At 39.5% G+C, this 72,089-nt stretch overlaps 1 long non-coding RNA gene across 1 annotated transcript; it reads right to left on the bottom strand.

The window, feature by feature from the left end:
• Positions 1-16,356: 16,356 nt before the first annotated feature.
• On the bottom strand, positions 16,357-70,796 carry LOC148098270 (uncharacterized). Its single transcript, XR_015716625.1, has 3 exons — positions 70,583-70,796; positions 60,560-60,682; positions 16,357-16,431 (listed from the first exon to the last, which is right to left on the bottom strand). It is a non-coding gene; the product is annotated as an uncharacterized LOC148098270 (long non-coding RNA).
• Positions 70,797-72,089: the final 1,293 nt, after the last annotated feature.

The raw sequence follows: 72,089 nt of genomic DNA, 5'->3' as shown, positions 1-72,089 counted from the left end.
AAAAAAACAAAACAAAAGACATGCAGGCAGAGTCGGCAAACATTTGCTGGGAATAAAACTTTAATTAAAAGATATGAAGCTGCTTTATTGATTAACAACATCAGTGATTAAAGTGAGCGCCTGACATTTTTTTCCACCCTGGCTACTTTGTTTCCTCTCAGAGATCATTTATTGTTGCATGGTCCTCTTTATTGATAAGTGTGTTTGATGAATGCAGATGCGGCAGTTAGGAGAGCGGGCTCGCTGATGGAGCGATCATATTGTGCGAAACGCCAGGCTCAGGCAAGAACAGCTGTTGCAGCTCCATCCACTGGGACGCCATGTTTCAGCACCACCCCGAGTGCACATGCAGGCATGCTGCTGTAAAGCTGCAACCAAACGCATTCACAGCGCCGTAACAACTCTATGAATTTTATGACACATCACCAGCACTCTCTCGTCTCTGTCCGGCACTAAAGCCTTAATTATTGGACTAATTGCTTCGGCTATATTCATCTCTCTCTGTAATCCTTTGGTGATTACATTTTGTGTTCAATACAGGCTTATCCTTTAATTAAAAGGATTATTAACCTTTAAAATGGAGACATGTGGGATTAAACCCTCAAACGCTGGTGTCAAAAGCTTTTTCTGTTTCTATTTTTTAAAGTGAGCCGAGAATGGGATGCATCATATCAATCATAATCAGGAGACTACAGAGCTGATCAGATGTCTCATGGCTCCACTACATGTTAGCCTTTTCAAGGAGCTGACTTACAACAGCTATAAGCCATCATCTATATCTTCTTCCAATTAAAGTCTACAAAATGCTGACACATTACACCTGGCGGGTGAGCAATCAGTGTGAATAGATGGATAATGATAGAGATCTGACCACAGAGGATCTAATCGTGGTGAGAACAAGGCGAAAGGGTGAACGAGTCAATGGTAAAAAACTCATTAGAATACAGACAGTGAGATATTTGCCTCGGTAAGCTTCAGAGTCCTGAGCAAGCAAGAGTTCAAAGTTCAAAGTCAGCCTAAGTGGAGCCTGATTGAAAATCATTGGAAATCTTGGACAAATACGAGTACGCCTCAGACAGTGAAAGTGGTGCATCGGTTTGGTCGGGTTTGGATGACACCTCATTGATCAACACACAGCCCTCTTCATGAACACCTGCGTGAGAAACTGTAAGGAGGAACACATGCTCTGATTAGTGCATGAATACATGAATATAAAAGATGCTCTGTTGATAATGTCGGTGTCACGGCTGCTGCTTTGGTCACCCGATACGGCATCATTTTGTCTCATCGATACCCGCCTACATCAATAAAGCGGCTGAACTATTTGGCACCAACGAGGCAAACGTGAACCACGACACTGAACCCCTCCTCGGCTGAGTCAAGCAGTTAGAATCAAGTGCTGTTTGCCCATGCCAAAGCCACGCTGCATTATCCAGAGCAAGTCTTCATTTGAATGTCCTAATTAGTTAATTAGTTGGTGGTTATGGATGATATGAGCATCTCATCAATCTCTCTATCTCTAAAAATAAACACCCTGGGACGGCAGTGGTGAGTCATTAGAATGCTGATGACTGTGGGAAGTGTCTATGAGGAGGAGAGGTCTGCTTGTGACACTCCATATTTCCACAAACCACCCGGCAACATAAAGAAGACTGAGGAGCTAATTCTGTGAGCATTGTATGGATGGCAAGTCAAGCATGACTTAATGAGTTTAGAGAAACTCTGAGGAGCTCAATTACGGTTTTTTCATGCGTAACTTTTGGGATCCATTTACTTGTTTATCATCGATGAAGGGAAATGAAAATTAGGCATGAGAAGAGAAAAAAGATTAAAACAAGTTTATTTTAAGAAAGCACCTGTTATGCCTTGAACTTCAGCTAGAAAGCGGCTTTTTTTGAAGTGACTGTTTCCGCCCTTTGTTTTCATAAAGTCCTTTTGAACAATTACTTTTGGCAAAGTAACAGCAGCCATATGAAAAGAGATTTAAGTTTGTTCTTCATTTCTGCAGCACCGTACATGAAAGAAAGAGGGTAGGGGAGGAGGAAAGAATAGGTTAAAAATAGTTAGCATATGGCAGCGTATGATTGAGTTTCCAGGGCTGTGAAAATTCACTCTAATTATTCAACAGTATCCCTCTGTCATCCTTCCCTATATGCACCCCTTTGCATGGAAGTACAAGTGACTTCAACTAATATACATAATTCTGCTACTTAATTGGCACAGATCGGGTGAAAGTGGGCTAGGAAAAATCCTTAGAGACTAATAGGGGCACATATCATTGGCTCCATCAGAACAGTAGTCCCATAGGTGATAGAAGTCAGCAAATATTTCATGAGCTGCAATATCAAAGTACCTCACCTCTGGAGTCCTGCGCGCTATCCTGCAACGAACACCTCTGAAACAGTTGTGCTGTCAGGTGTATTTATAGCAGGCGGCCCGATGACTGATGCTAATGCCATAGAAATTATGCAGTGCTCTATTGCTGTCATAACAATATGTTACGCTTAAACAGTAAGGTTAACTAAACTAGTCATTTAAGTTATAAGTGGGCCACTGGCGTATGTTTGCATACACAGATATGGATTATGCCAAGTGCTGCACTGACTCCAGCTGCTTTTCATAGACATTATGCTGGATTTAGCCTCATGTTGACTTAAATAATTTTGTAATGGATGGAAAAAAAATTGAGGATTACATTAAACCGTCGCTGGGAAAAAGTTAAAGGTTGCCCCTGTGCATAAAGTGGACAAGACCCATACAAAGGCGCATACAAAGAAGCCGACAGACTGCAATAATGATAAGGCTCACTAGAAGGAGTGCAAAGAAATGTAAAATGTACTTAAAGATACAACATCAAAAACAAAGGCATTAAAATCCCAATGGAAGAAAATCTATGTACCATGATCATCCTATAGCTGGGCTTCTGCTGTGCAATAAAACAGCATGTGTTAAAAATGCCATAATGCATAATTTGCTGTAACAAGCTCACAACCCTGAATATGGTTAAATAACAGCCTCTCGTTTCACTGCATGTAGCGAGCTTAACAGAGAAAACCTAAAATCACAAACACTTAAAACAGAGTGTTGCGATTGGCGAGTGCAGCCATTCGCAGGAGTCATTAACACTCATAATTAGCTCTATAAGGTTTCTTAATAGATAGGGAATACGAGGATATTTTCCAGGAATGGGTGCACCCAAGGGTGTCAGCACTGTTCACTCAAGATGCTTCTGTATGTAATTACGGAATGAAAATGCCACAACAACATAAATTACACAAATTCGAGGTTTCAAAACAGCCCCGATGAACAGTCCAATAGTTCACTGCACAGTTCAGGTCATACATGACAACATACAAGGACAACTGTTGATTAAGAGCTTGATATTCACATCCCGTTAGGTGGTTCCATTATTTATATGGCATCCTGTGGTTATGCAGTCTTTAAGACTGTGACGGTATTTTTCATATAAGCAAAATTATGTCACAGCACTAACGGGACGTTTAGCATATTTTAGGATTTATCTGACATCAGCTGTATAGAATATAACTCAAAATGTCATCTAGTACTTTTATTAATGTGTAGGATTATATTGTTTTTGACTTTTTCATAGTGTTTTCAGGTCTACAAGATATAAGGGCAGTGGAGTTTCTCTGATAATTCAGAGAAAGATGTTTTAAGAATATTATCTTTGATTTGATTAAGAAGAAGAATTTAAATTTTTAAATTATCTCCGGATTTACTGAGGCTGAAAAGTGCCTCAGTAAATCTGTACATGAGCATAGAGTAGAAGTGCCTGCACATAGTAAAGTGGACTCTAATTGAGTAAATCATACTTGGGTTGTTGATGTCTTCAATTTTATGGCCCAGTATTTTATAATGTTAATGTAGGTCAACAATACCAAGTAATACTTGCAATAACCTGTAGAAAAGCAAGCTGCAAACCTGAAATACCAAAAATCCTGTCCCTTGCCTTCACATTCTGCATATTCATGTGGAGACGTGTTTATAGAGATTAGTATTTGCCCAAATTTGAGTTCTTACTCAACAATGCAAAAACCCTGAATACATTTGTAATTTTATGAAGAATTTATTTCCATTATACTTCATGTTTACATGTATTTGTCAGGATGCAGTAACAGAAAACAAAATATTTCAGGTGGACTCTTCACCTACCAGATCTGCAGCATGGGAACATACACATTTTCAGGGGTCTGTTTAAAGCCACACTCTCAGGTAATTGTAATCAGTGCAATGAAACGTGAACATACATGAGTGTTATTAATCTCCCAACACCTAAAATTAACAAAGACTCCCAAAAGACACTAAATGCTAAATGGTACAATAGCTCCATAACAAAAGGCTCACTATATCAAAACAAATTGTAGCCACTAAAGGAATCAATTTCTGACACTTCACCTCTATCTATAAAGAGTTCACTGACCCTGGCTCTTAAATTTACTGCTCTGTGCAGCCTCTATCAAAATGTTTGTCAGCAACGCGTTTTGCTGAAAGTTTTAGTGCAACACATTGCAAATCATGACATGTATGGATTTAATGGGCCCTTGAGCCATCCTTATATATGTCCCGTTGTTCACACAGGATAAATATCTTAGCTCTCGGTCGGTGTAATAACAAAGGAGACGATTTGCGGATGAGACCCCCATTGCTAATCTTAGATCTTTCCGAGTCTTTCTGAATGAATCATGAAAGCTTGTGGATGTTAGTGGAGGCTTGTTAGCTGATTCTTGGAGTCATGCAAACAGATGCTTCTAAACGAGTAACACACACTTGATTATACAAGATAGTAAAGCTTTAAAATGTGAAAGGTTTGAGATTTAGTTCAGTGCATTGTTTGTGTTAAAAAGAATGTCAGTGGTGTGGTAGGAGGTAGGATGCTAGCAAATAGAAAAACATCAGATATAATCTCAGATCTGTCTTTTCCACAAACTAAGACAACCCACATGCGAGGTTTCTTTTGAGAATCACAGAGAAGTGAACTGCTCAAGCTGAGGATTCCCTCTAAAGCAGCAGAGATGACTTTTTCTATCGCGGTGAGAGGCTGTTCTGTTAGCCCAGGGAGAGGGATCATGAGTACAATATTGACTTTAAATTACAGCAATAGCTGCTGCTCATGCTGTCTCAGGACCACGCTGCGGATCAAACACAAAGATCAGGCCAGGATTAGGAGAAAGCCACTGACAAGCGCAGGGCCGCCTCTCTGCTGCCGCAGCGCACACGCTCACACGGCACCGCTCAAATCTCACACTAAGCTCTCACTCTCACCCTGCAACGTGTTAACACGCAGACCTCGCTGTCATCTCATTTACATTTCAAAGCCAAAATTGATTGCAAACAAAATTATCTAAACACGAGGGGTGAGGGTGGCCGGTTGTGTGCCTTTGTCAGCACAGATCTATTCTGAGGACTAGAGGATGGCAGCATTTCCTCCCCGACTCTCACGACTGCTTACAGGATACAACCGTGTTCTTGCAATGCCTTCTAACTGGGCTTTTATTTTCCTTTTCCTGGCAGTTAAACACAAATAACAGCATGGATGATGTGCTGGGATCCATTGTCTGTGCTCAGGGAGGAGTGCAGGATATGACTAGTGTGATAAATGATCACACCTTGTGCCTGGCATGACAAAGGAACTGCAGCACAATCTGCATGTGCTCCATCCTTTTGCCATCATTAGGTGTAATTGGGACTCATGGCGAGGCATGTTCTTTTTTCTGCTGTGGAAGTATCAGGAATGGAGCTGCTACTCCTCTAATAGGTACAGAAAAAAGCTACAGAAGGGAGACACGTCCAGGCCACTGCTACAGCAGTAACACTGTGTCCTGATATCACACTTCTGGCCTAAATGGAAGCTCAGCGAGATCTGTGCATGTGTCAAATCCCCTTAACTCTAATGTCAAACCAAGTCTATTGTCATGTCAGACTACCCTTTTTGATGTTGACCTTCAAGGGTGTGCACACAGGGGCCGTTATTGGCATCTGTCTGAGGAAGCCAGAACATGTTCCCTCACTATAAAAACAGTACTGATTACAGTGCTGCTCATTAGCTATAATGGGGATACATGTGGAATTTACAGCATTGTGTAACAAGGTTAAAACAACCTCATGAATCCTAGTATTCACGCAACATTTTTTTCCCCTGCAGTACTATTATTCATCATTAAGACAAGTATATCCAACTACACAGCTGAATATATATATAGTAGCAGGGACTAAAGTGGAATAGTAAATGTGGAGGGGTAAGTGTGTGTGCATGTTGCCCCTGTTTGTCAATGAAATATTCAAAGACCCCCTATGCGCTCTTTAAATGCAGTTAGAGTACTTTCTGGCAGCAACAGAAACACAAAGTCTTTGTTTCATGACCTCAGTCTGTGTATCCTTTCCCCTCCTTTGAATCAAAGCCCCCACACCATCTTTAGCATTTAGAATTAATTGCACAGTTATCCTCAAATTAATTCCTAACTGTTTTACAACACACAGAGAGAAAAGGGCAAACCAATTATTATTCTGTTTTCACCTTACAGAGGGGGATATTATGCAAATCATCTTCTCTACATGAGAAGGAAAAGGGGCTTTATTTTCCTCAGCAGATGCTACCTAGACAGTCTAGCGTTCTGTGGGGGACAGGAAGTGGGGATGCTGTGAAGATCTGATCGCTCCACCTGGCTTCCTACTGACTCCATATCCAAGCAATAATAGAAAACACACTGATTAATTATTTATTTCAAGATATTGTTTTTTTTTTCTGTATCTCATGCTCGACAACTAAGGTTAAAAGGAATGTTCCAAGTGCTGTCTGGAAGTATTTTACAACTTCTCTGCTTAAGAGGTAGAGGTGTTTCTTGATGGAAGACAAAGTCCCTTGGCTAGGCAGCCTTGCAAAAGGTTTTATTTGCTTCTTTCCCAGGAAGTGAATACATACTAAGACAGAGCAGTGAGCCTGTGAGCCAGACGTCAAGATGTGGCTGACAGGATAGCCACGAGAAATGCTGGGTTTCAGAGAGGACAGGCGGCATCTCGCCTCCCTGGGCTGCTCTGCACTTCTGACCACAGCGAGTGTTTATTAATCTGAGACCTTGAGACCTCTGAGAAGTTGCTAAATAAAAACGAAAACAGAGACACGCAGCAAATCCAACTTCTTAACAGTCAAGAGCCATAATGCTTTGTGAGCTGATTTAAAACCATCTTCTTCTTCCAAGGTGGTACAAACAAAAGCTTTAATGAGCTGTAATGATGAGCTAAGGTCAAAGCACTTATCATCTTTACAAATCAGGAGAAGATGTGCGCATGGAAATAAGCTCCCATGAGTATCCATCATCACCTCAAAAAACTGCATGCAGTGGCACAGCTCCAGGTGCTCGAGCAAATTGGGCTTCCAATGTGGAATGGATCAAACGTCGGCTCAATATTCATTACTCTCTCTGACTGTGATCTGCTGCAGTTCTGCGAGCGGGTGCGGGTAATTGTGTACCTCATTGTGCACGTGTTTGGACCAAACTTAATCATGATGTCAGGCTGTTAATAAAAGGTTATTAAAGGAACAAAGATCCAGGTTTTACATATGTTAGGCAGGGGAGGTCTCGGGAACTCCTGTCTCAGAGGTAAACATGGGTCCTCATGACAAATGATGCTCATGCTGAGATCAGATAGTTAACAAGAGATCCCCTTATTAACCAGGTCTGCATAGATAATTGGCACTTGAGCCTCACATTTTGAATCTGGCCTGAGTGGTGTCATTTATCAAGAACCTGAGCATGCTGTCAAGGCTCCATAATAAGCTGCAGTAACTGATGAATCAAGATTAAGCACTAGATTGAGAATGAAGGAGGAGAAAATGGGCTTCAGCCATATTGCAGGGGGCTTTAGTCTAATATTCATAACATTAAAGTGGTGATATCACAGAGAGGGATTAACGCAGTTTGTAAATCTGGAGTGGAAAACAGCTTCAGCCCGACTGCAGCATAAAGAATATCAGCACTGTGCGTGGATCTGCAGTACCGATAAAGAATCCTTATATATTGTCATACAATAATGTCGCTATATTTTCTCTAGAAATTTCTTTTTTATGAGAAAATGTGTTGTCACATCAGGTTCCATGAAGGTTTCCTGGTCTGCGAATTATTTTCTTTATACATATATTACTATATAAATATAGTGTGTTGGAGTTCTATCTAAATTGTGCATTAATTATCCACCAATGTATTTCACAATTAGCAATTCAAAGTGAAGCCATTGCTTGACTCTGCATCCCCGTGTCTGGAGCTGCTATGCTACTCTGTTACATTTGCTGCACACAAGCGATGACAGTATCTTAAACAAAGGCAACCCTGTTGGAGAAACCATGTCATGAAACCATTTCTATGCTATGCTGCTATTAACCAAAAAACAATTTTTTAAAATTGTTTAATATATATAATATTTATGACCCAAATGAGACGGTATTAGATCTAGCTGTTGCCTTAGTTTAAATAAATACTAAGTATCTCATTTTGAGCAAACCGTTTTCGTCACACAATATCATTTTCATCAGCTAAACAACACAGGAGCTCGTTATGGCTATTACACCTGCACAAGTATATGAAGCATAATCATAGCGTAACAATCTAGCCCTTCCCTATCATACCTTTTTAATGTGGTTATGACTGTGTGTCTAAGTGCACGTGTGTCTTACTGTTTATCTCACTGGTATATAAGTGCAGATAATTACAGATGATGGGCTGGTGATCAGCTGCAGGTATGGGAGCCACCTCAGGCCTTGCCCAGCCTTGCACCTCCACCACTCCCCTGTTCTGTCGGGCATGTTTGGCAGCGTCTTCTTTCCCTAAGTCTCCAGCTGTCCAGTGGGGTGCGCCAAGTCACAGCAGGAGTGCCTGCCTCTCCATCTATGGCCCATCTCTTTCTAGGAGTGTGAGGTCTGTGTATGTGTGTGTGTGTGTGTGTTTTTTTAGGGGGGGTGGAGGGGGTCCTTGCTGTACTCGCATTACTCACTAGCAGACGGAGCATGCTGCCAGCACCCAGCATGTCCGCCCACACGCCCCTGCCCTGCCGGTTAGACCTCACGGTTGGAGGAGATGATGGAGAGAATCTGGGATCCTGGAGGGGGGTGGTGGATCCAAAGGAATCTGAGAGACAGAGAAAGACAGACAGAAGCCCAGAAGCTTACCTTCATCCCACAGGCCGATCCTCGGACAGCCCGACCTTAAATGGTAGTCTGAATCTCTCCTTGTTGGGTTTCTTTGCGAGGGAGCAAAAGGGGTGTGAAATGACAGCTGACTTACTTGGTTCTGTATGATCACTTTCGTGTATTTCTGTGCTACTGAGTCTACAGGCATCTTTCTTAGCACAAAAACTGTAAGATGGTATTCATGCTGAGAGTGCATTTCTAATGAATTATTATTAGGAATACCATTAACACAGTGTAATCTTTTCATAGTTATTTATGGAGAAGATTTACCAAACGAGCAAAGTTTGAGAAGCACCACGTTCTGCTACATGTCTTTGCAGCATGAGTAGTATGAGCGAGCCCTAACTTACAAAGCAAAGAGGACCACATTTTACATCCACGTTTTCAGTTAGACAGCAAGTCGCGTGTTAAGAAACCTGACTGATGTTAAACTGTAGCAGAATATTTGTAACAACTGGCTGGAAACAATTTTAAAAAAGTGTTTCGCATTATATTAATCATTAGCCCTGGGCAAAATTTTCAACAATAAATCCTCATCCAAATATAAATAAGTAGAACTCATTACAACCAGCTGGTATTACTTTCATGTGCCCACAGGGGGCTCTAGTGTACCACAGATTTTACTGCTCAGAATCTGTTAAGTGCAGCTCAGAGACCAAGGCAGTGATTGTGTTGAGGGTAGACCTTTTGAACTGCTACGCTATACAATTGATACAAGCATTAACCAAGCTTATGCACAAACCAGAATATTAGCATGCTGTAACAGTGCAAATTAAATCCAAAATGGGGTAAACAGTAGTTAAAACAGAAAAAAAATAATCAAAATGTAATATCATGCAATGTCAAAGAGGTGCAAAAAACTGAAATTTCTGAGTAGATACATACCTTTCCCCCGATCTTTTATATATAAATATATATATAGCTGTGTGTGTGTGTGCATGTGTGCGTGCATGTGTGTGCGTATGAAATTCCAAGGAGGTGAACAGTACTTGATGAGCTAGCTCTGGAGACCTCTGAATTTTAATGATGTTGGAGATGATATTGTGTGTCCTTCAGCTTGTTATACTGACACAAGCACTCCATAAATCATCATACCTAGCTATCGTAAAATCAATACCAAACTGCTACCTCAGCGCTAACCCGTAATAAGTTTTTCAGCCATCTAACAGCTTAAACTTTGCTGTAATGCCGTTCGACCTATAGGTTAAGATCAGAGCATGCTTAATTTGTTTTGTAATAGAGACTTTCTAATCCTTAATGAAGCGCCTATTAGGGAGGCTTTTGTTGGCACATTGGTGATCAGTTGGTGGAACAGCCACTGCAATTAAGTTTGAATCTTTGTCCTGGAGCAAAAAAAAAAAAAAAAGAAAAGAAAAGAAAAAAAAGGAAAATAAAAAAGTGGGTGGAAAAAAAAGGAAAGCTTGAGCGGTCAATAAATGTTAATCCAGTCAGAACTCGTCTGTGCCTTTGAACAGGACTCACGCTGGGTTTTTTTCACATGCACTTGTTTCATCCTTTCCTAAGAGAGGCCATCCCTTAAGGATACTGCCACTGATCCTGAGACCAGACTACCACTCACTAATAAGAGCCCATGTGTAAGCAATATTGTCCACATTAAACACATTATTAGTGAGCTTTGTGTAAGACATAAGCCATAAATACATTCACCGAAATAAACCCAAGACCATAGTTCTTTATAGGAAAGGAGGACTAATGGGACTGTCATTAGGTTAACAATAATAAAGTTAAAATAAATGTTTTATGGCACAACTTAGGAATTCATTGCTACTTTTATTTTTGCCTTGCACTGAAATTATCGTCACATGTTTTATCCAAAAGCCAAACAAAATGCAAATAAGTGGAGAAATCACAAAATGACAAGCCTCATGTAGCCTTCAGGGGTTGTTTTTCTTTTTTTTCAGAATGATAGCTATAACTGGGGCGGCATTTCTGAGACACACAACATATGTAAAAGCCTTTGCACAAGAGAGAAGCCATTGCCACAATTTCTGAAGCGTAAACAGCTTATGAAAGTCAAATGGATATGTGGCATAATCTGACACGGTGAGTCGCCGCTTCAAAAACATCCCTAACAAACCACGAATCCAGACAACAGCGACCATGGTTGCATGTTTTTAAATGCTCCACAGGTGATCGAGTTATAATATCAGCCACCTGAAAGTCAACAAAATTAGCCAGGTATGTAACTAATGAAAGAGGATTAGAAAGCCCAAAAAACAAAATATATTTTTCACGACTGAACTTTCTCTTCATTCTCCAGTGGATATCGTATTTAAAGGCCAACAAGGGTCACCGTACGAAAATCTCAAGTCAGAAAGAAAAGTGACCTGACACCAATATCAGCTCAGGGGGGGGGGCTTTAACTTTTGGCAAGGGGAACACCTGCATACCCGTGGTTTTTTAGGAACACTGAATTTGGCTGTGATTTACACACAGTAAGAGGTGGTAACCAATTGTTAGAGGTCTTTCTGGCTGACCCTGACACATCTGTGTTCAGGGTCTGTTGCTTGTTACACAACAGACAAGACAGCAGTTAAAAGTATTTTCCTTAAATGGCAGCAAGAAATAATATCGTTTTTAATGTCATTTTCAGTGAAGCTGACACATGTTAACATTATTTTAAAAAATAGAGAAAAAGTCTTTATGAAAAGATCTACATACACACATATACTGAAGCGACTACATCATGCTGTCTGCTGTCTTGTCAAAAATAATTTTTCAAAGATTGATAATTACTGATAAATCTTTATGCCTGAAGGTGAATTTCCCCGTTCTTTGACGCTAACACTTTTTCTGATGCTAATGATATAAATCTCTCAGCCAGGACTGCCACAGTGAGTTTCCAGGCTTAAAGCACAGCTGTGTGTAACATATGATTTTTGTTGTTTTGTAGGGAATAGTGTACACTTATTTTCCAGTTTAAAATGATGGACTGATGTGATTGGACTATTTTTAGCCACTATCCTCAAACTCAGTTTAAGGATTAAAAAAAACAACTAAATATAAATCTGTAATTTATTTTAAAAAGGGTTCAAAGAGTTTTTTAATTAGCACTCTTAATAGGAAATTGTCATTAATAATATTTTTGTTTATTTTCTGTGGTTGTGCTTTCCCCCTATTAATTCGCTTTTTTCAAACAGCTTATTTTTTTACCATTACCATTTCAACCAAGATTAAATTAAAGATTTCCAATATTTGTGAAATTATTTCAATATAGTGGTTTACTGTGACAATGTGTTTAATTCAGCTTGCAAATGTGGATCTTAAAAAACATAGTTTATGTTTTAATTTGATGGCAGCTTTTCTTTTCTTTTCTTTTGGATTTTGATATTTGAGCTACTGAACTACACACAATTTTTACCTTGAGGTAAATTTCCACTTTAAGAAAGGACAGTCGCTATATCCACTTATAGGGAAGGCGTAAATTAAAATTCAAGCACGTATGTAGCACTAAAATGCCCTCAAAATGTTTTTTGTTTTTTTTTAAATCAATAGTGAACAGCACACCACGCAGCTAGATGGAGTTTATAATTCTGCAACATCCTCAGTTGCTCATGGAAATGGACCAAGCATCGTGAGCTTACAAAGATGTCGACATGGCGACTTTGCAGCCTTTTATTTGAATATTGGGGCAAATTGGAGTAGCCTGGTATCTTGCGTGTCTGTCAGCGGCCTCCCATGTGGCTCTGATGGGGCTGTTAGGGACTGGCAAGGCCAAAACAGGGCAGAGAGTGAGGGGGAGAGCAAGATTTACACTTAAGGCCAGAGCTGGGATCCGTCAGTGTGGGCGGATCGGGTCATCTTCAGCATGACCTGCCACCTCTGATGGAGCTCTGAAAAGTGCAATGTGACCCTGCTGCTGAGCAGCCATCTCTCACTGTCACAAGCCTGCATCATCTGAAGAGAGAGCTTTTACTTTAATTTGGTAATGATCCTTTATTTTTTGGTGTGTGATTGTGTAACTTGTAAATTATGAGCTTATGTACAATGCTGTGCAAGAAGTAAAACGTGAGATCGCGATGATATCTCTAAGCTACAGCAAATGAAAACAAATATCTGTGCGAAAACCATATACAAGCAATGCCTTTTAATTAAATCCACACAGTAGCAGCCGTCGCTTCAGAAAACACAGATGTAGTTTTTCACAATTGTATGATCTGCCAAAAAGTCCAGCCTCGCCCTTTGTTGAGCATCACCAGAGGAAGAAACACGGATAATAAAGGTCTCTTTATGATGAGGCTCCTGCGTGCAGAGCCACAAAAAAAAAAACTTAAGAAAAAATATCTATCAAGAGGTGGGAATTACTTTGCCCTGTGCTGGGGTGGGAAAATGAAGCAGGCATTTCTGAGCTCGCTGGCAACATAACCTTCAGAAACATCCTATTTTTCATTAGAGTTGTGTCAGACAGCTATGCCTTTAATAACATTCATCCCCGTACCAAGGAGAGGATAACTCAAGCTTTAGGCACATAATGAATGGGAGAATGGGCCCTGGCGCTGTTAAGAACAGGAGGGCTTGCCAAACAGGCAGAGCTGCACTGCTGCACTCGTGGCAAGCCTTTCACAGCACGGCATCCTCCTGTATTAACGCCATGCAAATGAACAGTCAGATGCTTCCTGAGGTGGCTCTCTAATGTGGCCCTGTTAATTACTGTCATTAGAGCCGAGGCTAGAAGAAAGGACTAACAAGCCAACTTCCTCATGATCTGTGCATTTGAAAGTCATCTTCGGCGATAAAAATACGTCACAACCCTCTAGTAAGAAAATTGCAAATTGCTAAATTTGCTGACAGAGTGGGAAAATTTTCTGCTGACTCCGAGCAGCCTGCCGGTGATGGATGCATTCTTGACAGAGTCTTGGTGTTTAGACTTAAGAAATAATGAGTATCAATGTCCCAGCTGCAGAATATGCAAAGATGAAAGAGCGCTGTGTGGGTTTAATTAAGGGAAACAGAGGCAGGGTCTGCTTTCAAACAGAGTGACCCAACATGATCAGATTCTTATTGCTGTCATTTTGTGCTGAAATATGGCCAGTAAGGTACAGGCAGTGCTTTAATAACTCCAACGTAATGTCATAGCAAGTCAGTCCAATACTATTAATGTAGTGCAAATGAAGCCCAGGGATATTTCAGTGCAGCACAACTTGGTTTCAGAAACACAGGTTAATGTGTTCAACATAACATCTGAATAAGGCGTGCGCCAGGCTCTCTGAATAAAGGCGGTTTTGTTTTAAGAACCGTTGAATTGGTTTTCACTGCATCATTACAACCGCAGGGGGTGTGGGCACTCATTGTTTCCACAGTCAAGTAAAGTATTTTGTTTTACAAATGCCTTCCAGCAATTCACACTCCCTACATCGGGTGGGAGGGAAAAAATGTTTCTCATACTTCAGAGAGCAAACCAAAATATCCTCTATTATGTCTGTGATGCATCAAATCCCTGGTGTGGCCTTGAATTTAGTTTCTCCCCCCAAAACTGGAGGGTGACACGGTCAATATATTCAACACTCAAGGCCACTTCCAGGCTAATATAGAGGACTTTACTCTTCTCCTTCTTTGTTTTACTTTCTCGCTCTCATTCGCTCTTCTGTTTTTCAAACGTCTGCGCTGTTGAGGACAAATCAAAGGCTCTATTTTACTAATGTAACACTGAGCAGACTGTGAGGTGGATGTGGGGATAATGAGGGACTGCGGAGATGTGAAACAGGCAGGCTGAAATGGATAATTAGGACAGAAAGTTTCTGCAATGCCAATGACACTCTACAGGATATAGGATCATTAAGTTCTATATAAAATCACTGTACGGTGTATCTATATAAAATTGCTCGTCATAGTCATCCTTTTTATTACAACTTTTCATTTCATTACAACCAGGCTCTGTTTAACTTAAGGTGCAGCCCTTACCTCTGTTTTAGAAAAATGTCAGAATGTAGGCACTTTAACTATCTTTATAACTACCTGTGAATATATTTAGCATAATTTCTGCTTTGACCTCCTGGACAAATACAAGGCTGCTTTTCATCCTTTTTTTTGGCACACCTGCCCAGTCTTAGTTATTTTGCAAAGCCATTAGTCTTGTTATGAAATGTAAGTACAGGATGAAAGTTTTGCAGCGCTTGAATTTCAGGACATGCGGATGAAAAGGACATCCTCGCAGGTACTGCAGTGCTCGTAATATGATATGAGGGTTTGGTGCAGGCAAACTGGATAATAAGCTGCAATAGCTTGTTAAAAGGTGTTTGAGGGAGATATCATATGTTGCTCTATTATGATTAGATTTCTCCTTGACAATATGAAAAGATCAAATCAATATCTACTGAAATTTTGATGATCCACAAGTCACTCCCCTCCCCCAGTCCCTCCTTCCCCAGGCTCTATTGAGAGAACATGATCTGACATCACCACAGTAGCACCAGGCTTTTCTCTGCCACTGTGAAAATATGTAACTTCGATTAGCGCGATGCTTAACAAAATGACCCCCGTTTTGGGTTTGCTCCCAAATCTTGCTGTCTGGGTACTGATGACAGGACCAATTGTGTTCCTCTTTAAAGCAATTCAATTAGGAGTCATTAGTCCTCTGAGTGATTACTAGTGGCCTATCGATAGCAGGAAGGACACACTAATTAAAGGGCATTTAAATGTTTCTCGGTGTAGAGTAATGGGGAGAAACATAGCATTTAAAATGCAGTTTGTAGGAAAATATCCTTGCGCAGCAAATGACCGACATAACATGTTCACTTTGCTCTCTGCAAATTCCCTTTATAGACACATATATGGTAATGGATCCCGTGGGAACACTAAAATGTGGTAATACAGCAGTCACCAAGAAGCTACTAGCCCTGCTGAAAAGCAGGTAAACATTCAGATGTGTGCTCATCCACTTTGAAAAAAAATAAAAAAAACAGATAAATAGCAAACTGATGTAAAATGATGGCAGGTATTTATAGTGCATATGCCAAACTGAATATTCCTCTGCGAGGGAGGGGTGGATTATCTTTCATTTTTAATTGACTGTCAGTGCTGTGCATCTTTGAATTCATTGTATCAAAGATGAATAGGTACTTTCACTGCCTATCATGAAGTTAATTCCATTCTTAGATGAATTGGAGTGATAACGCTGAAGAAAGGTGACTTACTCGAAATCAGCTTCCCTTTTCCATAATACGCTGCTTTTATTCTTGTGCTTTTACAGGATGTGCTCTAAAAATCATCTGAAATTAAAACAGAGACAATCTGTGTATTAACAAGATGAATACAGAAATGTCTGCCTTTTAAATGCACTCTCAAAACTAGCTCATTGTACTCTGAGTGTTATTAAACAAATTAAGTGCTTCAGCATAGGCACAGGTCGCAGAATCATGCTTAATATACACATGCATTTCCATAGACTCATCAACTACAAAATAAGGACACTGCAGCTCCACAGTGTTGAGAGGACTGCTTTGTGTTAACATAGCGAGAAAGATATTGATTAAAGTATGATAAGAAAAAGCTCCAGTCCCAGGGCAGAGTCTCCACAGTTATGATTAAATAGGGTGCACAGAGATAGGACCTATATCTCACACACAAGCCAACCTTGTGCATCTATATACAGCATATGAGCTAATCCTAAAAATAGCTGTTTTCACATTAGAGAAAATAGCGTCTATTATAACACCTTACTTTGGGTTCAACTTTGGGTCGTAACTTGTCTGTGGAATAAAACAACAACTGAAATGATGAAATCCAAACCCTTGAAAAGGTTTCTAAAAAGTTAGTATACTAAAATACTACTCTGAAATTTAAAATGACTGTTAATAAACTAGTGTTGTGTTACAGATTGTGAGCATCTGCATAATCATTAGCAAAAGAGAGAAGAATTTCCAGGCATATTAAAGACTGCAGCAAAAGCATCACTCTGCTGTTGAGTTTCTGAAATGACCTCAATTCACGAAAATGTTTATGTTACCAAACTTTTCATTTAGTAGAGCTTGTATATGATCATTTATCTCAGACTGACATTGAATATTATATTACATATTTTGGAATGATATTTCAGAGACCCATAAATGCCATCAATACGATCTTCCTAAACTTTTGCATACATGCATATTTGTTGTGCTGAAATGGTTGAGGCTCAGCTTCATAATCAAAATATAATTATGTTCTACTATTATGTACAACACACCAATATACATCAAACACTGGTGTATAAAATCTTAAATTGAAGCAAAGAGTTTTAATAAATAAATATGAAAGTTTGGTTATTGTGATCTGATCAAGCCAACAAAGGTTGTGTCACTGTCTAAGAATAAACTCTTATAAGCTACTGCATGAGCACTGATACTGTATGTAAAACTCACACCAGTATGGTCCATCAAGTATCATCATACTGAATCTCCTGCAAAATCTTTTGCAGAGGGTTAAAATATATTAAAATGCACCTGTAATTTGCACAACCTAATGACAGCAGGTATGCTAAAAGAAACCGTTTGAAGTAAACATGAAAAATATTAATAACTAGCAACTGATGCTACCTGAAATACTTTGTTCAATCGTGGCAGGTTTGGGCTTTAGATAGTGATGTGTATACTTTGCTACACAAGCCCTGATCTGTCATGCTGCTCAGTCCCTTTTATATTCTTCCCTGTTTTGGTGGGGATTACAGGAAAAACGGGGAAGAATTTATGTGCTTTACTATGGATTTGGTCGACACTTTACATAATATCTCGAATCTGCAACCTGAATACAGCAAACAGTCTTCAACTACCAATGAGCAATGGAGAGAACAAGGTATAGTTTCCAGATTTCCTTTGTAATAACATAAAGGGTTGTTGTTATTTTGTGTAAAACGTATTACTTATATCACTATAACATGAAAAAATGCATCCTAACTGCATTCCCTGGATTTAGCTACACAGCTGAAATAACTGTGAAAAATGTCCCCTTGGTCTGACTTTTATTCCTCACCTTATTCCCAATGTCATTCATTTGCCACTGAAGGTAACAAGCCTTTTCCACTCGGTGCTCTGTAACGGCAGACCTTTAATAGCCATTTCCCGGTGTGGCGAGGGGAGAGAGGGGGAACATGTTTATTTGTGTGTCTGCACATGCTTCTCCAGCGATTCTCTCTGCTCCACTCACCCAGCTGCTGGCTGGAGGAGTGATTCATGGGCCTGACAGATGCCTGGTGCAGCTGGATCTGTCCTTGATCATCCCAAAAGCCTGGACAGCACTGTCATTCACCATTGCCCAAATTATCTCTGTATTGACTGCAGAACCCTCTGTGACAGCACTGTAATGGCTAATTACCCAGGATGCTTTGGGTACTTTTAAACCCCAGAGTGTTCTCTTGCTGTCTTGCCATGCTGCTGCTAGCGTATCCTGTCGTTGTGAGGGCCACTGTTTTCTCTAACCCCACCTGAGCACCACAGCCCGAGGATCCCAATGCAAAATGCCAAGAGAAACGAAGAAATAATATCCTCTTTTCCCTAATATATGATATCAAAGTAACAGCAGTGTCAGTGAGAGACACGCACGCAGAGTTTCACAGAGGGAACAGAACATAAAGTACTGTTTATGGTTTGTCTATTTCTCTATCCTTCTCTGCATGTCAGGGGAATTGCATTGTGAAACACACACAGTTAATTATCAAAATCTGTCTCAAGATGTTAGAAAAATTGCCTAGCTCTTCCTCAGCATGTAAATACCGAAAAAGATAAACATGAATAATTGCCAGAAGTTTTCATTACCAAGAAGTCGGCATACTAATCTACAATTCTAAACCCGCAATGTTACTTCAGACTTTGACTTGCACTTCAGGAGGAAGCTGACAGAGAGAAGTGAAAGGAAATGAACGGAGAGACAGAAAGAGAAGGAGATGGTGAGGGAATAGAGGGTACAAAATCCCATCCTGACTGTTAGAGAAGATGATGAGGTCCCCTGAGAATGGACAGAGTAGAGAGGGAGCAGCTTTTCCTCACAAAGATTCTAGTAATTTGCCACATCCTGTCCGCACACCAGGCATGGAAGCCACTCTGTCCTTAATTACCAGGATAACAAACCCATCCCCTCCCTGCTCCTCATTGTCCTGTTCTCCTCACAGTACCCCCCCTCCTTGGGCAACACCATCACCTCCCAGGCTTCCTACGCTCTTCCTTCCAATCAGTATAAATGAATGGCCTTTGCTGCTGTTTGCCATGAGTGGATGGATGGACACCAAATAAAGTGACAAAAGCTGAAGGAACGACTGTCTGAGTTAGCAGCTCTGTGCTTGACTGGCAGAGACATTATAGTCACAGAAAGGCCTCACTGGGATAAAGGAGCAGTTTACAGGTAAATCATCCTAATAAACTGTCAATAATACTAAATCATTCCTTACATCATCACAGTAATATTTTTGCAACACTAAATCTATGCTCTCTTGCTGCAAATGTCCAGAAATTATATTTAATAAACATTCAAATCTACACTGTATGACACTGCAAACAGTGCGGCTTGTAAGGACATCACCGTCAGGAAACGACCAGCACATAGAGGCCGTGGCCTCTCCGTCTAGCCGTCGTCTGTCACCTCCAAGATGGCGCCGTGTCTGCTTCGGCTTTATTTGCATTGGCATTTTGCATACGTATGCGTTGCTGCATGAATCCTGCACTGTAAAAAAAAATCGTGATATAAAAGTATTTTACTGTCTATTTTACAGTTTTCTACTGTTCTTCTAGAATATCATTAAATTTACATAAATAGACTGTGATTTTACATTTCAAATGTAAATTAATGTAAAATCACTGTAAATGTAATAAAACATAATTTTTGTGTTTTTTAAATGTATCTGTCTGTACATATGCATATTTAGATCGTTAAAATACAGTCACAAATATTTGTCCGTTATTTGAAAGATTGAACTTGAACTATTATTGTTATTCAGGGCGGTTGTGGCGCAAAGAGTTGGCAGTTTGCCTTGTAATCCGAAGGTTGCCGGTTCGAGCCCTGGCTCGGACACTCTCGGTTGTTGTGTCCTTGGGTAAGACACTTCACCTACCACCTACTGGTGATGGGCAGAGGGGAATTACAAAGTGGAATTGTAAAGCGCTCTGAGGGTCTCATAAAGTGCTATATGCATGCAAACCATTATTATTTAAACCAACTGTTAACTTGGTATTTCTGTACATTTAAGTATTATTATTCATATTGCCGCATTCATTGACCTTTTTTTATAGGTAATTTCATTGTTTAATCACATTAAATTGTTCCTAATTTAATGTTTAAAAGCACTTGAAAAAGGCAAAATCCGATGTAAGATTAGGGCAACAAACTGTATTGTCATTACTGAAAATAATCGTATTTTCATGGGAAAGTTATTTTCTGTTATTTTATGGTATTATTTTGGCGCCCCAGCTGCCGGAATATTACTGTTTTTTTAGGATTTTTTTTTTTACGGTGTGACTATGCAGCATCAAAACAAAGGGGGAGAACCAGGCGTGACACTACAGTCCTGCCTTGCTACATACAGATACATTCAGCTCAGAGGGAATGACAAGGCTGTATTAGTGCAGTGTTTGTATGCCTTTTCAGTGAACAGGCAGTGGGAGGGTCTGATATTCCTAGGGGTGAAGGGGTTAGAGGGGTGTGTGTGTCTGTGTTACCAGTCACCTGCTGCTAAATCCTATTAGCAAGGCCTGGGGGTTAAACCAACCATCACCATTAAAGGCCTGTCAGGGGAAAGCCCACAAATAATAGGGCTGATCGCTACAACTGACAAATAATTAGGTGCTTTGATAGAGGATAATCAATTAGAGATAATAGGAACAGGCTTGACATTCTGAGATGTACCAGAAAGAGGGAAATAGTAAGAAAGACAGCAACAAAATGTTGATGAGAAATTAGATTTAAGGTTTTTATTAAAGACAATAAACCTTATTTTCAAAGAAGTACAGATCAAAATCTAAGAAAGAGTATTACATGGTCAATCAGTCAGCAATTATTTTCCAGACTAATTATTAATTTGATGTGTTCTTGAAAACAATAATAAATGGTCTGTAGCAGTATCCCGAAGCCCCAAGGCACACTCATGTAACTGCCATGTTTGAACAGTCCCAGATATTAAATTTAGTGACCCATTAGACAAGAAAAGAAGCAAATCCTCACAAATGAAAAGCTGCTGACATTTTTTACTTTGAAAGTTACTTACTGATTATCATAATAGTAGCAGATAATTTTTCTGTCACTTGGATAATCAACTAATTGACACATTACTCACTCTAAAATGCTATTTTACTTAATATTTTGCAAGATAATGATGTAAGCACCATAATACATACACCAAATCTTTACTACTGTTTGGGCCCAGTGATCCGAAAAATAAACCCATTCCTTTCTTAACCTCTAGCTCTTCAAATATGTACATTCTAGATGCTAACAGGGGAAAATGGGCTGAGGTAAGATTTGGTTCAGCTAAAACCTAACTGGCTAAAATGTAGCTTTGCTTCTATCTTTCAGAAACTGCAAGAGATTCTTGTACTTAGTTAAATAACACAGCTGTATTCAGACTGCATTTCTTTGAGCACAGAGCGAACGGTCTTCTTCACCAAGGACAACAGAGCATGTGGTTCTAGGTCTCACCGCCTGTAGGTGAGGAGGACAAGTCAATATCCTAAAGCTGATATAGTTCAAGGATTAAAGCGTCTGCCTAAATATTTCCATATGTTTGCTAACATAAGGGAAAAGGAGGTGAGAAAAAAACTGGCAAAGGTAGTGTTAAATGAGATGAGAAGTGACAGTTTACATTTCCAGCCACAATTAACACGTTGATGGCGTTTTTCGCCGGGCCCCTCACAGTGATAATGCCTGTTGTCAAATCTGTTTAGCACGCCAAATCTCCTGGAGCCTTCAGCTAGGCAGCAAGCTTTTGACAGATTGAAGGTTCAGAGATAGGCTATCATGACAGATGGAAGCTGGCATCGATGTTCAGCTCTCGCCAATCACAGGGGACCTGCCCCCCTTATTCTGCGGGGCGCAGCTCCGCAACCTTCCCCCCTCTGATGGGAGCAGGGGATGGCATTGTTAAGCAGTGCATCTGTGAGACTCAGTCTCCTCTGATGGAAGCATAAGGCAAAGAGCTCTCAAGCAAAAGACGGCCACTGCTGTAAGCGCATTTCAGATATGATGGGAGGCTAGCTCCAGGGAATTGTGGAAAAGAAAAACTTTGAAACATTTTGAGGAGCAGAAGAGGACCCAGGAGAGAAAAGAGCGACTGCAGCAAGCCTCAGCTATTCAGTAATGCCATCATTAAATTTGATTATTACCTAAATGCTGGCAAATGCTCTGCAGTCACACCACAGTGGAGTTTGACAGAAACATTTACTTGATCACTCTTTATATCTGATTAGTAGAATGACATTTTTCTTATGACCAACAGAATCACACCTGTTAAATACTCAATACTGAGAAGGGAAATCAATTTAGATAGCCTTGGCTTGTGTATAAAGTCCTCCTTAGAACTCATACTACAGTATGATTACCCTTAATGAGATCCATCTGAAACAGTGGCACAGGAGAAACTCATTAAACTGAGCTTGTTCTAATCAGACAGGCTTATATGGATTTTGCAGACATCAGAAATTGTTCTGAAAAAGAAAAATACACCAGGGCCTCTGAAACAGAAGAGGGGATCTGATAATTAAGTATCTGCCATGCGCTGATGATATCACGAGTGTTAATGATCACTATAATGACAGTTCACGCAGCACCCAGTTGATTTACAATACACCTACTGCGAGGCACCACTGCGACAGCCACTGCAGCAAACACACCCAAGTGAAAACAGTTTAGTATAGATTAAAACGACATAAGTTAGATCTAATAGGCGCTCTTAGGGAAAAGAATTAAATGCTTACTTGCACTAAAAAAATGTCCATAGGTAGACAAGTTTGAGATGCAGCGTTGTTGGTTTACTTGCTGGCAGGCAGCCCTCTAAGTTGTTTGGTCTCTCCCTCCCTGTTTAGGCGAACACATTGTTGATTCAGACCCATCATGTTGAGGCTTGAGGTCACCCTGTCTCAGGCTTGGCTAGTTAGCAGCAGCCCACCTGATGGCCCAGAGGAAATCACAGCAGCCGCACTCACAGGAGAGGGCCTGACAGCCAGGCCCCGCACCAGAGAGAGGGGTCCAGCTAAGGGGGTGGAGAGAGGTGGGTCAGTATGGGGGGAGGGAGAAAAAACAAGGAGAGGGTTCTGAAAAGGGGGGAGGTTGGGGGCTTCAAAGGCAGGGAGGGATGAGACATAGCTAAAGAGGGCGCAATAGTGAGTCCTGTTATGGTCACGGCTGTATTAAGGCTGCTAAACGTACAGCATGAAAGAAAGGAAACAGGAGTTGATAAAGTGAGTGAGGCTACCTTACTGGGTGGTACACCGTAGAAGAAAAACAGAGATGAGAAGAGAAGAAGACAGCTCTTGGGTTAAGTTGTATGAGAAGAAGAGGAAGGTCCAGTCTGCGTAAGAGAGTGATGGGGATCCTCATTCACAAAGATGGATGGCTCAAATTTGGGGGGGAGGGAGAGGGATTTCTTTCCAGCATTATATATGGATCTATACAGGGAGTTGGTCAAATGGTCTAGTTGTCTAGTTTTTCCAACATCTAACAGCAGTTTCTGTTCAAGCAGAAGCAAAACTGCACTGTGTAAATGAAGTGAGGCATCAGTGTAAGCTATCCTGGGGCAGTGATGCTGCTCTTGCAGAGAAAACGTTGGCTGTAAAATGCTGTGATGAACAGCAGACATTTCCAGTTCACAAGACTCCCAGTCTCTCCTGAGAGTCTGCTTCATCCCTATTATAGCCAATAATAGCCCATTGTAGTCAAATGCTCTTTCTCTTCACTGTGACTGAATGAGGACACATTATTTACCGAGAGGAGACAACGCTAATACACGGCTGCAGAAAACTGCTGACAGGAAGAGGGCAAAAATCATAGGTTTTCCCTCCTAGAGGACGTTGCACTTCTTTTATATTTATAGTTATGTTTAATAGTATCCCACAGTCTGCCAATACACCTCCAGACAACCTCCACAGTCGCTTTCTCATTGCCGGTTCAACTACAAGGTGTTGGATCTGAGGAGATCAATACTTTTTTCCCCTCCATTTCTACAATAGGAGTGCATTGACACTGATGAGGTCAATCAGTGACATATGAAAGTAAAGACATGTCTTCAAGGTGGTAAAACCTACATACCTTTTACGACCAGGTTAAAAAAAAAAAAGACAGGATTTTAAAGGTTAAAGATACAAAATACTTACAAGGCCTATAATTTCAAATTCAATGATATACATATAGGAACATAACTTAAATGTGTGATTGCAGTTTGCACAAATAATGAGCAGGGACAAATTAAAATGTAAAAAAAAAAGAGAACTAATTAAATGAGTCCTTTAATACTCATTAAAAGATCATCTTAATTGATAAAACTCCTTTTTTGTCTGGAGCATGCCAGCAGGGCAATAACTGCAAAATGCAGATCAAATATTCACTGTATTCATCACTCAATACTGTTTCTTTAGGTTTCCGTTTTGTGCTTATGTCTAAAGGCATCTGAGACAAATGCCTCACCACAAAGTCATACACCATTAATGCAGTCAGTGGTGCTGCAGCCTCAGAATCTTATTATCTTAGTTGGTTCAGCCTCATTAGCTGTTCTATGCATATTAATGGGTGGGAAATGGAAAACTATACCCCATTTAAGAACAAAACATGCTCAAAGTACTGGCTGCTTCTAGGTTATAGGACATAACTCACTCTGCAAATTGCTATCATCGGGCTCCTGGCAGAACCCTGCTGTTTTCTTTACCCAAAAGCCCCTTGTTCCCTCGCAGAGACAGAGTTTCATTAACCTGCACTGCATTCAGATGCCATTATGGCTCTAATTATGGCGCATGCTCTTATGAAGAACTGCCTGGGTTCTTGGAGACTTTTATGTCCAGCTGTCCTGTCACCAAGGCCAGGGTCATCTCCACTGCTGCCGAAGATACAGACAGAGACGATGTGCTAATCTCTGATGCATTGAAGCTGGCTTTGTAGACTTATGCAGGCTTATCTATCATGGTCACGACTGCATTAGACATAAGACCTTAAGTTTGTAGGCACTGAAGCACAAAGAAGAGCAAATTAAATTCTTCTCATCTACCTCCTCAGCTGTGTCCAGATTGCATCAGTCAAAAAAAAAGAGGATCTCTTGAGGATAAAACTGGCACCTAGCAGTTCAGGGGTAAGTCTTTGTCTTATGTTTGTTCCCCATAATAAAAAGAAATTCTTGTTATATATTTTATCTATCTCCATTTAATTATTAGCAAAGCAACCAAACTGCAGCTTTTTGTCATTCTAGACTCAGCACATCTGCCAACACACCAATGGAGACCTTAGCTTGGGAAACAAATAAAACCTCTGTCCAGTGTCTCATTATCCATGAAACTATCTTCTTGGCTTCCTCGGTCTAATCAAAGAGAAAGGAAACACAGGAACAAGCTGAAAAATTCCAACATGAGGGAGCCTGAAATAGTTCCCTCAGCATTGAGCATTGCTCACTCACAGCAGATAGCAAAGGTAAGGAGATCCTTTGGCAGGTGCTTTGGGCTGTCAGAGCTGTAGATGAGCTCTGCTGCTGGATAACATCTTGCCAAATGCTCGAAGCTTGTCAGTTAACAGTCTGCCAGAAAAAAAAGGTGGACAGTTACTAACCTCTCAAAGAAAAGACAAAGGCCGAAGGTAAGTTCTGAGCAATAAAAAGAAAGTTTAGACTTTCTTGAGAAAAATAATTAGCAGTATTTTACACTGATTAAATTCAAGATAAAATGGTTTGATGGTTTTAAAAGAAAAGATCCAAGGGGAGTTTTTAAAAGTTTTTCATCAATGTTTTTAACAATCTACAAGACATTTGGCAGTTACAACCTTGTTTCAAAACACATTAAGACACTTTGTGAAACATGATTGGCATATCTAACTGAAAATGATATAAAGACAAAGTATAAAACATTGAAAAATATATGGTTATTTTGGATGTGACATCAAAAACTGATAAGAGTAGGTCTACCTCTGTATTTCATCACCTATAATTTTAAAAGCATCCATAAGCATTCAAGAACTAACTCGATCGGCTGAAAGGATCTCAGCTGCTCAACATTTCAAGGCCTTATTGTGTTCGTCATTTTAATTCTAAGTATTTAAAAATAGTTGACATATCTGAACTGCTGGAAGGACAGTGGAGCAACCAGACTCTTTTGTTATTGAGCCATGCTGATGTTAAGAGTGCAGAATGTGGTCTCGATTTGCTTAGCTAAACTAGCATCATCTGGAAAGGCACCAGAGTTGCTCCAAAATGTGGAAATATCATTTGGCATTAAAGTTACCTTCACAGATTTATAAATTACTCATACCGTGTGCACTAACACTCCCCTACATTATCACGCATGCTGGATTTTGAACTGTGTGCTGATAGCAAGCCAGAAGGTCCCTCTCCTATTTTCAATTTTTGACAATTTGCACACCTCAGTTGATCTAAAATGAGCTCATATCCAGAGAAGGCATTTCTGGATCTTGTTTATTTATCTTTTTTTTTGTATAGTAAAGTTTTAAAGTATATCTACAGAGGCGATGACAAGCTTTGTTTGCATTTACACATTGCATAAATCGCTCAATCAAGACATGCTACGTTTATTTTATTTCAAACAATGTTAGTATAAAAGGGTTCTCTGGAGACCTGTTAGCATAAGCCATAAGCCAATGATGCAGTTTGACAATCAAACACAAAGAAAATAAGCCCTAACACTTCAGTGATATGGAATTTAACAAGGAACATGAAGTCATAGTTTGCAAGTGCTGCTGTTCTTGATGAGAACCTATTGTGACCCAAAATGTATGCCACTTAATCACTATGATTTCATGACTAAAATAATGAATCTGACTTATTGATCTGTTTGTATCAAGCCTCATGGAGAAACTGATCTCAAGTGCTTGAGTGTTATATTTCGAGATTAACTGATAGATCTCTCCAGTAGCTCCAGCTTCTTAACTTCAATGATACTCTATTTAAGAGTGTCACTTTAAGAGCAAGGTTTTGTAAGAGGATATCTTTCTGTGGATTTGCATGACTAATAGACAATCAATCTGAATTAATGTGACTTTATGATTGAAAACACAGTTGAAGTCTATGCATTTGCAAAGTGCATCGCTAATTCCAATAAGCCCTTTTCCTATCTAAATAATTTTGCTTTAATTATAACAATGAGCCACAGTTAGATAAATAAATAACTTCACTGTCCTCCCTGGAATTGTGCTGATGCGGAGGCCTGCCTAGGCATTATAAACCTAATTAGCAGAAGATTACTATGCAGTGTGCAAGGCTGTGGTCCAGAAAGACATCATTAGGTCTTCTGATGGGGATATGCCTTCAGCACATTGATTGTTTTTCGCTCCAAGAACAATGCAGATTGCAGACTTTATAATTGGGCTTTCAGGTCACTTGTGACTTCACTTCTACTATGTGTGGCTGATGATCTCTATTCAAACAAAAGAAGCTGATAACAAAAACACATTCCCACCAAGCTCATGGAATTAGTAGAATGTCCATGGATTGTAAGGCACACCATAAAACTCAAAGAACAGCATAACTATTCAACAGAAACAGATGAAGTGAGATATTCTTAGCACAATGACACTGGTACTGCTTGACTTAATTCAATCTTGAATGAAAAAAAAATGCATTTTTCAATCTACACCAATAATACTCAATATAAATATATTTTATGTATTACCACTAGTTACCACATGATAGAATGTAAAGGTAACTTAGAGAAAAAAGGTTAATGTGAGCTGATCGTGTCAGCAGACCGAGAGGCCACTGGAGACAAAGAGATGATCCAAATCACTACCTCTCATTTAGTAAAGAGGGTGACTAAAGTTGACTAAAGAATTGTTGTACTCTTCAGCCCCCCTACCATTCAAAATTGAATAAGCGGAAGAGAATGGATGGATGACGAATTGTTGAGATGTTTGTTTAAAATAGCAACTGACCATGAAAGTATTACTCAAAGTTAATCCTCTGGAGGAATCCCGAGGTGTTTTGGGCTTACTAGTGGTCTGGGTCTGACCCAGATATTAAAACTCTTTTGCCGTTCCCAACTACCAAGAGCTTATGATTGGGTAGAATATAGACTGAGTGGCAAATGAAGAGATATGCTTCTAATCTAAGCTCTCTTTTTTAAACTCAGCTGTCAGCTGCAATGGGTAAATCACTGCCAATACTTCACTGCTGTCAAAGTTCCTTTTACTTTTACTTCACAGGACCATGTGGTACTTGAAAACCTTCACTGCAACTGAGTCCCAGCTCAATGGAGGAAATTCACTATATTCTAAGAGACTATTATAGCTTCAAAACTGGTGTGGGTGATTTCAGTATGAAGTAAGCAAAACAAAATCTCCAAAAAATTGTTAAAGTCATTGAAATGGAAACCATATACTCTATGAATCCCAGAAGACAAAGCAAGGCAAGCAGAGGAATATATACTCAAATATGCAGCAAATAACTAAATAAATACATAGATAGTTGTTGAAAATTAAGCTTACCAAAATCCTTCCAGAAGTATGTCTCAAAACTTAGCAGCAATCTTCGTACCACTTCTAGGCAGTTATTTTGACACCCCTATCTAAATGAATGGCTGCAAAACATAACTTTAATTACTGTAACATAAAGGTACATGTATAGAAACATTAGCCAAAATCCTTACAACATTTGCCCCAAATTTAAATCTAGAAAGCTGTTCCTCCACCAGATTGTGATTATGCTATACATACTTAATGCAGCGGTCCCCAACCCCCGGCCTCGGACCGGTACCGGTCCGTGAGTCGTTTGGTACCGGGCCGCGAGAGTTGAGGCTCAGGTGTGAAATGTATGGTTTTCAGGGTTTTTATCAGTTTTCAGCGTTATTTTGTTATCGTTTTGATCGTTAACTCGGTTTTCCTGGGTCTTTTCATGTGTGTTATGAATAAATCTTCTTTTTTTCGGTACTGGTACTAGTTTTATTTTGTTGTATTTATCCACGACACATTAAAGGCTGGTCCATGAAAATATTGTCGGGCATAAACCGGTCTGTGGCGCAAGAAAGGTTGGAGACCGCTGTCCTAATGTACTGAACACCGTAATCAACACTGAACAAATTCCACAGGACATCAATTTATGAACAAAGAAATACAGGGAATATGTAATAGATAATATATGAATAAAACAACAATAAAATAAAATTACGCCAAAAATACTAAATACAAGTATGAAAATACCATGGAATCTTAAATTTTTTGCAGTCTTTTCTAAGACTTCCTGTTCAATCTAATAGTCAATTTTTAAAAAGCTAACATCATTAGCCAGAATCACTCTAGTTCTCCACATAGACTATTTACTTACAAGCAACCAATGCTTGCTCATTGATTGCTTAATAGAATTCAGATTACAAGTAGAGTACAAACACTAGTACTCCAAATACACAACACTAAGTACATTCAAATGCAGTTTGACTGTAGTATTATTATTAAAGACATTTTGTTGTACACCAATCAGTCATAATATTATGACCTTATAATACTATTATAAAGTTATAATACACTTTATAATACTATTATAATCAGGCATAATATTATGACCACTGACTGGTAAAGTGAGTAACACTGATATATCTTTTCATCATGGCACCTGTTAGTGGTTGGGTTATATCATGGAACAAGTGACCACTTTGTCCTCAAAGCTGTTGGGAGCAGGAAAAATGGGCAAGTGTAAGGATTTAAGCGAGTTTGATAAAACCCAGATTGTGATGGTTAGAGTGGAGACTGGACCATGTGGTCCAATCCAAGAGACGAGCTACTGTAGCTCAAATTGTCTAAAAAGTTCATGCTGGCTCGCAGTTTGTTGTGTATGGAGCTGCATGGGTGCAGACTAGTAAGGGTGTCCATGCTGACCCTGTCAACTGCCAAAAGTGCCAACAATGGGCATCTGAGCATCAGAACTGGGCCACAGAGCAATAGAAGAAGGTGGCCTGTCTGATGAATCACATTTTCTTTTACATCACATGGATACGCTTACCTGAGGAATACCTGGTACCAGGATGAACTATGGAAAATTGGCAACCTGGGGGAGGCAGTGTGATACTTTGGGCACTGTTTTTCTGGGAAACCTCAGATCCTGCCATCCACATTGATGTTACTTTGATATGTATCACCTACCCAAGCATTCTTACAGACCATGTACGGTGACAGGTATGGTTTAAGGCATTAGGGAAACATTTTTTTCTTGATGGCTGTGGCCTCTTTCAGCAGCAGCAGCTGCCCTGGTACGAAGCAAAATTGTTCAGAAATTGCTTGAGGAGCACAACAATGTTTGAGGTGTGACTTGGCTTCCCAATTTCCCAGATCTTTATCCAATTTATATCTGTAAGACATGCGCAACAAATAAGTCTATCTATGGAGGCCCAACCTCGCAACTTAAAAGACAAACAAAAGCAACTGATAAGAAAAATTAGATGTTAGCAAAAGGAAATTCTTTTGCTAACATCTTGGTGCCAGATACAAAAGCACACATTCAGGGATCTGGTGGAGTCCATGCCTCGATGGGTAAGGACCAACACAATATTAGGTAGCTGGTTATAGTGTTATGCCTGATCGGTGTAAGTATTGGTAAGAAAATTCGACTAGAAAGAAAAGCACTTACTCACATGCTTCTTTAAATATTATCAGTGAAACAAGAGCTGGCCCTGAGATTCAAGCTTGGTTTCAGGTTTAGAAATAGCCTCAGCCTCACCATAGGAATGATATTGTTACAGTCACAACTTCCCAGTCACAACTCTCTAGATTTCTCCTTCATTAGTCACATAAGCACAGAGGTCCCCCAGAAGAACTATGTGATCCCCATGTGATGCCCTCTCCAGGTGCCTGTGATGCCAGACTTACATTTGTACATATTCATCCTGCTTTGATTTATGCACTTCCTTCCTGCTGTAGGTCAAAAAGGCAGTTTTAAAACCAAACGTTTCAATGTCTGAGGCATCAAAATGAATGTCAGGATAACATAGTCATACTCAGATTTACACTTTAGGGTTTTAAGGTCATAAGAATGAAAAAATATAACTATAAATATTCTAATGCTCTCTTCTGCTTGAGTTGCGCTTTGTTTGCTTACTTTGCATTCCTCTATCTGTGTTCATAAGAGAGCATGTTTAATCAGCTTTGCTTGCTGCCCTCCTAGCTGGACTCACCCATCGTATGTCTGTCTCCTGCACCTCGTTCTCTCTGGCTGCCGTTTGTAACAGAACAGTACAGCCCCATTTGAGGTATGATAATCAGCTGATTAGCCAGCGAAGTCCTTCTCCCAGAGGCTCCTTTGTGTGCAAAATCCTCACACTCAATTGACATGTGGACATCATCAAGCTGATGAAATGCAATTGTAATGAACAAGTGAGGCAGAGCATCTGCAGTGGGACCCTGAACAAAAAGGACCCTTCCCTCCTGACATGCTAATGCTGAAAGCTGCTCTCTGCCTGTACTTCCCGTGGGTCCCTCATGGAAATGTGAAGAGATGCATATTCAAACCAGTACCTTCTGAGGGGGATAGATTTACGAAGAGAGAGATGGGAGGAAAAAAAAACTCAGTGTGGACTTGGCCAAATGCTAATTCTGAGACAGATTATATTGCATCACGCGCAGTAATGATCTGACAGTTCATTTGTGAGGAGAGTTCAGGATCTGAGGTTTAATGCTTGGGTGGACGCAGGTGCTGAGCCCCAGCTTCTCAAAGCTGTCAGAGGAAGGCAGGGGGCTGCTGTCAAATTATCCCAGTTAAAAAGGCTGAGGCGCCTGCAAATATGAAAGACATTTAAGAAATTAATGCATTCGTATTCAACACATATTGCAACAGTGTTTCATTAGAGGTGCTCTAGTCATATTAAAACTGACATCTGACCTTTCACATTTCTCTGAGGCACTCTGAAACATTCTTATTACATACATGCATAAGTCAAAGAGAAGGCAATTGTGATAACTAGCAATAATTAAACAAACTGACATCTTAGCACCATCATTTCCCTAATACTTCTCTTCTTTTTGCATTACGCTAAAGAATATTTATAAAAGCTGTATGTGTATTTAAGGGTGAAAACAGAAAGAATAGAGACGATGTGCCTATCACATACCATCATTTCATCTCCTCATTGTTTTGTCTTATCAAGGAGATTTATTGTATTACCATTGCTTTTTTGTTACTGCATAATCTTGCCTTGATTATGATAAGCATGCATAATGGAGACAAATTCTATACAATTTCCCTGATCAACATTTTTTGCTTTCATGCATAAAACATTTATCATAAACAGACACAAGGAGGAAAGTCACGGGGGCTATCAAAGTCAGGATTTCATAAATTAAGTAGAACATTTCTCAACACCATATTTCCAGCACACAACAGCTTGCAAAGTTCCTCTGAGTAAATCAGACTTTTTCCAGTTTAAATCTTTTAGATATTTGCATGTTCAGTCTAGAACTGTGATATGAAATGCAAGTACAATTGGCAAAGGTCAAGTCAAGCAAACAGGCTGATGATGCCATACATACTGTTCTATAAGGATAGATGTAGGTCATTACACTTATGGCCTCCAGCCGAGCCATTCTATGATGACAGGACCTCTGGGCTTGGACCTCAGAGACAGAGCAAATGGGCAGTCAGCAGGCCCCCTGCTTTCTGGGCCTTTTGGGTCGTTGAGGTGTCAAGGTAAGAGGGGGTCGTGGACCCTGAAATCCAGCCTCACACACTTCAACACCATCCCTAACCTGATGTAAGCACAACTAGACCCTAGGCTCTGAGGTGGACTCCCTCCCACCAGGTGTTCAGGATGGCATACATGTCTTCAGGGTATGGAGTGCTGCTGGCTGCCCGGGACTACACATGGTGCTGGGGGTCAAACATGGAGCCATGCTGGACCAGCTGTCGCTTTGCTGTTTGCCCCAGCTCTGAGCTAGGCCCGTTGGAGGGGGCCAGATGCGCAACTCAGTCACTCTTCTACAGCTCACTGCAAAATAGGTTTTGCTATCTGACCAGAGTGCTTTGGCATTATTTTGCCAAAATCATTGCAACAAATAAGCAGACATATTTGTTATGATCATTGCCAACTTTGGTTCTCTGCATAACAGCACACAGAGTGTGAACGCAGTTCCAGTATTCCTCCAATAATTGACACGGTCACAGTTCTGTGTTCCCATTCAGCGTACAAGGGCATCCATTAATTTGAAAAGGCTAAGCTACCATGCTCACACATGTACGCACCTAGATCACAGACTCCGCACTGCTTTGGAAGCAGCAGCACTCCATCTTCTGTCTAACTGCAGCTAAAAGCATGAAAGCAGCAGTGAGATTTCATTTGGCTAACTGACTGAAGGCACTGAGGGAGTAAAGCTCGCTGGAGAGATTTATACATCCAGTCTGACGCCTCCTGCTCCCTATAATAGAACAAAAGCTTGTTGTCTCTTCCAATTACAGATGTCAAAACGCTTATTTTGAGGGTTGTGATCTTTTCCCTTTTAATCTGCAAAGATAAAAGGTCTCAGCTTCATTAGCATGTGTTCTCTCCCCCTAGACTCAGATTCCCTGCAAGCAGCCAGCTCAGCCTAACAGACTATTACCCACTCTTGGGGCCATTAAGGTCTAACATTAATGATGTGTAATTAGCATATGATGACAAATAATAACAATGCACACCCCATTCAATGTAATGGAGGGGGGGTAGGATAATAACATGGAATCCCACTGTTTCAAGCCTACATAAAGCTCACGATATCTATGTTTTATTGCCTACACTGTTGTTCATAGGTATAATGGAGTGGTGTGTACTGCGTGTGCATAAATTATTCAAATTAATATGTTTATCGAGAAATATCACAATTACAATACATCAAAGTGCTTAATCTGCAAAAAGCCTGACTGTAGTTTAATTATACTCCGCGGCAAAAGAAGCAAATTTTGATCTAATTTTGAGAGCTTCGGCCTTGTTGTGTATGTGTGAAAAACAGATTTATTTATTTTTTGCTAAACCTTTAAGTGCAATATGTACACAAACCTGTATAGCAGCCGAGTTAATGGGTCAAATAGGCAATTACTGAGTCTTTTTTTAGCTCCTCCTACCTACTGTATATTCCTAATTTATCTATTAAAGATAATGACTGCAAGAACTCAAGTTAAACGGAGGGGTATTAGTAGACAAGTGATCAATTATACTGTAGAACAGAGGCAAAGCAATCAGAAGTGACAGACCGTCTTCAAACGGCTCTCCTCATCCATTAAACAGGCTGCCTGTTTGTGTCAGCTGTGGGTCTGGAAGAAAACCATACAATTAAAGAGACCCCGCATGTTTACCCACACACACTCATATGCAGCTCCAACATGGAGCATCTTGTATTGTGTTTTGCGTAATGCAGCACACGATGCATTTTTTTTTTTTTTAGTTTCCACATCTGTCACAAAACAACCCATCACCAATTATACTGAAGCACAAACACGGCCGCTTTTGAAATTTGTCGGTTACCTCCTGTAAAGAAGATGGTGGGGCATCTTGGAATCAAACTAATCAAAGCACCTCAAAAGTAGAAACTGAATGGATGTATTGACAAACGCAAAAGTGAGGTGCAGCCAAATTAAACAAGTCTGAGATGTTGCGAGACATCCTGCTGTCTTTGTGCATTAAATGCGAATGGTGAAGTTTTAAAAATGGCCCTTTTATTTTGAAAAAAGCATCACCGAAAAGACTTTCTATACAGCAAATGTTACTAGTGTTTCACTGGTCATTGATAACTGTAAAGCCAGGTAAAGATGAGCATTTGCAGTACAATATCTACTGCAAGATTATGAAAAGTCTCACTGGAAAAGAAAAAACACTGAAATGGAGACCTGCATGAAGGAAAAGGGTAAAAAGAAAAACACAGATTTCAGTTGTTTCAAATGGAATTTGCTGTCTGGGAACACACTTATTCTCTATTTTTCAAGCAAGCAAAGCAGGGCTATGCGAAGCCCTGTTTACAGCGCCCAGATCTCAAATTGACTTGCTAATGTTAACTTTTATTCCGTTGCCATGGGTTACCATGTCGTGTGATTTGACACCGAGCTACAGGCACTGCTGATTAGTAGCATCCAGTTCTGTCCATCTCTGTGCATCACTGAACCATCTGGTCATTTATTCACTAATAAGCCCCTAATGGCCCAAATATTCAGCAGCCTGTCATTGTGACATGGCAGAAAATGCCTACATCTTTCAACTCGCCTTGACATGCTGCTTGTTTCACATCAAAACTCGTCATTTACAGGAGAGAAACTCAGAGGGGTAAAAACTTGACCTAATCTGCAGTGTTAACACAGAGGCAAGGAGCTTTGTTATCTGCTAGACTGACTGAAAGGATGTTAATGCATTCATCCTTCTCCACCTCAAGATCTTCTTTTCTGCCACAGGGAGAAGGATATGAGCGCTGTCAATAGGAATTTGATTATGCGCACATTGATTCTACACTCAAAAAGGAAAGATTATGCGCAGCTCAGACCGTAAGATGCTGCGAGAGAATGTAACATGCGGCTCGCGGTTGTGCATTGTGTTCACGTCCAGCCTGTCATTTGTCGCCCAAAACATTGACTTTTTGCCATAAATATTTCCAGATGAACAAAGCCAGCTGGGATTGTAATTAGCGACATGCTACCATAAATTTAACCTTTCCCGGGACACTGGTGGCAACCAATTAACTAGCCATTGAATAAAAAATATCCTCAATTATCTGTCTCATTATGGCTATGTTGGCCTGCATGTGTAAAGAGCAAAGACAATGACCAACAAAAACAAGTTTCTGTTTTTTTAACGTTGACTTTATCTATTTACATTTAAGTAGTTAAAGTTAATAGGGAAAAAAATCAAATTCATTAGAGTTACAGCAAGAATAGCACAAATATGCAGCGATTGCTTAGCTTTTGTGCGAGAAAACATGAAAGCACCGTAAAGTGTGATAAGCAAATAAGACACTTTAACACAAAATTCTAAATGAAATTCTAAAACAACCCTGTTCTCTATCATTGGTCTGATTGGAGTGTGAATGTGCTTCACGGTGACCGACTGGTTGCAGAACCTCTCTGTCAGCTTAACTAGCAGCCCAAGATGGTGTGAATGTATACTTAACTCCCTGTCACTTAGAAAGGCATGCACCCTGAGTCTCCATCAAGACGAGCTAAGTAAGATGGAAGACGAGCAGGCTTTGGCTGGAAAGGAGACGGGAAATGCCACCTTTGGTGAACTCGCCTGGGACCCAAATCTCTCAGACTTATTTGAATGTTGTGCTAAGGGTGAGAGGCTACAGAGCGTGTGTCTTTCACTTTCTATTGTAGAAATGTTAGGGTATGGCTGTTTGAGGGATTTACTTCATACTGGAAGCACTCACAGGAAAATCCCTATTGTAGCTCATCTTTTCCCTGTTTAAATCTCCTACCATGCATTGGCATTGCAAACTACACCAGAAGGAGAGGAAATCAAATCATCTATGTCTTAAACCATCAGGCTTCATACAAAAATAAAGTTGAAACCAAAGCCATCTGATAAAGGAAAGCAAGGGGAAAATGTTTTATGTATGCAGTACAGACTTGGACTAGAATATGAAGCAGCGTATATGTTTTCAGTTCCCTTTTTTAAAAACCACTTATAATTAACCAAAGTATTTGAATACTAACAGTCCAGCCTGTCTGATGCCACTGCAGCTCTGTGGTCTAATTTATGTAAACTTGTTCCATTATATAGGCTGCTGAGAGCATCATTAAGGTTTGGCTTGGTTTTGGGAATCTTTTAAAAGCAAACCTACAATAAAGCACAGCCAGCTCATCTCATTTGCTCGGTGTGTTGGATGTGTATTCTAATGAATGGCTTACAACAATGTGACCTGCCAGTGCAAATAATTAACCTTAAGTGAAACCAATTACATACTTTTCTGCCATCGTGAAAGCCTCCAAAAGCAATCATGTATGGCTTTCCCCAGGAATGTTTTGCTGATAAAGAAACTAAGTAGAGGATTCGTGGCTATTCTGTAGCAACAAATGGACACTGAGAAGTCTCTTTATGCTCAGAGAGATATCTAAAGAGGAAGAAGATAAACAACAATTATACTGCTCTCCCTGTCAGCACAGCATGCCTTGGGTCAGTCCATTAGAGATCACTGTTTGGTGCACTCTTGTGCTAGAATAAGAAGTGCACCCGTTTGCGGCCAGGCTTTTGACTGGCAGTTGGGACCTGGAGACTGTGTGTGTTGTGAGCTGCCTGCGAATGCAGACGGGGGATATCCAGACATAAACTTCTGCTGTCAGCATGGGCAATCATGGCACTTCATTGTCCAGCAGCATCATTACAATATGGTTATCATCTGAGCTTGAGTCTGACACCTTCTCCAGGACCTCTCCAATCACCCCCATAGTAAGCTTCAGTACCAGGCAGTCAGGGCAAATCTCTGCTTTGTGCTTGTCTGCCTTAATAGACTGGATGTCACTTCTGCCTGTGGAATGTGCCCGGTCTTCAGCTGTCAGTCAGAGGCGCGGGTGTCAGGCCGGAGCGTGGCTGGAGCCGTCTGGATTAGAGGGTAGTTACCATAGCTGTCAGATTACTGACAGCCTGACACCCCCTCTCCCAACTTCCTTTTATTGTTTCTTTGTTTCTCTCAAACATCCTCCAGATGGGAGAATTACCAACCAGAAGAGAGAGGGAGAAGAGAGAGATAGGGAGCGTGGGGGTGGGGTGTGGGGGTGTGGATACAAAAGCTGAGGCGGGTTTTAAAAGTTCTATGCCACGTTAGTTTTGTGATGAAGTAAAGCGTGCTTGGTAGATTCCCATAGAGAGAGAAGGAAGGAGAGAGAGGATGAAAGAGAGCATTACACCTATTCCCACCTCTCCTTGTTATCTTTGGTATTCATGTCAAGATAGGTGATTGTGTTGGTCATTAGTGCTCCTATACCCAACAGAGTGTCTTAGTTAGTACCTTTGAGGGAAGCTTCATCTTCACCGAATATTCACCTCTGTGACTGCACCTGCCTCATTCATCGGGAGATATGTTGGAAATGTTCTTTAATTTCTCTTCCTTTTTGAGACAAATGAACTGGCTCAATGTAGAGATGTAGACAGCCACGATAAAAATCACTTATAATACGATAACCTATAATGAATAATGGAATCCTTCATGGTTTCTGGAAGTATTTTAATGATTGAAGAAACTGTGGGTAGGCTACGGGTCAGCACCTGTCTTTACATTTTTTTTATTCCCTCTCATTTCACTGACCCTGAATGGGCGACACTGTCATTCTGCCTTTTCCAAATGAGCACTGGACTAACACCAGACTCCGTATTAGCAAGAGAGATGAAGACTACACCTCTCTATCTGGGGTCTGTTTAAACGAATACCACAAAAGGGGGGATTTTTAAAAAAATACGAAACATTTTACTCTACCGAGTTGTGAAAGAAAAGGCAAAGCATATAGAAAAACAAACTCCACTGTGAAATAACACACTGTAACCTGCTTGAACTTCTGACAGCCACAAGCGGTGAACTTCAGAAACAATTACATGGATGTAAAATGAAAGGAAATGAGGTCTTATGTTTGTAAAATACACTGATACACTGCTTCAGCCTCCGGCCGTCGGATTCTACCATAAAAATAACCAAAGGCAGATTACAGTTTGCCCTGACCTCCAATCTCCTCTAACAAGCCCGGCTACTAAAATCAGCTGTGCCGTCATGTACGGGTAAAGATAATGAGGGCGGCTGCCTGAGGAGAGACTGAATGCAAAACAATTATAGTTAGTTACAGGAGCACAGGTTAATATTCTCTCATGTCCCTCTTCTTACACATTCCCTTTTGTCTTACATCAATCTTAATGAAAGTTATGAGACCTGTCCTCAATGATAAGCAGCCACTCAGGCGTACTCTGTGTCAAGGCTCCCACATTATGCCTCCCTTTCAGCCTATGTTTTGCATAGCCTAAAGCATCTATTAAAATCCCCTTGTAAAATTCATAAAACAAAAATGTGGTGGGTCAAGTCTAGAGGGAGCCAAAGTAAGCTGCTTATTAGCAGGGAGTCGAAAACACAGATCCAATTACAGATCCTGAACAAGGAGCACTAAGAATCAGCATTGGGGAATAAGTATTTTCCTTTTCTCTCCCCTTCAATTGGCCTAGGTGCAGAGGAGAGAGAGAGAGGTATCAGAGAGCAAGATCCACGAATGGTAATTACAGTGGGAGTGTTTAGTGCATGAAGCCAGAGTTGGAGCCATTCAAGTACAAACTCATGTAAATCTTCACTTTGCTTCAAATAGTAAATTGGTCGGGTTTAAGAGGAATCCCAGATGGAGAGGAGGAGAGGGGCTGCGCCAAGAGGAGCCATGAGCTCCAGAGATATGTAAAGAATCTCTGTCTGGAATTTAAAGGGCTACAAATTAGACCTGACATTAGCCTTTTTCTTTTACAGAGCCAGCAGAATGTGAATGAAACAGAATAAATAACTATAAGACGGCTTTCCCCCCCTTCTTATAAGATGACATTAATCCTTTCATGTGCAATGACAGCTTACAGGGTTTGACCCTCTCCCCAGACAGCCATATAAAGCCAGGAGATTTCTTAACATCCCACCAAGAACAAGCTTCTGTTAATAAGAGATCCTGATAGAGGTCTCCACCCCACATTTTATACTCCAGTTTACGCCAACCTACCCTGCTCAACGTGTTCAACAGATGGTTCTTATTAATAAAATCAACAATACTGTGATTTTTCTAAAATTCTACTTAGCCTTTTAATTTTAATTTGAATTATTCTGTATCTGTAACAAGCAGACGGGACTTTTATATATTTTTTTCTTCCTGGGTAGTGAAGGCTGAAGTGTCTCTCAAGCGTACAATAGCGTGAGCATTTGAGCCCTTTGAAAGAAAAAAGATCAAAGGCGGCAAGTCCTGCTGCTGCTGCTGGGTTTAAGCTGTAACCAGCACAGACCCTGCTCTCCACATCTCAAATAGCGCATAGTGGTGGGTGGCGAGCTGACTGATTGCCAGGAGTGTACTGTCAGCGTCACTCCCCTTCACAGAGGACCACGATGGGGGGACAGAGTGTGGGCAGTTGATGTGGACCCCCACACCACTAGCAGAGGTGTCCGGCGTCTCCTGTAATGACCTCAATAGCTAATGCGCTGCGCTCAGATTTCGACGGGGTAATTCATTTGCACAAATGGACAATCAATCACATTTTTGCACACAATAAATTCCGGCCCACGCTGAATGAATGCCGTATTTAGCTTTCAATACAATCCTGAAAAATAATTGGGTATTTTCAAAAAAAGAAATCAATAGGGCTACAGTGGAATTTCTATAAGTGATACTTAAAGAAGCAAGATGCCCTGCTGAGGCATATAATAGCCTCATTTGACAGTGAGATGGTTTAAAGGTGAGAGAAAAACATAATCTAAATTATTAATTATTATTATTATCTAAATTAACGGAAAAGGACGAGCTCAATCCACTTATAAAACTAACATTGCTAACAGCTTTAATTGTATTGCAATATTTATGGGTTACTATAGCCACAATATGCTAAACCCAGGAATTGCACGAGGTAGCCAAGGTTAGGATGTGATAAAGAAAATGATGATTATTAGTTTTATATTTACATGGCTCAGGGAAAAGTTGTCATGTTGTGGTTTTAGGTCTGGCTTGTGGCCTGTGTTGGCTTTCCTCCCTGCCGTCTTCTCTATGTCCTTACTATGCTGTGAGTCTGCGCTGTGCTGTCTGATGTGATGCTATCTCACATTCTATTATATACAGACATCCATACAACATATTACATTACATCAGGATACACTGGAGTTATGTCTCTGGCTAAACTAAGTGCAAGGGTCTCACATCCTTAAATAAATGTTAACACAGTGGTATGAGTTAACAGACACTCCTGTACAATTACCAGCCAGGGTTACACCGCTGACATTATCAGAAGGAAATCTACATTACAAATGGTACTCCTCTTGAAAACAGCAGCAAAGCGGCCACTTTATATTCCATCACCTCCGATTTTTTTTTTCCTCCAGCCACTCCTTATTTCCTCGTTTTCCAATCAATTCCATCTGCTGCCAATGGACTGATACAAATACAATTTCTATTTACGCAACAGGATCAGACACAAAGCAAATAAAATCTGCAAGATATGCAGTCCAAAACAACATCTGGTTGTCGGAGTATGCAGATTAATTGGAAGTCTTTGTGTTGTGATTTCAGTTGAGTGCAGTTTGACTAACATCTTAACCTACTTAGTGCAATTAGTGCTTCATTAGAGAGGCTAACTAACTATTGCTTCTCTCCATAATGATGTGCAAGAGTGTAGACATAAAAGTACATAATCAATGGTTTCCAATTACTCCACAAGTGCAACCACTATTTCAAATAAACTGGATAATAATATAGAGCCATTACAAAGTCTAAGGTAGCAGAACCATTTAATTGCAGTGCAGTTCTTCTCAGCTCCAAGATTTTTTCACACTAATGAAGTGTCATACAAAAAAGGCTGTATTGATTTTTTCACCACACAGCCTCCACCACAAATATGTAATTATCCTTTTTATATCTGGCAGGGGATTAAGGTAATCTATAGTATCTAGCCTTTGCGCTTCCCTGACAGGGCTGTGTGTGGCTTTTACCCTTTTCAAAATATGCAGCTTTTTTGATGAATGAACTTTAGACAAAATGATGTTCTGTTCTATATTGTTTTGTCTAAAAACCTGTATTCTGAAGACATCATGCAGCATGTACAGCTGCCTGAGCTTTCAGTACACAATCATGGCATTTCAAGCCCTGTCATCCATAAGCCAGGCAGTTAGAGGTAACCATCAGCTAACGCACACATAGACAGATAGGCTCCACAATAAAACACAAACACACTAAAAGCAGAACGGGCTGCACACTTTTACACACACACACAATTTCTTTGAAGATGTGTGTGAAGCTGTTAGCTCAATAGAATTCATCACAGCTGGTTAATAAGGTTAATTTAATCCAATAATGTGTCCATGAAAATCACTATTTCCTCTAGAGCATCACACAAAAAGCTCCCCACTGTTCACAGTGAACCACACAACGCATCCACACTTATCCTTGGGCTTCACACGATAACAACCCAGTCCATTTAACTTCAGGCTAGCAACTCTTCTCCTCTCTCTCCCTCTCTGTCTGTCTTTGCTGCATCTCCAGACCTGAGATGGACGAGCAACCTTAAGACTACCCCACGCTGGGCTGCCCTTCACGATAATAAAAAGCCATTACCTTGACCGCTGACACGAGGCCAAGTGTGAGGGTCAGAGTGATATTTATTGATGAAACTCTGAGCTCCCAATCTGCTGCACTCAGTGCGCATCATACAGCTGTCAGCACAGACAGGGATCAGGCAGCATGATGGCCCTCGACATGGCCCATCTATAATTTATGAACTACACAGAAAACAACCAGGAGACAACAGAGAAGCCCTGGCTGCCCAGGGATTACCCTCCAGCCCAGCTAAAGAGATCTGAACGAGAACCATCTAAGGGCCACTGTGGGCCACGCTGATATGGGGCAGCAGGTAAGCACAATAGCTGGTGTTCCATATTCAGAGAGGCCTCACCGGGATCCATCTCTCTGGAGGACAGTGTTGTGAATAATAGACAGTGTTTACAGTGGGGATGTAAAGTGAGTGCGCTGGTGCATCACACACCCCAGCACACTTCAGCTGAGCCCTGTAAATGAGCTAACAGAGGGGCAGAGGATGTAAAGTTTCACAGTTTATTCTACAAAAAGCTCTGGGATCGCCCAGTGCCACGGACAGTCAAAGATGACCCTCACAAGGTGTTTAATTCATTTTTCTCTTGATGATTATTATTTTGAATTATTATTGTTATTATTGTCATTATTATTGCCGCTAATAAAACATAATTATAGATTAATATGCAGAGGGTTTTCTCCATGAATTGTTTCATAACTTTTTTCTTGATCATCAAACAGCAAAAGAAAGAAAAGCAAAGGGTGGAGAATGAAAGAAATATTGAGTTGCTAATTAGTTGCAACTGGTTTAAAAATTGATCAGTTTTTTTTTAGTTGGAAGGTAGTATTCTGATATTAACAGGGGTATTTAGCAAATAGAAAAAATGTTAGTTAGTAATAAAACTGATGACAAAGTGGGAAAATTAAGCCTGAACTAATTCAAACGATTTCTGCTTCTGTTAGTTAAAAAAAACACAAACATTTTTTTTACTTCTACAATAAAGTAAACACGGATTATAGTAGATGGATAGTATTTTTTTTTCTTTTTAGAAAGTTTTCCCGCTGGTTTATTTTGGTATTGTTTTGCGTTTTTTCTTTCTCATTTTAAATCCCACTTGACAGTTCTTTGTTGAAAACTTTAATTGCAAATACACTCCTTGCCCATTTTTAACACCAGGGCATTCTGTCTCCATTCTTGAATTCCCACCCAGATCAAATGCAATCCTTCATCGGCCAATTTCACTGACACTTTCTTTTTATCTTCTGAATTCATCCTTACATGTGGCAGACAGACATATATTGTTTCTGATCAATAAATAACCATATAATTGAATACTGCTGCATCTCAAATGAAGCCCTCATTTACCAAGCTTCAGTAAACAGGCTAGATTCTTTGCCTATCTAACGCTGACATTTCAGAATTCAAACACATTCGGGGCAGTGTCAGTGCACAGTGCTTCTGTATCCCACTTAGGCTCTCTTTTCAATATGGAACTATCTCCACCCAATAAATTATTCTGGGCATCTCCAGAGTCATTACACATTTATTTTGATCTTGCATCATAATTCACAGCTTGGCGCACAATGCATTTTCTCAAAATGCATGGTAATTCCTTGGTGCAGAGCAAAGTTATGATTCATTTATACTGGAGTGACAGCATAATGCAGAGACGTCAAAATCCATTAAACTGTTCAATGTCTTGGGGTTTATTTTTAGATTCAATTGAGATTTAACTGATGGTGAAAAATACACAGTCAGGTGTGTTTACCTCACCTTTAGAGAGAATGTGTTATGGTTCCAATTAATTTGTTATTCCTGTCACTAAAGGCATTGTCTATGTCAAAACTGTCACAGCTTTGGGCTTTGTTTTCTGGAGAATGGCATTTAATTTCGCTGTATACTTTCATAACTATACTCATTTAAAAGGTGTGCATTTTATTTGGAGACACTTAAATTTGATTTGATTGCTCATCACAATGGCAGATTGCAAAATTGCTAGCTGTTACCTTGACCACTGAGCTATGATCATCCACAGTTTAAAAGACATTCAATTATCCTATGTGTGCCTCTAGAGATGAGTGCTGAGAAGAGGATCCTGCAGTCTGAGTGGATGCTAAATTGCATGACTGTGGATATAATGCTACCACTTAACATTGTTAGCTTTGTGAGCTTTTTGTTTCCAAAGTAAAACAGTGCATACGCCCATACTTTTCTGTGGCACTGCACACTGATATTTTTTAGTACAATGCATATTAATTCCCAATTAAGTCGGTATATCTGCAATAAAATACAATCAAATAAAAGCCTTGTTTAATTTTAACATTTAAGCGAATAAATGATTCACAATTTATTTTTGTACTATTGAAAAAATAGTAAATATATATAGTCAATTAAAACAGATATTTTGCTGTGTATCTGTGCACAGCTGCCCATGCAAATTCCACTGAACAGAGACTGTAAACTCCACATTTCTGCAGTACTTTATATCAAAGCCCAGAAGTGCACTGACTATAGCTAGCTGCTGTCTGATATGGGGAAAGGCAGGCAGGAGGGGATTTTTTTTTCTTCCTTCTACAAGGATTTTTTTGTGTGCAGTTATGGTCCATCATTATTAAATGTCTCTTGTTGGATGGGAGAGGCGCTTTATCAAAAACAGCCATTCATCAGGCGCTGTGCAAGACAGCTCACATCTGACCTCTGCGGCAATAATGCCGCATCAAGTAGGCCAACTACCTAGTTTAGCGGCAGAGCAGGGAGCAGGGGCCGGCTCCAAGATTAAGTGCGCTGTTTCAGGTTTTCATTCCCAGGGGTTCTGCTTGCTGATGTTGTATTGATTGCAAAAGTTTACCAGTAAGTATCACAAACAACAATAGCCAGGTCAACGATCGGTGATGCCTGAACTGCTATTCCCTGGCGGAGGACTACACGTTCAGGGCTAAAGCACTGCCATCATCATGGCTGTGTGCAGGGTGCAGAGAAGGCTCTCTTGAGTTGGGGGAAGAGAAGTGCATTGGCTGTTCCTACTGACATTTAGGAAAGCGATATGTCAGTGTGAAATGAGCGTGCGTGAGATAATTATAAGCCTTTGCATTATAAAAGGCTGCATCGACAAACTGTCGGATTGGCCTTCCACAGAGGCACCTAGCCCTGTTAGGTACTCCTACATAGGTTACCACTTATCCCATTTAATGGTTTCGTAATTTATTTTAACATCAACTGGAAAGCCTTTCTATGCACAGATGTAGCAGATCCAAGCAAATGATTCAAAGTATCAGCCATTTCCAAACAGGTCTGTTCCTTTATTTACGATAGCATGTCCAAGAAAAGAACTGTTACCCCTAAACAGTATTTTTAGAAGGAAACTGCACTGCTACAGTCATAACATAAGTGAAAGGACTGAGCAGTAAAGAAGACGATTCACCCTGAGGCCATCTCCAGCAGGCTGAATGATGGTGCATCCTTGGCCCTGCATGGGGGACAGCACACAACCCTCCATCACAGTGCCACCGGACCATTACCCAGGGACTGTAACGGCCAGCCGCTCCAACCAGGCCTCCTCCACTGCCCCATGAAGCTAATCATGTGATTTGATGCAATGACAGAGTAATGACACAGATTGGTGGTGTGTTCAGCTTCCCCTCTGCTGGAGGCAACAGAGGAGATGGTAAACACACGAGACTGGCTGAGCCACGACAAGAGATACCACGTTGCAGAGCAAGTTACAGAAGATATCCAAGTGCTCTCACAAGTAAAATCAAGATTAATGGTGCTGCTGAGGGATTCTTTTATGTCCTTCAGTAACTATATTTCACTTAATGAGGGACATTAGCTGTAATGAAACTACTCAGAAGTACAAGCCGTTAATTAATGCATCCACATTACCACTGAGTGAAAATAACTGAGTTGTGGGACCCATTGGACCAAATATTAAAGGTGCAATCTGTGGAGTCATAATTTCCACTGCTCTGTGCCTATTCATCATTTCAGCCTTTAAGTAAGATGCCTGTACTAAAAAATTCTAAACCAGTATTGTGAAACTTACTGTGCTGCTCATCATTCCTTATTAGACTCAGGCTGGATTTAGGAAGGGTTTGAATTATCATATTGGTTTACCTTTTATTATTATGCATAGGTTGCTTTTAAGAGTGCATGAAGTTGAAAGTAAGTGAACAGCTAACGACCACTCCTGTTTGATTCCAGCTCTGTGCTACTGTTTCTGTTCCTGCACAAGGCATTCAAAAAATTACTTCCAGATCTTCGCTTAACTTAACAACACAGAAATACATCTCACTAACCTCCCTCTAAGAGCACCTTTATCTGGGCTATAATCCTGGCTGTAATGTGCCCTCGTTAGGAAAGCACTGCTGGCCCACACCAGTAGTAACACAGGGAAGGCCTCAGGCACCACTGGAATTAATTACAGACAAAAGCGATGGTGTTTGCAATTGTCATGCCAAATTTATCACTAGCCACTTAATGTGCCTCATCTGAACTGATCCACACTAGCTGAATTGCCCCAGGGCATCTATTCTTCATCTTCCAGGGGTGAGGTGGTGGTACTCAGAGACCGTGTCTGTGTGTGTGTGTGTACAGGGCAGTCTGCATCTGCTGGGGGCCTGCCTAAATCCTATGCTGGAGGCGGTGTGTGCTAACAATGCCCCCAGCAAATACAACATGTAGAAGTGTATAACAAATGTCAACACCCCCTAACCAGCCCCTCATTCTCTACCCACCCAGCTATGTCTCCAGAGGGAGGTTCAAAGCCAATCTTGACATCTTTAATTCTGTCATTTTTGTGATGATAATCCTTGATGTGCTTGGATGTGCTGTCTGCAGTCATTTGCTCCCCACCAAAGTACATCTTTACACAGGCTTGTGGTGCACAAAAAAATACTGTCGATTAATAAAAGATTAAATCTGTGTGTGTTTTGTCAAAAAGTGTATGAAAAAAAAACATTTTAGAGAAATAAGAAGACAACTAACAAATGTTTTCTGTTCAGCTTTCAGTCTATAAAATTTGATAAATTTCAACTGCGTTTGATGCAAAGTCATTACATCTTTTGTGTCAGTGTGTTGGTTTACTAAAAAACTCTTTACATTTGAGAAGCTGGAAGACATGATATTTTTGGTATTTTTACTTATTAATGACTAAATTATAAAAAGTAGATAAAGTTAAACATTTAATCTCTGTGTGGATGCTGAAAATTGTCACTGTAATTTAGGCATATTAGAAAGTCAAACTGTTAAACTGTTAAGTTAAACCTCTGTCTCCTGTTCAGTGAAAATTTTTACAATGAATCCTGAGAAAATCTCAGCAGTAAACTACAGCGTTTTTATTATTATTTTTTTTTTTTATCATTTAACTGCTTTCTTTAATCTTGTCATTTAGGTGGTTGCTTATATCAAAAGCACAAAGACTGTCCCAAAAGCGTACTTACACATAAGCCACCATTATCTTTCTGCTTGTGCAGCTGAAAACCTAATACCTTAGTTCAATAATAATGCAGAGGGGACAGCTCATTGGTAGCCCAGTGGTACAACAGAATAATGGCTCCAAAGGAGTGCTGCCTCTCTAAAACAAATATGCAGGTGCTTTGGTTCAACTTGAAAAAATACACAAAAATATTGTATCCACAAGTGCATAATGCCTCATCAACACAAATCGGTTATCAATTAAAGCAAAAACCATCTCATTATATTAATGAATGGCCTCAGCTAGTAATAGCCTGTCTTATTGATGTTTGAACAAGGTAAGCACAAATCCCCTTACACAGCACCGGGATCCACAGCATCAGCAGCTGAGAGGAGATTTGCAAGGATGAAGAAAACAACAGGAAAAAAAAAAAGAAAAAAAAAAAGAAACGCAAAGAGGAATTGAAGGGCACAACAGGGTGCTCTCAGAGGGACTGCATTTATTCCAGCAATTGTCATGCAAGCCTTGTTGTAAGTAATAATGTGGCCTTTAATGACGGAATGATGGACCTGCCAAACACTGCCTCTGCTATATACTGTCTGCATGTCCCCGCCGTCCGCTTTTCACATACCCATCTGGGACATATTAGCATATCCTCGTCAATTCACAGCCCGCTTTAACATAATCCATATTTGTTGGGTAAAGTCCAACAGCAAGCCTCCCATACAGCGGTCATAGGATGCTATGACACACTTCAGGAGCCCGGCCCACATAAAGCATGCTTGGGCAGCTAAGCAATTCAGAAATGCAAAATAGTAGGGCACACCATCCCCTGCCTTGTACCGAGAGGGACAAATCCCTTTTGGCCAGACATCTCCAGACTGTTACCTTGGTATTCCTCCACAACAGTACTTCTGATTTTTATTCTAAGTGTTCAGGAAAAAGGAGAAAAAGAACAAAAAGCAGCCTGCTGTCATGGCTGGCAGTGAGTGTGTAGAATACATTGGGTTGCTGAGGCATGTCAAAGTAAGTATGCTTCACCTATCAGAGAATAATGCCATATTTTGATACACATTTGCTTGGTAAATATTCTTATTTTTACTCTTTATAAAATGGGTTTGACTGTAGAAAAGCACAGTTTAAAACAACCTCCAAATAATCTGTAAAATAAATGTATTTAATTACATTTCTTTAGCAAGACCCTCAGCTTCTGCAATCGTGATATAGAACATTACTATATATAAGCATGCATATTAATGAATACATACCTGAGTGATAAATAATATAAGCAGTGTGAGACAAATGAAGTTGCAGTGCATTAGGTCACAGTAATGCCTATTATTTTTGGATCCATGTAGAAATAATTTACTTAGTGGCTCATCTCTTAGGAGCACAATAATCTTTATTACTGAGAAGAAAAACCCTTCTCAGAAGACCTGAAATTTATGTAAACACTGATTTTACTGAGTGAAGTCAGGAAACAGGTTTAAGCAAATTTAAACTTCAATTTTAATCAACACACCAGTCTAATCATGCTTTAAACTAAAGTAAAAAGTAAAAGAGAAACTGAATAACATTTATTGTTTACTAATAATATATTCAACTGATGTAGTTCTTTGAAGTTCTCTGCAGAAAAGACATTCAGTAGTATTCCTTCACCCACTTGAAAGCAATACCTGTCATGAACCATCATCACAAAAGCCTTCTGAGATATAATCTCAGAGAACTTTTAACCCAAGAATTTCAAACCTTCCTGTCAAAGAGAAAGCAGAGATCTTGGGATCATGACACTCAGTCAGCAGCAGTCACACAGCTCTGGGCCGGGTGCTTCTCAAGTGCTGGACTATGTAGCAGCCAGCAGAGCCAGAGACTGAGTTTCACAAGTCCAGAGGAATCCTCTTAATCTACTGCAACAAACAAGAAAGCTATGTTCATATAATCCAGTAATATCCATTTGTAATTAAGGAATTGTCATTTTAGTAATTATTAAGCAAGGATTCAATTCAAGTCCAAACATCTAGGCTTGCGGTGTCCATTTTTATACCAAAAGAAATCTACCACCACTGTTTGGAGGTAAACAGAGTGGAGCAAATTGTAAACATCACGAAAGCTATAAATATTTCAGCCGTGTCAGTTGTCAGACCCACCTAGTGTTCAGGCCCGAGACATCTAGTTATGGCTGAATTCAAACTGAGGTTGACTTATGATAATAAGATTCATTCACAGCACGATCTGCTGTATGTATACAGGATGCCCCCTTCATTTCATTAAGCTGAAACTTCCTCAACTTATTGAAATGAAGGATGCAGTTTCATTCTGTCTGTACAAGCATTTTTTTTTAAAAAAAGGGGATATCTGCTATGCATGGCTTCAGTGTGAAAAATTACATGAAGCAAACAATATTCCCCTTAAATCAAAGACCATTTTTATTTTTGTTCGAGAGAGGTCAGCAAGGGTTCCTAAGATTCACTCGCACCCCCACTACGGCTGCGAGTGGGACGCTTCTCTAAGGGATGTCATGCTGCATGTCATCAGCCTGGTTAAATTGCACTGCCAGTGGGTAAGCAGCAGGGGTCACATGAGGCTCAGTGTGGACTGCAACATGTAACGCATGGCAGACCACAGTCTGAAGACTGGCCTGTAATGACTCCAAAACATCCCGATAAAGATTGAGGGGCAGCTGTTTTCATCTAAAGTATCTCGTCTCACACACACAAACACATGCACACTCACACACACAATGAAGGAAAGTGCTGTAGTAAAACATTAAAAGGACTATAAGGTTTTGCTTGTTTGCCCTGAAGAAATCAATATATCAATACTGCATCAATAGAATCCATATATAATAGAGTAGTTGTTTAGGGGGTAGTCTGCAAGATAATTCTCATTTTAGGAATGATTATACAATCCAATATATCAAGCTAAAAGAAAAATGTTTGTTTCAGGGGCGAGCCCGAGCATTTGCCCTTGTAAACACAAAGCCCACATGTGACTGGGAGAGGCCTCAGTTGGGCAGACAGCAGAGGGAGTTAACAAAGCTAATTAGGAGAGGCTGACATGTTAAAGTGAGCTGCGGCTCGGGAGTCAGCTCTATCACATATGTTTCCTTTGTGGCGGGTGAAGTGGCTCCTTTGTTTGTGAATTGATGGCGTTTCGCTCTGCCGTCCCTTTGGGTAGAGGCACTGACCTGCGGAGGCCCCGACAGTGTGAAGAGGCTCTTTCTCTATCTCCCCAACGCCTCCTGCCCCAGCTGTCCCACTCCCTCCCCAAACCTAAACCTTCCCAGAACCGTGCACTCACAGAGAGATGGGCAACACCTGTAAAGGAGTGAATACCCCCTCCGCCCAGGCACCTCAAAGCAGCCTGCCCACCTGCTACTGAGCTCTCTGGGCCCTGGAGCTTAAACGCTCATTTTGTGCCTCTCAGCACGGGACTTATTGATATAAATAGCTGTGCACAAAGTGCACACTCTGTTTTCTCTTGGTCTGATGCAGTAGGTGTGTATGTGATTATACTCAATGGCAGCCTCTTTCAGGTGGGGATGAAATATGAGCAGTTTGGACACTTGGTAAATGACAATCTCTGTTAAATTCACTGAAAATGATTATTGTACAATTGACATGTATCGAAATGGACAGCATGATTTGGGCCCCCGTCTTAAACAAGGATTCAATATCTAATATGTAGACACAATATGCTCTGTAATAAACCTTACAGATACTGCAATAGATTTAATGATGACCTTACCATTTGTCTTTATAAAGCCTGTCCTTCCTCACTGGTGAATCATAAGGTTTGTCCTTGAACAACACACTTTATGGTTACAATGAAAAAAGCATTAAGTCTATATACTGCAAGTCTTCCATTTGTTATTATGTGCTAATTGTAGTTTAACATACGCCAGGCTATTTACTATGAAGTGTATGAGGGATGCTTGTGTGTGGATCAAACAGAAACAACAAAAGGGAACTAAACACACTGTATAGCATGTCAAAGCCTGGCCATTAAAGTGTTAACTTGCCCTATAAGCGCACAAAGTTTGAAAAAAGTCAATCTCTTTCATTCACCTAAGCCAGCATGGCAACAGATTAATCCTCACCCATTAAGATGACAAGACAATTTGTGGAGTAGTTGAGTGTAAATAAATATGTTGAGGAGGAGATAATACATTAGGCTGCTGACCGGGCTATTCCATTACGGCAGCACATTTGTTTCCCTACACGGAGGAAGCCATTCAGTGGATAGCGTCTTTCCTTCATGAGGTGAAAGTGGAATCTTGCCTCTGAGAGGAAAATAAGGACATCAGGACTCCCCAACATTAACTTTCATCACAAAAGTCATCTCATCCACCAGCGATAGAGGCTCTCTCAGGCTTGCTCATAAAAAGGAAAAGATATAATACACAGCCTTCAGTTTAAGAGGTAACAATAGTTTTGTCTCCATTAGGTGCTATAAAACAACAGCAGCGAGAAGTGCATCTGGTGCCTCCCCATTTCAGAGACATGACTGTAAAACACTACCTGCCACTGATGCTCCAGCATCACAAAACAATACTAGAAACTTTTTTAGATGTTTTATATGCATGTTTAGATTTACAGGCTTCTTTACGATTCCAGGTGGTAGTTCTGCTGGAAGACAAGAGGCAGTACAAGCCAAGTGGCTGCATTGATTTCGCAGTAATTGATCTGATGGTTCCTTGTGATAATTGACAATTATCCCTGATTACCAGACAGGGGTTTAAAATCAGTCTAAGAAAATGACCGGCATTATGGGATGTTGTACAATGGCTGAACAAAGATAAATCAATACACCTCAGAAACTGCTTACAAAACAAGACAAAAGAGAGTTACAATGGACCCCATGCTGCAATCCCTCATGATATACTACTACATATACACAGTGCTACACATAAAGTAATAAAAAAATAAAAGGAGATTAAAGTTAACACAATAATTGCGTAAGTGCATGAAAAAAGCTGCTAATAACTGTCCACATGCACACATGCGAACGTGCATATGTCTACACGTTTGCATGTGTATGCATGCGTGCGTGCATGTGTGTGTGTGTGTGTGTGTGTGTGTCCATAAAAAGCATGCATCAGTGTGTAGCTACGTGTCTGTATTTCTCTGTTACTATGTGTCTGACCTCGGTTGATTGGTCCTCTTGATTCAACCAGACAGATGCAACTCATTGCAGCTTAATAAATATAGGGGCCCAAGGGATCTGCGCTAAACAGTTCTATTAAGTTGGAAACATGTCAGCCAATATAAAAGCAGCCTGACCCCGGGAAAGGTCAACAGTGACACGCATGTTTACTCAGGAAAACAACCCGAGGCTGGAAGGTCTTGTTTTATCGGATGTCTTCAAAAGAGAGAGAGAGAAAGCGAGCACGTCTGGCTGGCCAATTGTTAGTTTTACGCGATTTTGGATCTTTGAACCCACAGAGGAAAGGGCTGTGTTGTCACTGAGCTGTCCTGTACACACATAAGGCAACATGCATGCAGCATAGATAGATAGATAGATAGATAGATAGATAGATAGATAGATAGATAGATAGATAGATAGATAGATAGATAGATAGATAGATAGATAGATAGATAGATAGATAGATAGATAGCACAATAAATCCTGCCACAAAAGCAGAGGTGAGAGACCCACTTCCTGTCTTAAATAATCTGCCTCCACAATGTTTAATCAGCACATCAAAACATTGAGGGAGAGGAATTTCCGTGCTTGGTGAGCATATTAGGGATGCAGTCGCAGCGTTAACTAGCATTGATGAACTGTTTGCTTATGCAGTAATAATTAACTTCCATTACATTACTTTGTGTGATTACTTTCTTAATTGCCTGAATTATGCATCAATTTAATATCTAATAACCAGTCTTAGACATTAGACACCGTTCAGACACATTGCTTATAGTTTCCCAGCTTTAATTAAACACACTAGAATAAATGAAACCGTGTAGGATGGATGTCTTGCAGTGATTTCCTGGGTGCTTAAATATGCTATTTATTATAAAAGCATATACAATTCACTTTCTCCTCAGGAAAGCAAACCACAAGATGCCAATTATAGAATGAAAGTTGCTTTGCCATGGCTTTTTGAGGATCTAGACTAATAAATTTGTTGAGTGGGACTCATTGTGTATTATGCAAATACAACACTGTGCCAATTTTTAAGTTTCAAATCTGCAGAGCAAAAACATGTCCCCAAAGATGATTTTAATTATATAGCAGAATGGTCTCCTGTTTTGCATTGTTATTGTCCCACAGTAAGGAACCAGTTAACTGGAACAATAAATGAGAGTGTACACTGATATTCAAATTATTTTTATATCATTTAAATGCAACATATCTCACACATACTCTTTGCATGAAATATGGTCATGTGCTTACTGGCTGAAGCTACAAATAGATGACCTAATCAGGAATATAAAAACACTATAAAGGTATTACAGACAGAGAGCAGCATAGGAAAGCTATTTTCCACAGAAAAGCCTTTCACTCGCCTTGTCTCTTCCAATGCAGCAGAAAAATAAACATTTTAGAATTAGGTCATCTTTCTCAATTGAACCTTCATGTTATCAGATGTAAATTTGATTTACAGGTACTGCATGTCATATGAGCTAAATATAATTAAAAAGCCAGCCCATGGAAGCACCACGTCATTCAGTGAATTGATATTAACTTTTAGTCCCCTTGCATCATCATTTTAGCCTCACTAGAAAAGTGACATATCCACTTAAAAAGAAAAATGAATCCAATTTTCCTCATCAGCAGTAGTTTGGTAAACATTCGTGTAACAGTAAAAGCCACACTAGCCGAATCTTTCTTTTAAAACCCTTTAAAATTATAAGACCTAAAAACCACACTTTACATGAATTATTGTAAATTATATGATGGTAAATCAACGCAAAAGTCACTAGGTGGTAAGAAAAAAAAATCACCTATGGCTAAACTAGAAATCTATTTAGCTGATCTGAACTGATGCAAATCCTTGTGACTGGTGTTAGGTCTGGCAGCATCGTTAGTCTGCCTTTTAAATGATTTCCAGAGCTGGTGAGCTGCTGGCAATGCAAGGTTAGACAGAAAATGATGGCAGCACGCGGATGCTTCACAGACCTCATGATAGTTTCCGTCTGTCATTATTTACGTCTGACTAGTCGCGTCATGTCAGCTACCTAGAGAGACACTTTTAATGTGAACCCCCCTTCGTTCTCCTATTGCTCTTCACAAGCAGTGTAGTATACCATTATTTCTTTGCTTCAGTACCTTTAGGTGAAGCTCGCCCTCCCATCAGCCAGAATCAAAGACAGATCCCCTGCTTGATATTGTACATGCCCGTGTTTTTACAGAGCTAGCACAGAAGCTACACAGCTACCACAGTGAGGAAGGCAATTCTGTATCTCATTTGACTAATTAAATAAAACGGGGGAAAAACACGGGGTGATATGGAGTTTGGGGATTTAAAGCTTGGATGTGGAAAGATTTTGGTGGGCACATCACATCTGCAGCAACAGTTCCATAATAAATATCTAAAATGATTTATAGCTACCTTTATACAGTACTGCTGCATAATCTACAGTTATTAGCTAACATAGTATCTTCTCCTGAGCAGGAGAGTGCATCATAGGATGCTATGAGCCGTTGAGACTAATCAATTAATGAAACACTGAAAGCAAAGCCAAAAGTATTATCGTATGAGGTCTCTTTCACGACATACAAATATTATCTCAAAACAGTTACCCTCAAGCTCGATACAATGGCCATTTATCACAGCCGTAGCCATGAATCAAGTCACGCAGTAAAATCGATCATTGATTCACCTTATTCCCTTGTTTTTCCATCTGAGCCACATAATGATCATTAAACTGACCACAGCATGTCCAAAAAATGGATTTATAATACTCTGAGCACAGCTTGAAACATCACAAGAGTGGTATCCTGAGGAAAAGTTGACACAGATACAGAATAGAAAAAATAATATTAATTTGCAGTTTCTTATGGCTATGCAACTTCTTCCTGCAACTTTACGTGTGGCACACTTGTGCTGTGGAACTATCTACTATAGGACCAAGACCTCTTGGCCAGAGTCCATCTCTACGCTTTGTGCACGTGATCCCAGCCTAGATGAGCATGCTTTAATGGGGCTGCTTAGCCCCATCATGACCCAATGAGTGCCGGCTGTGGAGTGGATGTGCTTGGTGTATGTGTGTGTGTTCCCAGCAGGGAGACAGTGCCTTATGAAGGTCAAAACTGCAGTAGTCTGGGGCTCTCTAAGTGAACCCTGGAGAGGATAACAAGCCACATCTAACACTTTCTCTTTGTGCTCTCACAGCCACTGATTCACCTGAGAATAGTAGAAGCTAAAAGATAACACACAGAAAAGCAAAATTCTCGGGACTCGGGATGCTAAGAAAAACATTTTCAATTACTACGCAGAATTATTGTCTCAACCCAGGAATAAAACGTATCAGTCTTGACCCAAAATGAGAAAAGCTGTGTTTTGCAAAACAATTCCTGTGTGGACTGTATATAAAAATGAAATAAATAACAAATACCGTTCGCCTCAAGGGAATTTCAGTTTAACCACAGCGTGTGACAGTATTGCCCTGTGTTATGGCCACCTAATGGACAATGTAGCATTAATTCAGCTTCAGATGAACAGGCAGGACAGCAGAATCAAAAATGAGGAGGGGGGCCCTAGGTGTATGAATTATGCATATTACATTACCATAACACTACAATACACTGTGCGACAAAACAATGCGGTGAAAATTGGGCTTCGACTGAGATATTGAACAATTTCCTACATGGTTCTTGCCTACCTTCGAAGTGGAATTGTATTAAGCTTCCTCAATAACAGCAAAACCCATATGAGATTTGTATGTTCACATCTAGGCCAGGGAACAAAACACTCAGTAAACAAGTCAGGGATAATTGAAAAGAAAGTCTCCTGACTGCTTTCCCTGGGACCTATCATTCAGGTAGATGGGAATTTGGTTAAATGGCAGGAGAGAAATTACTTCTTTCATTGATTTTCCTTTAGACTTCAAAGACAGATAAATGAAATGGAGCAATTTATTTTATCAGGCCCTGAAATGGTATTCAAGAAAAACATGTCAGAAACTATTATTTGCAATCATGTTGCTCTTATTAATCCTGAGGAAAAATGGATAAATGAAAACGCACAAAGGGATTTACTGGGCTACAACACATTTTCAGTCTGTATTAGGCCGTAAACAGTGTTGAGAAACATGTGCAGTCACGCAGAGTAAATGAAGGGAAAAATTTTTTAAACAAAGTTCTTACATAAACATCACAGGAGAATTGGTTTCTGAGATCATTGTAAGTGAAAAAATTATTTAAGTGGCATGCCACTGAGATTTTTTGTTTGGAAGACATCCCACTACACACCCAACGCTAAGCATTTTAAACCATGTTTAAGTTTTTTATCAATGTCATTTAATTACAGTGTAGTCCTTAAAAACAAACAAACAAAAAAAACTACAAGTCCAATAATATAAGGCTGAGCCTCCATCACTGATTTGTAGATGAACCCTGTAAAGGAGACAGCCTTAAGCTGTACCACACACTTGCAGTGTGCTGTGTAAAACAGTATGTGGTATTGGTAACTGCTTCTGTTCAAGCCTTGTAATCATTACCTGGCATCTTATTGCCTCTGTGGCTTTTAAAGCTCTTGTCTCACGCCCAGAAAACAGGGAGTTATAGCTGATCTTTTATTAAAACTTTAGGAGAGCGTCCCTCTCTAGAGGGGGGCGGAGGAGGAGTGGGACAAATTAGTGTTGACAGTAGACACTTAAAGCAGGAAAATCACGGGCCCACTGGGAGGCAGGAGCCACATGGGGCTCCCCGCCTGTGTAAAGAACACTCCAGATTTCACTTGAGATGCAGTCGCCTCTTAACAGGGCAGAGGGAATGTCAACAGACTCTCTTGAATGAACCAATAAAGCCACTAAAAGGAGAGGATTAACCAGCTGATATCAGGGACAGTGGTTTGTTTTGAATGCCGCTCCTCCTCTGTGGAGCATGGCCTGAAACACACTGGGCAGAACATTTCCTTTGCCAAGCATGCGATTACACTGCCAAAATTGTGTAATTAATTGTGCTAATACTTGATTGTGGTCATGTCAGATTTAACCACGTAATTTTACTGACATTACCACTGCTTATTCGGAGCATAAAAATATAACTTTGCATTAATTTGTACGTGACACAAACTGAATTTCTTCTTTTTTCTTGACCTTAATTTTTGATACAAAAAGCGCTCATTTCCAGATCAAATCCTTTGCATTATAGACCCTCTATTGTTGCTTTTACTGCCCATTCATCAGAAAGCACGGCTTCTGGTAAGTGCGGCTACACAACATGAAACAGTAATTACAAGACATCAGGGGCTTTCAATCTCCTCTTAATTTCCCAACAGCTGTGACGAAAAGCCCTTAGTCCAATTAATGTGTCAAAATATCACCAAACAATGTCATGACCCTCTCACAACCCCCTAAGCATCAAATAAAGAAAAAAAAACATGAGTTAAATTTGATTTGTTCAAACTACAGTGACAGCATTTTCATTTTTGTAAAACGAGTCAAGGTTGCTGCTGCTTTTGGTGACGTGTAACAGCTGCAGGTCACTAAGGCAGATATGGGAGGGTTTAGACACATTTAATTACAAAATATCTTGGTGAGTAAAATGTTTTAATGTTAGGGCCTGTTTAGGCTAAGAGAACAGTAACAGGTTGGGCCTTTGTGAAATTTGTTTAGACAAAACTTCATTTGCAGTTAAACTGTTTATTTAATTAAAATGTAAAAGCAAAAGTTGTTACCTAATATTGTGTCTTCTTTTTAAGTAAATGTAATTATTTAAATGATTTGTGATATTATTATTATAGATTTTTCAAATTAAATTAATTCACTCTGAATTAATTCACAGTTTCTAAACTACAGAAGTCTGTAATGCACAAGCACTTGTCAACACACAATTTTGTGTCTGTTCTTCTATGTGTTGTGTGGCAATGTTTGCATGTTGATTACTATCTAATGAAAAAAATGTTGAGGAAATGTTTTTTTACTCTGCAGATGATGTCAAGTATCAAAGTATCAGTACCTGTTAAGGTCTCGAAGGTCACAATGGCTCAACATAAAGTGCCTTTTTTTTGTCAACGTAAAATCTACAATTCGAGTTATGGAAAAATGTGGGCTAAATTACGATTAGTATTTTTGAGCACTGATACTGGAGACTTTCTTCCTAATGTCAAGCCAGGCACAGTAAGATGAATTTAGGCATTTGCAATGTGCAACTGATTTATTATGGAGAAGGTGAGGGTAAAACATTGAGGGATTTCCCTTTAATCAGATCTCTTAGGAGTCTATGTAGTAGACCAATACCCCAATGAGTTTGCTTTTAAAAAGCTCCGAATAGATTGGTTGCATGCTGCCACAGTCTTAGCCTCAATCAGAGGGAGTTGAGGAGGATTTTGTTAAATCTAAGAGCCTTTTACATCTCTGGAAAGTTCATTTCTCTTCATCTATTAACTCGGAATAAAAACCTACCATCATTTATGCATTTGTCCATTTAGGAATCCTCAAGCTCGTGAGCTGCAGATCTGAGGCCAAATTTTGAGCTTACGGATGACCAATCAAAGAGTTGCATGCCTCAGAGCTGAACCACAAATGGATCCTTCACAGCATTGTAAATCAGGACCTCAAAGAGTATTATTTAGCCTCAAGCAAAGAGTGGTGGTTTATCAGATGGTGCCTGAGTCTAGGATAAAAACCTCCCCATAAATCTGGGTACCTTTTATGTGCTCATGGAGACTGGCTGGCTCATTCTGAGTTTAAGGCTTTCAAGAATGCAGAGGTAAGCATGGCATTCATGTCAAAGAGTAAACATTGTATTACGAGGTCCTGAGGGCAAGTTTACGAGATGTTCAAACATAATCTAATCGTCTTAATGTATTTTTAATGACACCTGTATCCCAGTGTAGCTTTGCTGTGACAAACAAAAAAGAAACCACAAATCAGTGACAAATCCTAACACTTAAAGGGTGAATTCAAGGTGAATCTTCAGTCTGGCTAAAACCTTTCCATTCATGATTTAGTGTATGGAGTCAATATACAGGTTCAATAAGCACTGTCAGTAGGTGCTACACTATATCCAACTCTATGCTAGATGTAAGTTATCACGATTGCGGCACCCCGGAAGGTAATTTTCAGAACATTTTATTTCGTTATCTGATTTATTGAAGCTCAGACATGGCATTGCCAAGCCCCAGATGATAAATCAAACGTGCAGCGGCTGCCTCTGATAACTCAATAAGCACCTGGACTCCTCCTAACATGTCACACCTGCACTTCTACATATACCAGTTTCATTCTCAAGCCTCACTGGGGGGGCTTAATACACCTGCCTAGTGCATTTCAGCAGTCTAGCAGCTGGGAGAGAAACATCATGCATGCTTAATTAGGAGGATCGAGGAACCATGGGAGGAGGCAATTTTTTTATGCATCTTATATATACTCTTAACAATTTGAAATGCAATGGGGAGCATTTTGCTGGAATGACACTCACCCTCCCTTGTTGAGAAAAGAGGCACTGCAAATCAATAGAAAGTTGTTTTCATGGATCGTCTTTATCCTGGGATGAATGATTTCTATCTTGATTGGAGTGGTATCATCCAAGATGACAATGCTCCTATACACAGGACATAGGGGGTTACCAAATGATTTAAGAACAATGAGAATAAAATTTTAGGGCTGTTATGATCTCCGTCCAACTGATCACCTATAGAGGACCAGCGTGTTAGGCATTGCACCTCACCACATAAGGGAATAACAGTTGGACTAATCATGTTTCTTCCCACAAGCAGAGATCAAACGACTTGTAGCATCAATGCTATGGCACAGTGAAGGTGCTCTGGTAACACGTTTGCCTACAAACTTAAAACAATATGTTTTTTCCTTATTTTTTATGTCCGTTTGTATGTAGTTTTCCTCTCTCAATCGCCACCTTTTCCACTATTATTTTAAACAACCATGAAGGATTTAAAGCATATTCATATTTTGTATATTCAATTTTATTCACACTGCAGAGTATTAAAAAGACTTAATTTAATGAGCACATTTGAGCATATTTAAAAAGAGAATACCAAGGGGAGACTTTGTTGATCGATACTATTGCATATTTTCTGGCCAATCAATTTGGTGCCTGCTTAGGAGCCATTACCAAGAGTAATGAATAGGGGGTATTTATTAAATTTCATGGAGACTTTTCCAATGTCATATATGGGAAAAAGCCTGTTCAATGGATAGATTGTACACTCTTTGAGTGTCAACAAGCCAAAATTGACTTTCAAATCCTCCAGCTGAATAATAGGAACTATAAGAATTGTTTTTATTTCCTATAGTTTATATAGTGCTGTTTTTGAAGCACTTATTCCAATAAAATTTAAGAATTCACAGCCATATTTGTGCTGATCTGCACAGAGTTGATAAGTAAGAAAAGGTGGAAATAGAGGAGATTCAGTATACAAAGGTTGTTTGTCTGTAGGCAGATACCTGTGTTCTGAATTCAAAGATACGAACATATCCTTGAGCTGAGATTTTATGCCCTGTGGAATATCACTTGCTGTAGTTGTGTCTGTGGCAACATGCACGGAGGTAGTAATATCTAAGAAGCCATTTCAGACAGGTGAAATTTCCAAATGAATTTTTAGTGTTTTACAAGGACAATCTTCTGCTTTAAGAGTACTGCTGTTGCAGAATGACTCTTATCAACACTTCACAAGCTATGTGTTTATCGCAGACTTACAATCATACACCCAAATCTGATGTGGGCTCCAGCATTGCTACAAATGCTACAAACCCTATAAGGGACTGAGGAGGGAAGACGCAGTATGATAACTCAGAATGTCCTGCTGTAATTATGGTATTCATGAAAAGATGAAAGTGAGTGCAGACTAAATCTCTAGCTGCGGGCAAAATCAACAGCTTGGCATTACTCCGTGACCCCTGCCTATCTTGAGGATACAGCAAACATACCAAAACTTTGCAGCTTTTTTTCATCAGTCAAGAGTGAGGGAATGAAGTGCATCGATTGCTTGTGATTATTAACTAGACTGAGATAAGCCCTCTCCTTATTATGCAGATTACTGAGGCTCCCCGCTCCAGCATATTGTACAGATGCAAGGGAGCAGCTGCTCTTACAGATGGTGGGTACACGGATCTATCATTATGCCTCCATTGTCTCCACTTCAATTGTTTGGGGGACAACAGAACTGCATCAAAGAGGAATCCGACTGCAATGAATTAAGAAAGAGAAACGAAAACCATCAAGTAAATTTATACACCCGAGGCCGTGGAATGGAGAGGAGCGTAAAGCTGAAGCTATTTCATATATACAACCATGGAGTCACCCAGTCATGTATACTGTACCCAAATCTGTTGGATGCAGCACTGTGCACCAAACATATGTTGTTTTTAGCAACAAACAGACATTCATTTAGGAGTCAGATATTAATTCAAATATGAAAAAAAAACTACAGCTAAGCAAATAAAAAAATCATTGAACTTAAATGTTCAGAAATTTAAACAAAAAATATGTAAACCTCCTCTTTGGAGTAATTTCAAGTAACTACTCAAATAAAAAAAATTTTTTTAAAAACTCAGATTATGCACTTTCATGTAGCACACAAGCAATAACTGATCACAGTTATTTTTAGATCTATGAACTCACCCCACAAAGGCCACCGCAGTGAAGGGAGAATATGCAGACAACATCAGTTTTGCCCTTAAGGGGAACCTCTGGTTGTCCATTTGACTCTCCACACCTCCTGCTGTGTGCTGCTCAGATCAGGACACTGGTACCTCCTCTGATCAAACATGACATTACACTGGAGGGAATTACATGCTCAGATTATACAGGAGAAGGTCACACCGAGTTGTAGATGATGACAGCAGTCACACTATTTCGCAGTTAGCGACGGGTAATATTACTTTAAACATTAATGCAGTGACATTAACCCTGGCACAAAACAGGGTTCCAAATCTTGTCAAGGAGGCTGGTAATTTAAGGTTGGATAAAAATGTCCCTGACATATAAAGAATTTACACCCTTAAGTGTAAGTAATTACAACCTTTTCCCTTACACATCCAGCAACCACAATGGGTGACAAAGATAGAGCGTAGGATAATGCAGGCTCATAGTGAATGTCCAACACAACAGGAGCATATGAATGAAAAGCTATTTCAAACTAAGAAGTACAATAGGTATACTAAAATCAATAGATTGAACTAATCATGGTGCTTTTGGTTTTTGAATATGGATTGGTTGAAGAAGAAGGTAACTGAATAACTGACATATTAAAGTGATAAATGTTGTACTGAATTGTCCACTCTTTCAACTAGAGTATAACATAGCATTATACATAATTTTCTTCCAGTACATTATCTATTTTTTAAACTGAAGTTTATGGGAGTTTCCACAAAATTTTAAAATTCCATGCATAACAAATGCGTAAAAATATAAGTAAAAATAAATAAATAACACAGAAAGTGATTTCATTGTAAAGCAGTACATTGAAAATGATTTTAACAGATTGTTATTTATTTTCACTGTAGCAGACTTACAAGAGAAAACAATAAAATCCATACGATTACTGTATTTCTTCTTTGCTGGTTGTCATTTAATTCCAATATTAAGCTTCGATCTTTGATCTTTATTGGTTTTGATTCCATAATTCTCATAACAGCTGCTATTGAAAACAAAGACAGGCTTAAACTATAAGCACAAAATTCCTGCTAACATCCATATATTACAGTAATATGCAGTTTAATTCCCATAAGATAGAGATAACATACTCCTCCTTATGGGAATTAATTATTTGCTTCAGATAGAAAATCAATTGCTTAGCAGAATATATTAAATTTTCAATATCCCAGAGAAGCTGCTCTCAGTATCATTTAATAAATTCCACCTTAGCAACTTACTGCCTGTTTATTCAATATTAAAGCAGAATTCATCCTTCTAACAGTAAAATTCATGCAAATATAATATGTGTGTGAGTAAAAACACAGTGTATAGGAAAATATGCAGATATATCCCAGGAGGTCAAAAAGCTAACATTAATTCCTTAACTTGAATCTGCTATATTCCAATAAATAACAGTTTTCCTTTCTTGGGTCATGTGTCATGGGTGGATTGAGCTCCTGTCAGAGCACAAAGCTCCCCGCACAAGTCCACGCTGCCTCGTCTGTTGTTAGGACCTGGTCCACATGGGGCCAAATTTGATTGGAAAGCCCAGAGGGAGGAGTTCCACCAGTCACAGGGGCATTGTTAGCGCCTCCAAAATGGCCAGAGAAGAATGACTGATTATGCAACCACAGCCAGGGTTACTAATAGGAATTCTATTTGAATTTCTAACATAACAGATGTTTGCTGGGCACCTCCATGGAGTGTGCATACACAGTTATGCTAATTCACCAGTGTTTCCCTTCAAGTTAGCTCAGAGTCATTAGAGCACACAGCTAGCTTGGATCCTTCTGTCAAAATAATAATTGGCCATTATTGATATTAATTAACATTTTTGCTCTCTATGTCCTTTTTGACCCACTATCTGTTAGTAAATCCAGTTACCGAGCCCTATTAGGGCAACAAAATCCACGGGACTCTATAGTCGGTGTGAGTTATTTATCAGAAACAGAACATAAAGCCAATTAGGAATGGGTGCAGACAGTTGTCTTCATTCTCCACTGACTACTTCTTGATCTCCATTATAAACTGCTAATAGAGCAGATACTGGTTAACAAAAGGGGGGAGAAGGGTAGGTTACCATTTCTCACTCCCACCCCGATGACAGGTGAATAGCACCAATTACAGTATTTTTGCTTGATGAGGCTACACCATCAGCTGTTTTCTTTCCCTTTTTTTTTTCCTGTAGTTGAGGGGCACATGGTGCACCTTTCTCTGTTCTGCTGGTCAGCAGGGTTAATTGGCCCAAAACTTGAATATTACTGCAGGCCATTAAAGTGTTGATGGTTTGTCCTCCAAAAGTCATAGCTTTTGGTCTCTGTGCTATTATGACACAACGAGCAGGAGAAACGCTTTATAGGCTCAGATCAAGAAATCCTAATAGGTGTATATTGACTGGTTTATTTTCCAGAAAGGGGTTGGTGGCTGCAAGAAAATATATCAAAAAGGCTATCAACAATGGTTGGGTCTTTTGTGTGGAATCAATAGTGAGCCATAGACGAGCTGAGTTTTCACAGTTCTCTCTCGTCATTTAAAAAGACTGTAGACTACATGATGGAAGGACTCACACGACTTTTTTTAACATAGTATTCACACTAGACAGCAGGTTATTGTTACTCTAACGTGATGCTTGGGAACTATTTGTTTAGTATTGTACAACAAAAGGACTTAGTAGCATGAACGATCATGAGTTGGTGTTGATGCAGGTAGTGTAACATAACCTATGTGAATTAAAACTAATGTTCCTGCTCCCTGAATCCAGATGCTGCCATAGTAGCCCAGGTTTATGACAAGAGGTACTGCGGTCCCTTAAATGAGCAGTATTTAATAGCCTGGATTCAAGTGTAAAGGCTTTCTCCCTAGTGCATTACTCCGAGAACCTAATTACAAGTTTCATCATCAATCATGAGCATTATTTATTCAGTGAAATGAATTTCTAATTAATAACTGATGAGCATTATGGCCTCAAAGACTGTAAAGTAATTAATTATAGTTGGCAACAGGGAATATCCCTGTAAAGGACTATCTGGTGCACAGTCACAGCACAGCAGTGCCAACAGGCTAATGTCCACAAAGAAGATGCACTGATTTTTTTTTTCTATCCCTTATTGAGATACTTACAGTCATGAATGTTGTCTCAGGCTGTCATACAATTGGTAATCTAATAAAAAAGTGATATTAAAATTTTGTTGCCTCCCTTCCATCATTCTCATAGATGGTTTTGGCTTCCATTTGCTTTAACTGTTAAGAAAATACAGAAAATATTTGGTCTATGTAGTTTCACAGAGTCAAAAGTAAATGGACAAAATAATAAAGATTAAATTTAAACACTGATGTAAATCTTTTGCCATCAGTGGCTGCCTGACGTTGGGAACCCATGAAATCTTCTTGTTGGGGTCCTTTGCTAGGCCTTTACATTTTGTGGATTTTTGTGGATCTTTCTTCAGTTTTGTATTCAGTAAAAAATAAAAAAACTCATGCTCAGATTGGCCATTGAAAAACATCCCCCTTCTTTCCATAAATAACCTCTAGGGTTGCTTTGCTGTGTGTGGTTTTTTAGGGTTTTTTGGGGGGCTAGCCCATCTGTCACAGGGCTAACACAGAGAGACAGAGAACCATTTGCATTCACACCTACTGGCTGTTTAGAGTCACCAATTAACCTGATCACACTAACTGCATGTTTCTGGACTGTGTGGGATGCTGGAGTACCCAGAGAGAACCCACACAGACACGGGGAGAACATGCAAACGCCACGCTGAAGGGCCTTGGCCAGATGGTGAATTCAAACCCAAGATTTTCTTGCTGGAGGCTATAGTGCTGACCACTGTGCTGCTAACATATCCAAATACTGTTTTTTACATTTTTTTTTCTAAAAAATAACATTAAAAACCAAAACAAACAGCAGTTTGGGAGGGCAGGGCTGTTACAAATCATTTCTGCACTTGTGCATCCAACATTTCAAAAGACAATGCACAACTGGGCTCTTATCTTTACCTCTTATTACTTGAAATATTAGTATTCTCTTCTTCTTTCTTTTTTTTTTACACAATTATTTTTGGGTAAATTTTACCAAGAACTAACTGCATTTTGTGATTACCAGACCAAATCTAAATTGAAATACCAACCAGTCTATGAATTGTACAAATTTAAAAACATCCATAACAATAAGAATGACAGAGCAGATAGAGATAATATGCATAATACTGTTTCTATTGTATGTATTTACTATTAATATTAGCTCATAACAATCAAAATGAATATTCCCCCTTTGTCATAAACTGATAGCTAATCAGCTGTTATTTGCTCAAAAGTAGATCTTTCATAGGTTTAATCTGTTCCAGACTTACAAAATGCAAAAGGTTTAGAAGTTTTTATGACTGTTTTAAAGAAGGTCACAGTTGAGGAGATAACATTCACAAGAAAAAGAAGACACAATCGCTTTTGAAAAGAGAAACATGATTACATAAAAGCATGTTTGTGGAATACTGTGGGTCGTGAGAAAAGATTCAGCACTGATTCTATTAGCTTGACCTCCTTCAAGAGGGTTTTACAAAGTGGATCACCTAGTGCCAAATGACCACACTCACTTCAGACAGAAATATATAAATAATTGCAGTACACGGTTTAACTTGTTCAAGCAAATACAAGTCTCTCTTTTGAGGTGAATTGTGTGCATATAATAAACCCTGTGTACTGGTAGTTATTACATATTAATGACTCTTCTGTTGATCCCATTAATGACTATTATTAGATTTCTCACTGCCACAAACATAACACTGGACATTTTTTTTCCATCACTGCAATTTTGCCTAATTTATACAGAGAATTACATCTTCACATCACTGTAATCATGTTGTCCTGAACTAATCCTTTTCAAGGCTCATTTCAGCTGTAGTATATTTGGAATAACCACAGGTCAAACATAAGATTGGTTAAATGAAAGATGATTGTGCATCTTCCTCCAGACATTACAGTGAAATAGAGACATTATGAAAAAGGCACAGACTGTCAAAATGATGATAAAGAACCATGAGAGGCTGTAATTCTGTCATTTAGAAAATGGAAATCACCGATGCAGCTCTTTAATTTATCTGTTGTTTCAATTCAGCACAAATTTTTTGCACATTTGTAGCAGTTTTTGTTTTTACATATATTTATCTCACACAACTCCACCTGCAAAAAACAGAGATGGATTAAGTCATGCATGGCTGTTTAAGCTATTCAGAGTAAATGTAATGAATGTTCATGGCTATAATGCTGAACTGCAGCACCTTTAATATGCAGCACTGCATCCTTGCAGGTTAAAAGATGCTACAAGATAATGTTCATGCCTGCACATAGAACTACAAAACATGACATCAAAATATAAACACAACAATGGATGCCACTTAAATAGACTTTAGCAATGGAGACATTTAGAAATTTGACACCATCACACATGAATTCAATAATACTCTCTAACCATAATTTTCATAGTTTTAAAGGCAGATAAGATCTTCCTTGTGTATGATAACAGTGTACACATTTGTAATTTAGATATTTTTACACAGGTCATTATGTAGTAACTAAACATCATGCTATAGTTAGTCTGGTCATACATTTGTACTTAATCTTTAAATAATTTTAGCAGAGCACGAATTATGATATCAATAAAACATTAAACACTTTCTCTTAGTGCATCACACATAGGGCCTCTGTACAAGCAGAGAACATTAAAAAGTAGGTGGAGTTTTTGTAAGACGTGTACATAAGGATTACTTACACAGGGGTGAGAATTGGATCAAACACCACCCTACTATAAAACAGGCCTAAGACTTCTGTAAGCATACTGGTAATGTGTCAACCGTGCAGTCAATGACATTTAAACTAAATTTAACGTGTCACAATGTCCTTTTATATTCTTTTATAGGGTGTTAATTGTTTTTCAACACACGACAACAGAGCAGACTGGAAGATATAATTAAGGCACAAAGTTTTCATGTAGATGTTTGTTTAAAAATGTGGGTGCTTTGCTCAAGCATGATCTCATAAGATGATAAAACAGGAACACATCTGCTGCTGTTCAAGCGGATGTTCCAATCACTCTATTAAATCTAACTTTGGAGTATTGGATCCTTTTTGCCTTTTAACTTTGACTCCAATTTTAAGTCATTGGGCATTGTTTCTATTTAAAAACAATAGATGAAAGTGAATGAATTATCTTGCTTTCATGTTTTCAGTTTAGCTTGTTTCAAACTGTCACCCAAGGGACAAAGTATCTGAACTGAATTAAACTGGGAACCAAGTGAAACACATAAGAATGAGTACACAAGTAAAACAGTAAAAACAGAAAACGTCTACTTTATTTCACCCCTATTTTTTGTTTTCATGGTCAATTAGAAAGCAGAGATAAAACTAACAGAAAAATGTATTTAGCAAGCTCGATTATATTTAATCTGCTGTGCACAGTGGTGCTGTGCAGATTGATAAAATGATCAAATAAAATAAAAAACAAATACCATACAACGTTTCAGCAATCATTTGATAGTGAGGAGACAAAATGAAGTAGCTGTACTCTACAAATACAGAACTTTATGCCAAATGTTTAGGCTACTGGATGGACGCGGTCAGCAACGAAAAGTATGCTGTGAATTTTAAATAATGTTCAGTTGATGATCGAGGCACAATGGATCAATGCTTTCATGTTGTTTATTACCAAATTCTGACCTTATAATCCAAATGTTGCAAAATAATGATTAAAATCAGATAAAGTTCAGCTGTTCTAGTAGGACTTTCTGGAGGTTTATTTAGTTGAATCTCATAGCAAAAGCCATGATCTGCAAAGAGCTTAGAAACCATTGAAAGGATATCATTGTTGAAAGTCAGCAGTCAGATCAAGGGCACAAAAGACTATCTAAGTCATCAAAATGTACCAGGAAGCCCAATGAAGATAATCAACAACAATAATAATAAAAAAAAATCATATTATTAAAAATCTAGCAAAAATGTGGTTATTTAAGGTACGTTTGGCACCAACACAGCTCTGCACAACACCAAAAGAAGACCATACCTATGGAGAAGCATGCTGATGGCAACTTTGGGGTTGTTTTTCTTAAGCTTTAGTCAAGGTGGAGGGGATTATAAACAGCTCCAAATACCAGTCAACTCTGAGACAAAAAGACATCTGATAGAAAGCTGAACACTATAAATAAATTGAAGATAAATTTGTCTTTTCAGAACAACAATGATGACAAAAAAATGGCTTCAGTAGAAGAAGATTAAAGTTTTGGAAGGGCCCAGTCAAAGCCCAGACTTTTCAAAAAATGTGAATGGTGCCCCAGAGAGGGCTGTACATACAAAATCCTCACAATCTGACAAATTTGGAGCAATTTTACACAAAATAGTGGGCAAATATTGCCAGGCAAAGATGTGCAATGGAGATGAACTCCTATCCAATGAGACTAAATGCTGAATTACATTTTTTTATTCATTTTTCTGCCCTAAAGATATCTCTTTTTTTAGTATTTTCAGTTGTTATAGATCACATTAAAGATGGTAAGCTATAAAATAGTAAGTAGTATATACTTACTATTTAAAGAAAAAAATCACAAACACCTGGCTCTTGTCCTCCAAATAAACAATTGACTTTGTTATTAATGAGACACATTCCTATATAAATGGCCAAAAAACATAGTAATACCTCTAGCAATAACTTTTAATTACTTAAAATGCCTAATTTTATATTTGTCCAAGAATTAAGCACTGACTTTAGAAGCAGAGTTGTTTTTTTTTACCATAGTTGCTATAAAGTGTACAAAATCCCCCACAGAGAGTACAACATACAAGGCTTATTTTAAAAGCACTAACCTTTCAGTCTTTGAAGAGCTGCTCCAAAGGTTAGCTTGTTTCGCTCCTTATGCTATTGTTAGCAAAGTAGTGATAGGAATTTTAAAACAGAGCTACATTTTTTCCCGACTAGAATTTTTTTCAAATGCTATGTCTTTCAGCATTCTGTAATGTTGACATAACATAAATCCCTCATAGCTAAAAACTTGTTGCTAATGCTAACACTATTGACTTTCACCTCGAAAGTCATGCTCTGATTGGGTGTACTGGCTACCAAGCTGAAATCCAGTTTTCCTATTGGCTGAGACTAAGCGTTTTTGTCTCCTAAGTGCTGTAGACAAATGGATAATTGTACAAGTAAAGCTAAACTGAATGTTGAGCTTGCTCTACATTGATCATGCAGCCATTTAAGTTTGCGTTGCGTATTGCGTTGAGTGTTGTTGCCAATATATAGGTCTACATTTCTTCCACATTGTTCTTAAAAAACAGAACCTTTATATTTTCTGTAGCATAAGCTTAGTACTATGAAAGACAAATTGGGATACCAAGTACCTTCTTCAGTGAACAGTGAGTTGTCTGTCATGTGTGAGATAACTGCATTAAAGGTTATTTTTTTCCTATTGGATTACACATGATTGGTAATTCAATTAAGTAATTGTTTAAGAATCTAAAAGTTCAGGCGGGTCAGTCAATTATAGGGCACATTATTTCACTCTCACAGCACTGCCAGCTCAACACTGGAAACAGATACACTATGTTATCCTTCAGTATGAGTGAGACATAACAGAGACAGGACTGCACATCCTATAACTGTCCTTCTCTGTGGGTCCACAAGACACCCACTCACACAAACACACACACACATGCACTGAAAGCCGTCTTTCCATCTGGTAAAGTGGGCTTTTGTGATTGATTTGTGGATTTGCTCCCTCTTTTTTTCTCTCCATTTAAGTGAAATAATGTATGGAAGCAATCTGGCGACAGACATTTTGGAAAATCTATTTGAAATCATTTCAGTTGAAGCCAAGGCAGTTTGTCTTCTTAGGGGATAGGAGCAAAGTATAATTGTCTGCAGTCTAGTAAAACACAGTATAACTGCCATCACACTTGACTGAGCTTATAGCCAGCTAGTCCCATGGCCTCTAGAAGATAGAGCAGTTAATGTTCCCTTTTATTTTAGAGGATATGTCACTTGTATCGCAGATTTATACCATGATACAGCAATTTTGTCCAAACAGATGGATAATGGTGTCACCAGCAAAAAGCCCTGTTTTTATTGAGTTTAGAGCATATTGTTTAGATAGGGGACTGTGTTGAACAGCTCCGCCAGCCCTTTCTCTCTTTATCTCTCTAATCTTGCCAGTATTAGATTTGATCATTTTTGTTTGAAGGAGGAAAATGTGGCTGTAATGGCTTCCTAATAGCAAACACAGGGGAAACAAATCCAGGGACCCTGTTCTGTAGTGCTTCCATAAGCACCACTGATTTATAGAGGTCTTTATGACAGAAAGGAAAATGATCTGCTGCA

Source organism: Neolamprologus brichardi, chromosome 16, assembly GCF_056152115.1.
Source record: "Neolamprologus brichardi isolate AB-2024 chromosome 16, ASM5615211v1, whole genome shotgun sequence".
Lineage (NCBI taxonomy): Eukaryota > Metazoa > Chordata > Actinopteri > Cichliformes > Cichlidae > Neolamprologus > Neolamprologus brichardi.
The sequence above is the reverse complement of the archived record's forward strand: the minus strand, read 5'-3'. Positions and strand labels throughout refer to the sequence as shown.